Source organism: Elaeis guineensis, chromosome 2 (genome assembly GCF_000442705.2).
Source record: "Elaeis guineensis isolate ETL-2024a chromosome 2, EG11, whole genome shotgun sequence".
Taxonomy (NCBI): Eukaryota; Viridiplantae; Streptophyta; class Magnoliopsida; order Arecales; family Arecaceae; genus Elaeis; species Elaeis guineensis.
In genome coordinates, this window is record NC_025994.2 from 91979315 (window position 1) to 92038299 (window position 58985).

General features: G+C 35.7%; 1 protein-coding gene, 1 non-coding gene and 1 pseudogene across 4 annotated transcripts; all 3 read right to left on the reverse strand.

Moving 5' to 3' along the window:
- Positions 1-4357: 4357 nt before the first annotated feature.
- Positions 4358-25957, reverse strand: LOC105053197 (AUGMIN subunit 3). Of its 3 annotated transcripts, none has more exons than XM_073252183.1 (19): positions 25622-25945; positions 24478-24514; positions 22760-22863; positions 18728-18923; positions 17404-17470; positions 17116-17219; positions 16590-16674; positions 13464-13521; positions 12751-12882; positions 11518-11587; positions 10617-10674; positions 10469-10524; positions 8257-8409; positions 7916-8027; positions 7678-7819; positions 5904-5979; positions 5057-5152; positions 4676-4810; positions 4358-4529 (listed from the first exon to the last, which is right to left on the reverse strand). In XM_073252183.1, exons 1-18 carry the CDS (start codon positions 25795-25797, stop codon positions 4682-4684), a joined length of 1851 nt encoding a protein of 616 aa, XP_073108284.1. In that variant the 5' UTR covers positions 25798-25945; the 3' UTR covers positions 4358-4529; positions 4676-4681. The 3 variants fall into 3 exon arrangements, with proteins under 3 accessions (XP_073108284.1, XP_010932592.1, XP_010932584.1); XM_010934290.4 differs by having other exon boundaries at positions 4358-4572; XM_010934282.4 differs by having other exon boundaries at positions 4358-4810; positions 25622-25957.
- Positions 25958-26842: 885 nt separating this feature from the next.
- Positions 26843-38117, reverse strand: LOC140855307 (protein FAR1-RELATED SEQUENCE 5-like; annotated as a pseudogene).
- Positions 38118-48709: 10592 nt separating this feature from the next.
- Positions 48710-48816, reverse strand: LOC140855961 (small nucleolar RNA R71). The gene has a single exon (XR_012139403.1). It is a non-coding gene; the product is annotated as a small nucleolar RNA R71 (small nucleolar RNA).
- Between the last annotated feature and the right edge of the window lie 10169 nt (positions 48817-58985).

Here is a 58985-nt window from a genome sequence, read left to right on the forward strand (position 1 = left end):
AAAAAAAACGTAAAGAGTATATAACAAAAAAAAAAAAAAATAAATAAAGAGTAAATAAATCAGAAATGGATTAGAAATACCTGTTAGATAGATAAGAGATTATTTGACTGCAATATTGTGTGATAGATAAATATACAAAACGTACCAAAAATTTCTACAAACAAGTAAAAAATGTAATTTGTTTTATAATTATAGTTATATTCTTGTTTGTCTCATGTAAATTTCAGATTCTTGGACGCTAGTTCGCATGATAGCCTCAGAATAATTTTATAATATATAATTTTTGAATATCAAATATATCAAAAATTAATGTTTGTTAAAAAATATATGAATATAATTCTTAAGATAAATTATAAAATTATAAAAAATAAAAGCAATATCAAACATATAAGTTCTTATATCACCCACATATCTTATCCTTCCAATTGGTAAGTCATAATTTGATTCTCAATTGATAAATAAAGTCTAATTTGATCTAATAAAGTCTGCAATCATTCTCCACAGACGGTTCGGGTCAGAAAATTAACTCGATCGGTGTTATTATTTTTTTAGTCTATAGTTCGAGTCTCCCGGAGAACTTGCCTCCAAATAAGATGGTAGTTCTCTCCCTTCCAAAGGCTGTCCATGATGTAGCTTCGAAGGTGCCGTGGGAGCCATAAGTCATGACAAATAGAGTATGCGTATTTTATTCTTATTTCTAAATGGTTTATTTTTTGGTAAATAATTATTTCTATATAATTTATTTCGATTGTTCCTGCCGTATCATCCGCTGAGTACCAGGGAAACTATTTACGGGACCAAGCACGCACTAGCTGATGCCCACAGCAAACAACCTTGCATGCCAACAATTAGTCATCCTGGGAAGTAGACACTCTTCATCCATGGGGTTCATTGATCATATGCTATAAACTCGATCCGATGGTAGTATATCTCAATGCGAAATTGTGCAATCTCGGTACCTGATCATCTTGTTGATATCAAATTGGTGCGATATCGATATATACAACAAAAGATCAATTCGACGTTCTGAGATTTTTTATATCGTAATTTGCTATCTATATGATACATAGAGTACAAGATGGTACATTAAGATATTACAAATCTTGACCAGCACTTCATCTACCATCGATCGGTTGCCAGGGTTTGCTTGCTTCAATGTGGAGATTCACTTCAACGCTAATGTGGTGCTTTGGTGGTGGCTACTTCATGACACAAGGGCATCATATGGACTGGATTTTTGATATGCTCCAACAAGATGAATTATTTGGTAAGTCATATCATATGAAACTATGTCAAAATTCGACATGGCTTAGTCATTCACAAAGTTCTGACTATGTGAAACGTTGTGTCCTGGCGACCTGCAACTAGTGGTTTTGTAGTTTTGTATGAAGATGCAGAAGTCAAGCGAGATACGTGGTGCCAGCTTGGTTGACCAACTTAGATTCAATCTATTCTTGGGAAACAATTTGCTTATTTAACAAGCATTATTCCATTAGTTGCTTGCATTCGAGGATCATATGTGCAGATAGGTATCACCTGCATTTTCTTATGATATTGGCACAATACATGGAAACTAATATCAGATTATACCGGTACCGGACCAGCGTTCGTAGGTTTGGTTCGGCAAACTAGTCCACAACAGTTCGAATTAAGTAGAACCACCTCTCCTACCAAAAAAGGTAGAACCACCTCATGTCGCCAGGCACCGACACGTACCTCTTGGTGTCAGCTGTGACATTCAGGACTAACCAAACCGTGCCAACATTAACATATCGAAACAGGTTCCATTTTGCCGTCCTTGCCAATAGACTCTTGTGGCAGATTGAAACGATAGAGAATGAAAATGACACAGAAAAAGAAACATTATTGGCATAGATTTTTTTCCCCATGAGTGGTATTCATGAGGACTTGGGGAATACTTGGTTAACTCTGAAGGCATACAAGAGTGTTTGGTCTTCCTTGCTCATCCGTCGCGTAACGTCTAAAGTGCCTGCTCCTCCCATGTAAATAAAAATATTTATAGTAAATAATAAAAATAACTGATGTACTAATTCTTTCAACCATTTATTCAATAAATATCCATATAAATGGATATCAATGCTAATAAAAATAGATGTTTCTATAGGTATGCATGTATGCATGGATGTACAGATGCATGGATGTATATATGGATGGATGTACGGCTGCATGTATGCATGGATGTATGTATTGATGTATGCATGTATGTGTACATGCATGCATGTATTTATGTATGTGTGCATGCATGTATGCAAGGACGGATGTATGTATATATGTATGTATGGATGCATGCATGCATGGATCGATGTACGGATGCATGTATGTAGGTATGACTGTCTGTATGCATGTATGTATGGGTGTATGCATATGTGAATATGTGCATGTATCTATGCATGCATTCATGCATTATGCAGACATGTATGCATACATGGATGTATGCATGTATTTATGTATGTGCATGCATGCATGCAGGTATGTATGCATGTGTGAATGAATCAAGAGGGACTGCTCCAAGCCTAAAACATTACACAAACACAACAAAAATCTTTCTCGCTATATGGATGCATACCTGAGTAAATTTCGATCCTGTTATTATATCTCGTAAAACACGAACTTATGATCTTCTTGTTTATTGTAACGCCTCTACCGAACTCTCTTTCCAACTTTATACATTTCAACTTCTTTCTTATTAATCATGCGTGCCACATAAACGCCATGGGCAAGCAGAAACAAATCCCTATTCACTATGCTTGAAAGAACCAGGGAAGACTCAAAAATACTCATAATTTAATGAGTGAGATCATCGCTTCTTTCTCATCTTTGTACTCTCTCTTCTCACCCTCGGGTCCTGCTTCTCCCCTCCTCTTGCATGCTCCCAAGACTCGCGAGATTAAAGAGGTATTCAGATGATTAGAGGGTTTTTGTTGAGAGACTTTTTTGAGCCTTGACTACAAATATTAGTCACTTCAATGCTTATACTGGAAATCAAAGTCCTTTTTTTTTCTTAAATGTGTTATATTGTTTGCTAGATGCAAGGAAGTGCAGGGTTGATGTTAACAGAGGGAGATTTTAAAATAGTAAGCAATGATGTGGCCAAGTACACATTCTTTGATCCTTGACCATAAATATTAGTCACTTCAATGCTTGTTTTGTTGTTAATCGAAGTCCTTTCTTTTGTTTTTTTTTTTTTCATTAATGTGTTCTATTTCTTGTTTAATGCAAGGAATGGAAGGTTTGATGTTAATAGAGGGAGATCTTAAAACGGTAAGCAATGATGTGGCCAAGTACACATTCTATTCCATTATTTTTTTTTGTCAGTATGCTTTTTATACTGTGTATTTGGTGAGTAAATAACCTTTGTTCTTTTCCAAGCATATTATCATTGTCATCAGTTACTCTAACTGCTGTTAGAAATATAACATGAAACAATGTTACATTTTGCTTGATACAAAATTTAGAAAGAAAAAAATTGTTTAAGATTTAAATGTATCCCAAATGGTCAAAAGTCTTATGAGCGCGGGGAAATAACAGTCTTATGTCTATCACCCAGTTTAAGAAATTTAAATTTATCCAATTGAGTTATGATCTACAAAGCATAAAATTGTCCACAGCATCTCATAGAAAGACTTAAATTTCAAGTCCTGCACACAAAAACATAGGTTGACAGATATGTCTAAGGATAAATATTATGGTATCTTACGGGATATTTATTGATCTGCCTTGTAGATGCAGTCTAATGCAGTTGCTGTAGAGCAAGCCAGTGTTAGCATATTTTCATGAATTTCTTCAACCTCTTGCAACTCTTTCCCCGACCAACTATTTTAATAGTTTTGTTTACTTTTACTTTTCCCTTTTTTCTATTAAGCACTTGATGAAGGGGGGAAAACTCTTACCTAAAATCTTAATTTTAAGAGAAGTTCAGTTGTTTAAATCTAGAAAATGAAAATTTTGATTACTTATGGAAATCAAGCAAATTTTTACACGATTCAAAATTCAATTATTATTTTTAAGTTATGATTAATCTTAACACTACCATTTAATATCGTGTTCTTAAGGATTTTGTTTGCTTATAGTCAGGGGATTGGAACAGGTGAAGAAATTTTTTGGCTACTTATCCATGTCACATTACACCTTAATATCATATCAGGTGACCTAAAATCACATGCCACCATCAATTGGGTGGGGGGGGGGGTGAGTTTAGCATTTTCGAATAGAGGCTACTATTGTGCAGCTATCAAGTGAAAAAGTAAAAGCAAATGCAAGTACAACCCAACTCTCATGGCTACATTAAGATGTTCGTGTGAATACCGCAGCATACTGGTAAAATTAAAAGCATATGAAACAAGCCAACAAAATAATGTGATTTCGCATAGCATCTTGCACATCCTATAAAATTATGAACTTACATATCCGCAGCCATTCCAAGAAGACATTTAACAATATCCTTTGCAGCATGATCCATTATATGTATTGCAGAAATTTCCTCATAATTATCAACTAACCTGACAGGCCTGCAACACAGATTGATGAACAGTTGAAAAGGAATGCATAAACCTGGTAAAAACATCAATTACCAATGGATACCGTCTTAGGTTTAGTCCCACAATGTGCAAAGCATAGATCTGTAACATGGAAAAGCTGTTTGAACGCCACATACAAATCCTTAATCTTGGAGAGCTTTGACGCGAGCAGTGAGTTCTCTGACTTGATTCCTTAGCCGGTCAGGGTTGCAGAAAAAATCAACAAATACCTGCCTCTCCCGCCCCACCTCATGCGGGTGATGTTTAACAATCTAGACATGATTGAAGAAATGTCAATTGATTTTGAGATGTTGAGTATTGAAAGCATAAAACTTGGGAGGAACAAACTGCATTGGCTGCAATATTTACTTCTCTTTTCTATTAAAAGTACTTAAATAGCTCTCTCAGAAGTTCTGGAGCAACTGGGTTAAGATATATGGACTCATGATACCAACTTTTAAAAGATTGATTAGAAGATGTAAAGTATGTGCAGAAACAATGAAAGCAAAGTGAATCACCTCAGCCTTCTGACGATGAGCCTCTGTAACTTCTTCAACAAAAGCAGAGACTTGAGAGTTGACCTTTTCCATATCATCCAGTGCTCGTATTAGAGGCTGTCATGGACAAAGATGCACATCCATCAGGTTAGCATGAAATTCTTGAGAAGGCCAGACACAAGAAGCTGATTAGTAATGTTTAAACCAGAATACCGAACAGAAACATGGTCATAGCAAACATAGAAACATAACAAAGTGAAATATAACAGAAGGAATCTGGTAAATTAAGACTTCAAAAAATGAAATAAGCACGCTAAATAGGTTGCACATCTTAATACTTATGTCTACTGCAAGTATTTGTTGTCGGTACAACCAGAGGCGGCACATGTAATCTCAGCTTCATTGTTGTCAATGCTACAGTAATTTCCACAACTAAGAAACTTCTAGTGTACCAGCAACGAAACCAGTAAAAGCTAATTAACATCTAATGATTTTAACATTACTACTACATGTAATCTCAGCTTCATTGTTGTCAATGCCACAGTAATGCCCAGAACTAAGAAACTTCGAGTGTGCCAGCAACGAAACAGGTAATGGCTAATTAACATCTAATGATTTTTATCATACTGGTAGTAATGATTTTTTCCTTTTGCTGCTGCGATGTGGCTGTTAAACCTGATGCTATGTTAATCAGTGCTTATTATCATGAGCAGACTAAAGAATAAGATTGAGATCATAACAGTCAACAAATAATTGGAAAGAAATACTTCATAGTCAAGAAATAATGACAGCTATTTTATAAGTGAAGGGTTAATAACAATAAAAGGACACAGGATACAACACACAAATTAGCAGGCAAAGCATGTACCCAAGGTGTCAGTAATGGTTCTGCAGTTGCTGATGATGCATATAAAAGCTGCTCTAGATTTTGAATAAGTGCGCACCTGTCACATAAAATAAAGAGGACAAATTACATGTTTGTGTTGAATGTGAATTTAACAAACATCACTAACCAGTATAGAACCAAAATATATATTCAACATTTTAAATTGAACCTCACCGGTTAGCAGGTGTGACGGCCGAATGAAACAAGCAAGAAGGCAAATGCTGTCATGATGACAAAGAAAAATCTACTACTGCTGAAAAAGTTTCTAACCCATTATTCTACATAATTAGGACACTTAAGAGCTGTATATAACTAGAGCAATTTAATGTGGCGAGGACATGATGATTGCCTTAACAAATACAAATTGCTAATACACCTTTGCATGACTCTGTAACAAGTCAAAATTAATGCTAAATATGCGTTTTCTAAGATCAGTATGTTTTCTAGTTTCTTAGCATGGTTCATGCCATATTCCTGTTATCTATTACTGAGTGACTTGTGGGTCAAGGCAAGTTCAAACAAAAAGGAAAAAAAAAAAAAAGGCAGGCGTGGGTGTATGGGACTTGTAGTCTATTTTAGTAGAGTGGTGGGGTTTGTTAGAAAGTCAGTAAAGATTCTGGTTAAGAACTCCTAAGCACATAGAAATGCAGTCCTAAAACAATTTCTACCAATATTAAGGAAGTAAGTCAACATATCTGAAGCAATTCAGAAGCTCACTTTGAGGGAGGATAGAGTACAAAGGAGAAAAAGAAATGACCATAACTTAAGTCTTGTGAAAACAGAGGGCCAGAATAATATTTGTGAAGGAAATTCAAAGCTGGATCTTTTAAATTAAGCTAGCAATAGTAGAAAGGCCGATTTAAACAATTGAAGAAAATTGACTATTCAGTGGAGAAGAGTCTATATGACTTGAAAAGAATGGAAGTTTGACCATCATACTTCTTAAAGTATGAACAAAATTGGGATGTCAGGTGGCTGTGAGGCTAGAACCTCAGGGAGCAGAAATCTAAGCTATTAAGACTGTCATAGAAGGAATATTGTATAGGTAAGAGAATAAAGGAATCCAGCCTGTCAATACATAACCTGCTGTTATTTGGAGAGGGTTGTCATCTGGAAAAAAAATCCAAGTTTTCTGCAATTTCTGGTGGTGGGGGTGGATAGCAAGGACATATGTTTTTGGAAGGAGTGATGTTCTGGGAACATGATTCTAATATAATAGAGGTTTGCCATACTGCCCCATACCATACAGTACGGGGCATACTGCACCATACCAATACTACCGTACCATACCAAACAGCATACTAACACTATAATAGGATGGAACCGATATAGGGTTCAATACCGAGATGGCAAACCTTGTTCTAGAATATTCTAAATATGGTGGATAAAGGAGCCAAAATACACAACAATGACAAACTACGAGCCATGGGCAGCATTAGTCCTCCCAAGAGAAAAATGTGAAAGCAGATGAAATGAACAAAATCTATAATTAAACTACCATATGGCATTTAACCCAAAAAAAAACATGTGACAAAGTATATAATGTCTGATCGTAGCAGTGGAAATAAGACTTTGTACAAACAATTCTTGTAAAGTGTGCAACAACAAAACTAGCAAACAAAAAATTTCAAACAATGGAACTCATAGAACTGAAATAAGGAAAATTGGAGAAAATGATCATTACTCTGTGGAGGGTAATTCACAAAAGAATGACAAAATTAAGGTCATCCACACGAGATCTATAATGATCACTCACAGTTCATTGATACATCTTCTTCGATCTTCTGGAAGAGAATTTTCAAGCTCAAACTGAAGAGATAGCAAGTCAGACTGCAACGCTGATATCTGCTGGACTATTCCATGTGCTGATACATACGTTGGTAATGCAGCTTGAGCATCTGCAAAGAAAATGTACAAACCAACATAAAGAAAGGTGCACAACCAACTAAACATGCTTCAAGTCACTAAAGACTCTCATAACATCATGCACTTACTAGAATGAATGCTTAGAAGATCTCGGACACCATGCAGAAAGGTATCACGGTCGTCAACTGCCCCTTGTTCTTGTACCTCAGATGCAGCTTGAATGAGTGATAGACAATGACCCTATGATGTTAACAAAAGACTGTTCCAGTCACTAATAGCTTCATTCTGGATGAAGATATTACATGATGCAACTATGTGAAAATAGGAGACAATAAAAAAGTGATGTCCACGCATGAAGATCAGCAGGCTTTTAGGGAAAACAAAAAACAGCCTTCTTCAAGAAACGATGGATGAAATATGGCGAGGCACAATAAAACATTGATTGATGGATAACCAGAGAGTTGCATACCACACGAGCATTGGCTGCTGATAGATAGCTCTGCAGCTCAGACTCAATCACCTTAAGCAAGGAGTGTGCACCAAGTATGGTTTTACGTTCCAGTTGGCAAGCTATATTCAAAAACTGATGTCTAGCTAGCTGATTAACTAGATGATTAATGAACTGCACAAGAAGAGAATGCTGCAATAAGTTCCACACAACTTTTTTTTTGGCTGAACTAGTATTATGACACTCGTGACAAACGCAACTGGTAGAATATATATTTCAAGATAAAAAAAATGAAATGGCATTGGAAGAGACAGGGGGCAAACCAAGAAAGATGATCTCATTCCAAAACCAATGAGAAGATAAAAGAGGTGGATTTGTGAAACTAGCATGGTATCACCAAAATATTGGATAAAATTGCAACAAGACATTCCAAAAAAGCAATTCAAAGCTCTGAAGATGTTGCATCTAAATTTTGACATTTCTGAGCTTAAACTAACTAACAAAAGCATAAATGATTTATCAAGAAGATAGAAAAAACCGAATGAGTAACCCATTCATCCAGCATAGCTATGCAATTTTATATTGGATAGCATCTGCTTTGGCGTGCTAAGTCTGACAAAATGTACATATTTTCATACTACTGTATACAACCCATTTGCATCCAACCATCTGCATCACTGATTAATATCTAAAAAATATGCAAACTTTGCATCTCTTTATAACAAAAAAGGGATAAATGGACAAAGGCAAGTGCCTTCTAACATGACTATGTGAGTCTTCCGTTATAAAAAAAAAAAAAAAAAATCCGGAATGAAAGGAAATACTAGTTGCCTTCCTGTTGATGACATACCAATCATGGAGATAGACCTAGTAATTCCAGGGGAAAAAATCCTAAGGATATGGTGATAGAATTTCATCACAAACTCGAAGCATACCATAAATCATATAAAAATATTACAATGTCTGAATCATATGAATACAATTCTGGTAAGGCCCAATAGGAAGGTAATTTTAAGAGTTATAAGGCAAACATGGAATTGAGAATTTTGCATTGCATTATATCAAACTTGGCATCATTCTTAGAGGCCAAATTGGGATCTGAAAGTTGAAACCATCAAGTGGATGTGTTCATCTAGGAGGTATAGCGGTTTTACAGCAATCATGAAGCAAACTTAAAAGTAATTTGCATTTTGTGTTGCTAGATCATGATATTAGAAACTGATGATCCATAAGTTGTGTCAAAACAAAGAATACCAATAAGTGATTTCAAGAAAGATTTCTGCAACGTTAAGTTCAGGAACAGTACTGTAAAATGTAATGTATTAAAAACTTCCAAGATATAGACTTCATCGAAAAAGGAGACAGAAGTTCTTCAAAGAACTATGCAGATGTTAAGAATTAAGAGACTTTAAATGGATTTTTTTCTCTAAAAAATGAAAAAGAGCAATTAGATTATTGCTGACAATGTGGAACAGAACTCCAGATTACAGGTCCTTAGAAGGTTCAAAAAGCTCAATAGCAATATCTATGAAAGTCTGCATGATTAAAATGCCATCTGATTTATTAGTAAATACATTCCATCTATATGATGTGGTCTACAACTTTACAAGATTCTATGTTATTTCAACAGAGCAAATGACAGGAAGCAGCCTTGTATACTTTTTCCTTTTTGGTGGAGATGGAGGTAATTCAGTCCATAGGCTAATGTACATCACTTCCTAAAAAAACCAAACTTGACACATCCAGATTGATTTGATGACCAGCTCACTAGGAACTGCAGGCCATCAAACCAGTTTCTTCAAATATCATCTAGATAAATTAGTACTCTAATTCAGCAGTCATGTTTCCCTCTTGCCATATGACAGCACCTAAATCCTTCAAAATATGAATAGCAACATGGGATCTTATAGAATGAAAGCAAAATGTCGGTATCCCTCACAGGTGACTAGGCATTCTCTAGAAAACTACACATAGAATGCAAAATTACAAGGCAATATGCATGCCGACGAAATGACCACAACCAACAATGCCCTTGAAGGCATTGTCTGCAAACACAAATGACAAAACATAGAATACTTTGTGAAAAGTCATCACAGCCACCTAGAGATTTAAACGTAAAAGCCACCGTCCATAACCAGCTAGAATGATGGTTTTATTGGTTAATATATTCATCTAAAAGAATGTAAGTTTTTTGCTTCATGGCACCAGTTGCAAAGGTAGTCAATACACATACCATTTTCAGCCGATTAATGTAATACTCCTGGCGCATAACCTTTAAATCATAATCCCCTAGAAGTTCAAAATAAGAAAAATGTTATGCTGATAATATGTTGAACCTTGCTTTTCTGCAAATACTGGATCTGAAACTCTTATCAGCATACCCTGCAAAATATATGTGTCTTGGAGTTGAGCAAGCTCTGAGCAGAGGCTTGGAATAGTCTGGAGGGGGAAAAGGATTCAACAAGGGGTTAGAACTCAGAACCGTTAAACACAGCCAGAACAAAAGGCATAGCAAATGTAAAGTAAGTCTTTCACAACTAGAAGAATGCACAATGGTATAACTGGAACACCAGTTACATCATCTTTTTACCAATGCATCTACATGACACTGTAATTTTACAGTGTGCCAGCACAGAGTGTCATGTAATGTATTCTTGATAATGGCTCACTGAAAAAGGTAAAACATCATACACATGGGTTTAACTCATTTAGATTGCAAATTCTAAGATTTTTTTCTAATAGAAGACAGAGCAAGCAGTTGCCTATTTTCAGTTCTTTGGAGCTAGATACAATACATTGCTTAATAAGAACATCAGGATAGTGTAGAATTTACATAAGTTTTAAGGCATGCAAGGTCTCAATGGAAATTTGGTTTTTTCTTATGTCCAGTTCAAGAGTGTTGATAATAGTTTCAGACCAGCTCAACTTCCTAAAAGAGGAAACAGCTGACGCTATAGTCCACTAGCATGTAATATTGGATTAAATTATCATAGTAATTATTGGCATCCTGTTCGGAAGTACAACAATAAACTGAAAACTAATGATTCTGACACCACTCTGGCCTGTATCCTTCTTTTTAAGGAACATCACTTCACAATGCATAAGAAATATGAAACAAAAAGAGAATTGTGATATACAAGAAAAAGCTACAATGAAAAACAACTCATTGCTGTAAATCAAAAATACTAGAAGGCTTGATGTAAAATATTTTTAGTAATTAATTGTAATAATGATGGTTCACATATACTCCATATGTAGTATGGACAAGTGTCAACTGCATACCTCAGATAAGAACTTCTGCTCTTTTCGGGAAAGATTAGATAGTTCTCCAGCCAGTTCATTAAGTTTTCTCCTGCAGGGTGGATGGAGATGTATGTAATTTGAACAACATGCGGGACAATAATATTACTGCAGAGAATTATCATAAGCTCCCACAAATATCGAATTTTTTCAAAAGATTTTCCTTGTAGATATATTTTTAAGCTTGACAAGATAAGAACAAGCTTTAGATCTCAATGAAATGGGAAAAGAGTTCTCTTTACCATGAGTTCCATCTTCCTTTGCAACTATAGGTATACAAAAAACTGACATATCAGCTGTTACCCTTGATAACCCTGAGGAGAATAATGGATAACATTTCCCATTTAGGGTGATTTATCATTACCCTTTCAACATCTATCCCATCAAGAGCAAGTAAACTGAACTAAAAAAGGTTCAACAAGCACACACAAATCACAAAGAGATCAAAAGTTGTCACAACCTCATATTTTGAGGCTTTCTCCAGTGCTAAAGCCAGTGCTATGTTAAGGCAGACCATAACCCTTAGACTACAAACTGATACCATCAAGAATATAGATTTTACAACATAAAGATGGATGAACACTATGGTTACCAGCTTATAAAACTTACACCATAAAGATCCACAATGCCACCACAGAAAAAGAAATAGCAACTTCCCACAAACCAACATGCAGATCAGCATCAGTTGCACACTATCATATCCAATAAATTCAAATATGACAAGAATGTATTTTCTTTAGTATGGTTACTTTAGCATCAAATGGGCATGCATATCAGCATTGCCAAAAGACTGACCGAGGTCTATAGCCAAATGTTATGCATTGTTAGTTCCAGTCAATATAAAACTCATGCAATGATAAGTCAATATAAATTACAAAACTTGTCTAATCATCACGTTATAACAGTCTAAATGGTGACCAGGTACTGCACTTTAAATACAAACAACTGATTCACCTGCACCTCTGAAACAAGGGAAAACAAAAGCTTAATGGCAAGTCTACGGAATATTTTTTGAAAGCCATAAAATTATTGAACATCAAGTAGCAAATTTTGAATTGTATACTGGAAAACCATAAGAAAAAGATAATATGATATAATTAAAATCTGAGTAACAAAAACAGTAATCCCCACCCCTTCTCTCTTTCCCAACAAGATTTTAAAACAATATAAATGACAGAAAAGCATATGCAAAGGATTGATGATGGAAAGAAATACCTAAGAGAATGAATATCTCGATGAATGTGTGCTTCATCAGATGATATTTGAGACTTGAGCATGGAGAGAATAGCTTGCTGCTTAGCATTCTCAACTTGGGCTTCAACCCACTGTCTTTCACTTGTTGCAAATCTGTTAAGTTTATAAATACATAAGTCATATAAACATAAAAAGCTTCAGTCATGAAGTGTAAAACAAAAGTACAGAAAACAAATGCATCGTAAACAAGGGATGTTATTTTGTGAGAGAGATCAAAAATAGCAAAAGCTGAATAATTTTCATCTCAAAATTCCTATCATCACTCGCCAAGGAACAAGTTTTATAGTGCAAATTCTAGAGTATACAGATGTTGAAATAAATATCCGCACTTGTCGCTTATTATCACAGATATTATGTTAGTTATAGTTTAGAGGTGGAACACTAATAGTTACTAATTTCTGAAGCAAAAACTAGTGAAAAAATAAAGCACTTTGAGCTCTGAAGTTTTTTGAACAATCAAAAGAGAGATTCCTAAAATTCATGGAAAAATATTAGAATCTAGTTTTTACAATGTCTAGAGACAGAAAAAAGTGAAACATTCACACATCTTTCAATCTTCCATATCAATGTATACTGTATAGTTATATATTGCATATATGGCATTCAACAATTATACATGGTGACACCAACTTTGGCCCAACAAAAAAAGAAATGAAACCTTAGAAAGTATTTACATGGAGCGAAGCCGTTGCAGCTCAGCTACACGATGATGATGAGATTTTTCAGAATCTCCTGTATTTGCAGCATCAAAGAAAATGATAAGTGATATCCAGGATCTTAAAAATATCAAAAAAATGCAAGTAAAGACATGTATAATTTGGTATAGACCACATAGGTATATGTGCAGAAGTCCATTAACTAAGATGCATTCTGGTCAAATTAAAAAACAAACAAGGTGAATATACAATTGAGATTTGCTGAAGATCTAGCATTAATCAAATGACATTTTCTTTCTCTAGAAGAGCCTACTTATCTTCTAATATGTAATCCGGCCCTAATATGTGCTTTTGCTACTAGTTTTTTTTTTTGGATACAAGTGGGCAATCGCACCACTCTGGTGTGAGTACAACCCATAAAGTCAGAATACAAAAGATCCCGCAGGGCCGGCGGGCATGTCTCACCCTGTTGCCAGGTCTAGTCTCCAGAGCGCTCCTACTAGTTTCATGGCACAACACTCATTGTAATATAAGTTTAGTGGAAAGATCCTTGTGTTCATCCGGACACCAAGTGCAGTAATGCTTATTCATTGTAATATATGTGAAGTTCAACCATGCACCCCTACCCCCCAATCCATTGTATGTTTCTCCTTCTTTCTCCTCACCAATATTTTCTTCCTCCTAACATCTGTACACATCCATCTTTAATGTTTTACTTATTGTTATCTTCAAAGTACTGCAAACATACAATTATCTGATTTTTGCAAGAGTAAACATGTCTGGTTTGTTGCCACCTTTGAGACCTCTCAGAAATTAATCTCATGATATAATTCTGAAGCTGATTTCTTTTTTGGGTTTTTTACATGTTTACCCTCCCAAACATTCAAATTTGCATAAATATCCTTTCAAAATTAATATCTGCATATATATCTTCATAAAATATCTTTTTTTGCATGTGTACCCATATCATCTAACACCATTAAAAATTAATGGTTTAAAATTAAAATGACTAAAATATCCATATGGATAGATATGTAAAAAGAAAAATTTATGAGGATATATATGCAAATCATAATTTTATGAGGCTATTCACGCAAATTTAAATATTTGGAAAGATATACATGCAAAAAATCCTTAACATAAATACACCTCTCTTGGTTTGTTAGTTCTTTTTTTATTCTAATAGAGAAAAATTAACATATACAACTAAAATAATAAATTTACTTAAGTTATTAATTTACATAGATTAAATAATCTTTTTATCAAATGATACATCAAAATTATTTTATCTAGAAAATAAACAGATCGTAATCATCCATATTTCCTCTAATGTATAATAATATGCTTTTAAGAAAAGTATCTAAACTTGATATTAGATGAATAGCCTTTACATTTGCATAAAATGGACATAGTTGTAAATTTGGATGTTATATAGCAATAAAAATTTATAATATTATATTTTATTTTAAAAATTTTTATTGAAAATATCTTTGTGAAGTGTATAAGATATATCATGTTGTTATAAGATGGACATAATCGTCCCATCTTGTATAAAAATAAAATATAATATAGTATTCTAATATATAAAATATTATATTATATCGTCATCGTGTTGTTATATTATGTAATATGTTACTACATTGTAAAGTAAGAGGGTCTGAATACATCTAGATGAAATAAATAAAAATTAAATTAGAATTTTTTGCGTGTATATCCTTTTAAACATTCAAATTTGCATGAATACTCTTATAAAATTGCTATTTGTATATATACCGTTATAAAATTTTTTTTGTACATCTACCCATAAGGATATTTTAGTCATTTAAATTTTAAACTATTAATTTTTTAACGGTGTTAAATGATGTGGGTACATATGCAAAAAAAATATAAAAAAAAGAAGGATATACATGCAAAACAAGTATTTTATGAGAATATACATACAAATATCAATTTTAAAAGGATATTCACGCAAAATGAATATTTAGGAGAGTATACACGCAAAAAACCCTTCTTTTTTTCTTTTTCATTTTTTATGTTTTAAACAATATGATTCTGTTCCATGTCAGCGCTAGTTGTGTTGAAGATTTCTTGTTAAAAGTCAAAGGAGAATAAAAAAAGGTCACAATATTGACGTTGTTTGAAATTACTTCTATATGATTTTATTTAGCAGAAAAATCTAAAGGTGCAATAATATTTCATTTCTTGCCATCAATGAATAAGGTGACCATGTGCTGCTCAAATTAGCAGGGGTATGTATTTTTTTTTCCAGCAAATTCGGTTTCATTACTTCTAATCATGGTGTAGATATTGGCAGCTGATTTCAGCTTCAAGGTAATACAGAAATGATTTCTGTTGCAGAGGAGCTATCAATCCATTAAATTAAATGATAAAGACTATTGGCAAGAATCAGCTTGTATACACAGAATATTTCAGGGCAATCTGCCAAGAGATTTATCTTACCTCTTCACTACCTAAATAATAAAGATCACAGAATAATATGCGGAGACCTTAAAGTTGTGTGATGTCTCTAGGAAACCTCAAGAGAGGTCTTGGGGAAAAAACTGAAGAAAACCAACGCTCCTCAAACTTGTACATATCCCATGTATTCGGTTGAAGTGGACATCCATTAGTGTAGACTATCCCTATCTCCTAGTACTTTGTCATATGCTAGTAAGAGAAGTTCTGACGATAGTATCCCAACACTTCGTGAAAGTAGTGTTATTGTGATTTTGTCGGTGCCACTTGCCTACTCACAATCACTGGCTCTTGGTAGGATTGCTCCAGCAGATCCTAATTACGTGCATGCACCTCTCCTCAACACAAATATTCATTGAAGTAAATGTCCCAGCATAACCAGTAACCTTGCATCTATAGCTTGTATTGTCTTCCTAATGATTCTTTTGCAGATGCGGAAAAGTAATAAATGGGTCAAAGAAAATCCCAAAGTTTAATTTTTAACCCAGTTATGCCAGCCAAAATGGTCTGTTCCTAGTTGCGAAATGATCACAACTAAAGAATTTATAATGGTTGTAGTTGTACAAAGGTCCATTAAAAATAAAATAAAAAATAAAAAGGATTGTGCAAAACATATAATCTTCAAATATTTACAGGAATAAGAATTGAAATAAGGGACTGGATATATACCTCGTATCAAGCAATTAGTAATATCATCAAGGCTCACCCATGAACACTTAGATTTACCCTCTTCAGCGACAAGTCGGAGTGGTCCCTGCTAAAAACAACATATCAATTCCCAATGAAGTTGCCAGTAGCCAACTCTGCAAGAAGCTCAAAAAATGCAATAAAACCTCCAAATAGAATGTGAAAGTTCTAATTAGAAATCTTTTATCTTCACATATCCCAGCACAGTTGCTTGTTCTATCTTCTATCAATTATCTACCAACATTTGTAACCATCATTTCCACTTATGGATGCAAATTTAGGAATGCCTCACTTTAGCAGCCATCTGATATTATACCCTCAGATAACGAAAAGACTACTCCCAGCAACTTGAGCTTCTTAACTACCGATCACTCCCAGCCAAATCAGATAACAACTAAGGTAAGTAGAAGACCACATAAAAAATCTCTGGTGTCCTAGAAAAAGTTAAGATTTGATTAATCAAATATTAATATTTAAAAAAATCAATTTAAAAGAAAAAGGAGTCTACCTTGTCAAACTGCTTTGAAAACCACAGGTTCAGCTCTTTTGTGCAAGCTAAATCTCCAATTAAGTAAGTATGGAAATCAGAATAAGCTAAGTAGATCCCATCCTCTGCATATCAGGTCATACTAAAGATTCATCAGAAACCTATATATGAACCTCTACAAGTCAAATGCTATTTTAGCAAATTTCTGCAACAACATAAATGACAGAATTTGATCTTTTGAAAAAAGTCAATAAACATCCATGTGGTAGCATCAGGTCCAACATCTATGACAGATTTGAAGAAGCATACCATCCCCTCTATGATAGTGAGCCAGCTCCTGAGCAGTGGAGGCAATTTTTCCAAGAACTGCATTCATCTGAAAATTAGAAGAGAGAGGAAAAGATTTTCATAAAGTGTTCAAGAAGTTAAATAATGCATCTTACAATCTATCCAAATTAGATCCATAAATGCAAAACTAAACAAAGAAACATAGCCCCAGTGCATCAAAAAGAAACAAAAACTACATGTAGAATGAAACATGAAACCTCTTGATGGTTAAACTTGCGTTAACCACTTGCATCCTACAAAATAGCATCAAATTAACTGATTCAAAACTCCATATGAGTCTTGGTGGCATACTTGCATGCATAGACAAACTAAAACCTGTCAATGCCATTAGCATTCTCAGAAGAACTTTCAAATTTCAATAGTTTCAATCCAAATTATGTTAAAAATATTAAGGCTGTGTTTGGGTGTTGAATAGCTAACCACTCCCTGAACAGATTTAGCCATGCGTATCTACCCTCTAACCAGATGACCAGCGAATAAAGTTTTGCACTATTTGGTTGGAGCTCCCATTGTTGGTGGGATAAAGTTGTGGAAAAAGTGAAGAAGTAGAGATAGCAAGAGAGATCGCTCTGGGTGGTTAACTTCATCAAACCCTCAGACCTGAAGTAAAGTTGCCCAGGTTAAGTACTTTTTTAAGCCGAATAAAGTTACCCACCATTGTTTGGGTGGTGTGTGGCTGGCTAAACAAGTAACACCCCCTTACCCACCACCTAACCAGCATCCAACCACAGCCTAAGAAACAAAAGTATAAAACTGTGATATGAAATAATGCATGTCCAATTACAAAAGTTTAAAATATTCATGCAAAAACTCAATGAACATACTTTATGCTTTCCTGAATAATTTAACCAAGAGTAAATTACAAATAAGTATGCATAAACATAGGATAATAACTTTAGATGGAAAGTCATTGTACTAATGCAAATTCTAAGCATTTGATAATGCAAAAGGCTCTGTTTCCAGTGGCAATAGCCTCTTTGAAATAATAGCAGATATTTGATTTCAGGTGCTAAACAACAAGTATTTGGAATAGATATACTGCATCAATGAGCAATACCAGCCTGCAGTGTTCCTTCAACATCTTAACTTAGACCTGGATACATTCCACGTCAAAACACATCAAGTTCATGTCCATTTTTCCCATTTCTGTGAATTATACAAAGTTTTTTAGCAGGATTTCTTGCGATGTTCTCCACTTATTCATCAACAATATTAATACAAAAAACAGGTTTTGGTACATTGGAACTCTGAAAAGCAAACATCTTTAACAAAAGATATTGTTTACCTCTAAATTTCTAGCAGAAAGCTTCTCATCCAACACCATAAGTTGTCCATTAACTGCAGATGTTGCAGCTACTCGAGCCCTTCTTCCCTGGATCAGAACAGAAGCCTGACCTGCTAGCAAATCAAACTGTGACTGCTCGCGTGCAAGCAGCTTTTGCAACTCTAAGACTTCTGCCTTGTAAGCTAGTTTTGCCTCCCTATTAAAATTATAAAAGAAGGTTTCAGATTATTATTCCCCCAAAAACTAGAATTATCTGCACAACAGAAAAGGAGCTACTTGATGAAAAAGAAGTTAGCAAAAATACTTTCAACCATCGATTGAGTACTGTGACTTATTGTTAGTTCAACATATGGTACATCAAATAGATGAAGATCAGTTCCCAAAATACCTTTTATGCATAAAAAAGTGCATATATAAATTAAAAACTTGCAATGCATACTTCTTTTAAAAAAAATCCTCTGCTTAAATATCTTAAGTAACTCCATTTTGTAAAGTTTTCTTATATAGCTGTGGCACGTTAAGTTAATATGAATGTGAGGTCTTGATGTGCATTAATCAAGAAAACCATATTTTGAAATTAACAATCTTTAAGACCCTCTTATTTAAAATGCAAGGCAACTATTCCAAATTCTAAAGATATCTGGTATATCACAAGCATGGAAGTTATTGATCGTGAAGACTATGAAGTTATTGATTTTACCATGCTCCTCCTTGGACATATTTCAACATATTAGTTATTATTTGTTCAACTATCGGTGAAAATTATCATTATTATCTGTCTGTATCCTCACCATATGTGCGTGATGCCAAGACATAAGTTGCACATGGCTTCTAGAACATTCATTAGTTTCCAGTTCTAACATTTCCATGTTGTCTATCAAAGGGCTAAACTCTCACGATTAGGGCTGAGCAAATAACCGAAACCCGAAGAAACCCACCCAATCCAACCTGATAAACACCGGTTTCGGTCGGTTGAAAGATTTGAATCGGGTTGAATCAAATTGTGATTCGTAAAAAATTTGATTCATTACGGTCGGTTTCGGTTTCTACATTTTTAACCCGTATGAAACCGAATCCGACCGACCGATATAGTATTTTCAATACTTAGACTGTTTGGAGAATTAGAAATTGGCAATTATGACAGGTTATGTACTGACTTATGGATGTTATGAAATTATTATATCCTAGTTTCTATATGAATTGAATAGTATATTGGTTTGTGATGTTTAAAATCGACATTGGATCAACATTAAAGCCCAAACCAACATAATCCACCCGAACCCACTACAAACTGTTAACTTTGGTTTAAAATAGTTTATATATGATAAACGGTCGGCAACGGATTGGATTTTCTTCAACCCGATTGAGTTTGGTTGGGTCAAATTTTTCTCTCAACCCGACCCGTGCTCAGCCCTACTCATGATCTTTTTTATTCTTTGTAGAACTTTCAAATGAATTTATGGGTCAAACTTTTGTAGCATGTTCACACTCTTAAACCACATCCACTATTGGTGCTTTAATCTTGCTCTTCCGTAGTACACCATCTCAATTAATGTACTATCTCTTTATCTTTAAGCATTAATTATTCTCAAACTTGTAATACAGTCATGGCAAACCTCATAATTCTAGGCCTTATTACATGCCATCCTCAAAATTCCATCCTTTTGTCTTCATTTAACATGCAAGTTTTGTTTGTGCTGCCTAACATTTTTAACCCATAAATATGTCCTGCCTTGTAAAAGTAATTGTAGATCCCATGTGCATGCAGTGGTTGCTACAAAATTTGTTGTCATCTCAATCATCACTTCTTTGAAAATGTTTCCATATATATCTTTTTTCCTTTTATCTCATAAATCTTATATGACAAGAAATGATCACATCTATCTTCTAGCCTTCGCCTTTGTCCGGGCCCTTTTTTAATTTCGCTTGTTTGTGTTACTGTGATTCATCATGCTATGCTTTTACCCCCTCGATCTTGGAGGACCTGTCAAATTTTCTTGTCTCCGATTCATTTCTGGACCTGCCTATTTGTGATCCATTCAACTGTTATCTGCATGCTAGCATATCTCACTCAAGCTGCTTACTGTTCTTTCTCTAAATGACCCGGGTTGATATACACAATTTTTTTCTCAAATTAGCTGGCTGAATACCTAATTTCTAATCTACTGCTAAAGCCGCCTTTTTTATGATTCATTCACAATTATTCAGCTGCTATTTATATGTCTGATAGTCTATCAATTACAGCAAAGTAGTTTGATGATCTTCCAAAATGACATATGTTTATTTCTATATTTGATCAAGTTTATATCTGTGCCTTGTCTTTGATCTGGGTGATAATTAGATAGCATCTGTTTATGCACATTCTTATTCTTTGAGATCCATGTTAGACAAAGTCAGATATTGCATTTTTCAAGTACTTATTTCCACTCCACTTAGCCTCCGGACTTATCCTTTTGTTGTCACTATTATTGCCCTCTAGTACTGTGTTTGCCGTTTCTCAACAATAATTCACCACTTTTGTGGTATTCTATATATATACATACATACATACATAAATATGTATATGGCATGATTAAGATTAATGACCAACCACCTGTATCTTCATATTATTGTAGTTCATTATTTGATCTTAATTAGCTGCATGTTAGTTTACAACTTTACATTTTTTTAGGTTTTTGATTACAGTGAGGGCATTTCCAGGTTTAGGTTGTTCTTGGAGTCAGATTACCGCTTTGTGTTACTTTGGATGTTCATTAAAATTCGTGTCTCAGCTGTTAGGAATAATCAAATTTAGGTTTTTGATTACAGTGAGGGCATTTCCAGGTTTAGGTTGTTCTTGGAGTCAGATTACCGCTTTGCGTTACTTTGGATGTTCATTAAAATTCGTGTCTCAGCTGTTAGGAATAATCAAAATAGAGTAGAATATATATTTTAGGACTTGAAAGAAAGGACTTATCCATGACTTACATGACTCATTACTTGAGATGAGTATCGGAAACAAGAATATATAGAATAATTAAAATAGAGTAGAATATATTTATATATATTTTGATGAGGGGCTAACCATTTTTATGTCTTTTCCTTGGTTAAAGTTGTATACAGGGTGAATTGAGTTCTTCTTTGGAAGACTATCTCCCATGTTACTAATAGGGTATATACTACATACTTGATCGTTGAGACTTGAGAATAAGGTGGTAGCTGTTACACAATGTGGTTTGGGTGTGGAAGCAGTCCGCCAGCATGAGCTTTCCTGTTTTAGTATGTTTGACGTTATGAACATTCTGACTGCCCGTATTAGTGGTGAGTGGGTTAATTTTGTAGCACTCATGATATATAAATATCAGTTACTTGTTTCTATTGCTTAATGTGGCCTCTTATTTGAATGGATTGGGTGAGTGCAACATAACGAAGTAAGGAACGGTCAGATCTTAATCAGTGGCAGCCCCCACCATAGGAGCTCTCCAGACCAAATAGATACTCAACTTTCAAATGAGGCAGGTAGTAACATCCGATAAATGCCTTAATGGTACAGTCTATTTTTATATTCAATGAAAAAAATAAAATGAAGAAAAAGAAACTTCAAAAAGGAACATGGTCTGAATTCGTATAGATCTGTGTACAAGATGTGTATGAAAACTTATAATTTCATAGAAAAGCCTCCAAAAAACTGCATGAAGAGAGTAAAGCTTTACGTATGCAGTATCCAACTGTCTATTGAATCAAGCTTTGTGGAAAGCCCAGTATGCAAGCAGAGTGGAAGACAGCATATGATACAAATATCGCCCTCCAAAAAATCATTACAAACTACAAATATTCATATGATGACATAAACATTTTTACTGCATGCGACTTATGTAAACTAAATGACAGGTTTGACCTACAAAGTAGTAAAAGAAAATTCAATGATGCATAAAATCTATGGAAAATGGAGCTTTGTCAAACAAAGAAGACTGGAGAGCATTACGAACATGGCATAGTGGTAATTTATATAATTTAGGCACTTAATTGGAGGAAGGACAAAGCACTTGTTACCGGATATCTATTAGTCTCTCCTCGGCACCAAATACTGCTTCCTGATTGTCTCTCCTGCTTGAAAAGGCTGAAATGCTATCAAAAGCAGAATCTAGGTCCTCTCCCTGAGAAAATAGTCCATATCATACAACAAAATAGCGTGCAAAATGTTGCATCTTGGATAAATGAAACTGATGCGGAACATAACATATACTTAGCTTAAAACATATATAAATAAATGGGGCATCAATTCATTTATAAAAAAAAAAGGGAAACATAAACCACTATGACCTTAAGCAACTCACATTATTCCGACTATTTGGGGTCAGCTCTATGAATCCATCTTAGCCATTCAGTCCTGGTAAATGCATCATCAATTTCAATACCAAAATCTATAAAACCTTTTCAAAATGTTCATTCAGGTCATAAGGTCATATCATCTTCTTCTTTTGCTTTGATACAGATCCCAACCACTTGCATTACAAGCTCTCCTTAGGTATTCATCAAACATGCTCGTACTATCTCATTCAAGTCACTATTTATCATCAATCTATAAATCCCTATGGCTTCCTCATGCATTCTCCAAGTTTTGACAAATTAAGAAATAAGTGAAGATATTATAAAAGTTACAATGCTTTGCAAAGGACAGAGGGTTGTATAAAGTTAGTATCGGTGCGTTAACAGTAAGAGTATACACAATGTTGCCGACTCTGAAGCAACTTATGGCATAGGAGTCCTACAAGGCCAAGATAACTTCAAATTTAAAAGGCCCAACAAGAATAATTTTTAAAGTCAAATACATGTCCAGGTGTTTGGATAAGTTAACAACCCTAATGGACCATCATATCATCCTACTTGGATTACGGTAAAGGTATCCAAATATCAGGCAATACATATTATGCAAGATTCATGATGGGTCCAGAAATATCATCTTGGATAGCAAATAATGGTCAAAAACCTATGATGGTTTTAAAGTGAGATTTTGTTCAGTTGAAAAATTGTGTAACCTTACATGCAGTAGAATTAGTGTTAATAGTTTAGCAAATGCTCCCCTTGGACATAGAGATAGCCTTAATGAAGAAAGTAAATTCTTCCTTTAAGTAGCAAAGTCATCACAATTGTCCACTTTACACCCTGATGATCTAAAGCCCAAAATGAAAGCTCGAGTTCCTTATCAGAGAGAGAGAGAGAGAGAGAGACAGTTAAATTAAAGGAAGTGGCTCGGAAAATATAAAAGAGATATGAATATACATGTGCAAAGAGATCATACATCATATCTCATAACTTCATAATTCAGTTTGCAAACTATAACTGTGTATTTTGGTAGCATCATATGGTTGAAGGGTGAAATCATGAGAGTAGGTACAGACTGGACCCCTAGACCATCATATACAGCTCGTTTATAACATCTGAGATTGGAATATTAACACTCATGCAAATGATGCTACTCAGAAGGGATAGGCTTGAGGTTAAAGAAGCCAATTAGTTCAATGGACTTCTCATTTAGTAAACATTCAAATCTTCAGATTCATCAATTTTACAGTTCATGATCCATGCATATTCAATGCATACCCTGCTTGCTATGCAATTTTAGAGAAGACTAATACAATGATGTAGCATTCAATTATCAAAATGTAAAAAACGAAGAAACTTCCACCTCAAAATAAAAACCTAAATGTAATGCAATCCCAGTTGAATATTTTCAGGATCAGAAAGAAAAATGCAAGGCATTGCAGTACCTCCAGCAACTTTCCTTCTTGTAGAAATTGTTCGTACCTGCAATGTGAATCATGATGACATTTATTAGCGTATGTAACTAAAAACAAGGCCAAAGTACAAAAGCATCCTAGCAAATATGAAAATGAAGAATTTCCTTCGGATGAAAGAAAAGAAAAAAGAAAACAAGAAATCAGCTATTTAATCTCAAAGTCTAATTTTTCTTGAAGCTTCTAGTTCCATCGCTTCCCATTCTACAAATGCCCTAGAAAAAAGCATGTTTATCTTTGCATGCTAAAAATAAGATGGGAACACAAAAAAAATCAACATGATAAACCACAGAAACATTAGAAATCTACCATAAAAAGTTCTTTCTTGATTAAGAACTGGGGGGAAAAATCAAGAAACCAGCTATTCTCTCATCTCTAAGGATTCTACTTTCATCATTATCCAGTCTACAAGTGCCCTAGAAAGTTGGATTCTTTATCACTACAGGCTAATGCATAAATGAGAATATAAAAAGGAATTCAAGAACCAGCAATGTAATTCATCTAAATAAAAAGCAATGACGGAATTTTCAATTCTTTATTTTCAAAGTAACACTACATAGGACAACCACAATCTCTAGAAGCAAGAAATCTTGTTCTGAAATAAAAACTAAATGAGACCACGAAAGAGAAAAGAAATGAGGATCTCTTTTTTTTTTATTCCATAAATCGTGTAAAAAATAGCTCAAGAACCTACCATTGCACCATTCAAAATAAAAGCAACGTCACAGAATCAACTTTTCCACAAAGTTTCAATGCAGTACAACCCCAAATACCCTAGAAGCAAGAAATCTTGTTCTTTAATATCTATATATGAAAAAAAAAAAAGAGAGAATTCTAAGGAGAAAAGAAAGGACTATTCTTTTTTCTAAATTTTCGGAAAACAGATAAAAAAGAATTCCACAACCATCCATTCCATCGGGTTAAATAAAGAGGAATGGTAAAGATTACATCTTTTTACCAAAGTTCACTATATGACGACCGCAATTACCCAAGAAACGGGAAATCTTGCTGTACGATACGAAAACTACTAAAAAAATCCACAGGAATAATAAAGAACAACGAAAAGATTATTCTTTTTCTTTTATTTTGAATGGGAGAAAAGAGGCGAGGGAGATACCGCGCGAGCTCTGAGGGGGAGAGGACATTGGAAGGCCGGAGGCTGGAGCAGATCCAATCGAGGAGAGGGCGGGCCTCGTCGTACTGGAAGGGCCACTCGAAGCTGTCGGGGTCCAGCGCATCGTGGCCGTCGAACCCCAACTCCCCCAGGACGGCGCACAGCCGGGCGCCGCTCATCGCCTCTCTGCCTCGCCGGAGACTCCGGCCGTAAAACTCCCTCTCTTCTCTCTCTCGCGGCGCTGCAAAACGGAACCGGGAATGCCGGCCACCACGGATCTCTTCGTTCTTCGGTACGTCGCTTGCGGACAAAGTTAAATACAGAAGTGTCCGTGGTACCAACGTTCTAACCGGGGTTATGCGGTTAAATAGAGTATTGGATTTATGACGGCAAATATTCCTTCGAATTTATTTCAAGTTTCTTCAAATTAACCCCTGTAAGATAAACTTATTTTATTATAAATTTTTGATTTGGGATTTACAAAAATTATCTTTTCTACGAGAAATTATTGATCAGAACAGTTCTAACAATCATATCTTGAACTAAGCAATAGGGGAAAAATACGCAGTATGATGGGATTAAAAAAATTTCAAAGAGTTTGGTTGGTAAAAATTAACCTTGATAACTGAAACTGAAATGGAAGGAGTGGCATTTCACTTAAGCGCTCACTCGAGGACATGTATTGAAATTTTAAATTTGGAATGGGTAGTATTTTAGTCTAGGCACCCACTCAAACCCATGCTACCTTTCAAACGACAAGTTCCTCCCTCATCACAAATTTCTCTCTTCCATCCGCAAGCGTCATCTTGCCATCGGCCACCTAACCCCCCCACTCATTCAAAACGAGGAGTTCCTCGCACACCATCATCTTGCGGCATTTAGAGAAACTTCTTCCCCACCTGATTTTTTTCCCCACACGTGAGTCCTCTTCTCAATTGAAATATGATTTTTTTTTCCGCTCTATTATTTTATCTATTATGCAGAAATTTCTTTTCACAACCCAAGTATTGAAGTATATTTTCTCACACCATTCCCTACTTAGTTTCATCCGTTCCCCACTTTGTTTCATCCATTCCACTGTATAAAAGCCTAAAGCAGGTGGGCTGTAAAAAGACCCAAACTAGTGGCCGAAATGTGTGTTTCCATCCCCCCTACCCCGCCCACCATAAAAAGGTACATTGTTTGCTCCCAATCAAGCAAAACTCTTTAATCTCCATCATTATACTAAATCTCAAGCTCAATGCCCTGAAAAACAATAAATTCATGTGGAAAGTTGCTCAATATTATCTTGTTCTTATGCTTATTTCATAGGGTTATTTTTTTCTAATTATAGGCTATGTAACTAACTTATTTTTAATTTTTGTTTGCATAGGATATCTACAACAAGTGATAATTGCTCTCATGGGCAAAAGTAGGCGAAATTGTCGGATTATAAGCTGCTTAAAATTTAGTATTTTAACAAGCATTGCACTCTCTATTTCAATATAAAATCCAAACAGGCTATTATCATTGCAAAAGATATGGATTTGTTAGATGGTGCTATCCTATAAACGAGAAAATGATAAATGAAGTTGGAAGTAGCAACTCCAACATTGATGAGTTTTTGCTTCATGATGTAAAAAGAGAGAATTACTTCAAGGATGGATATCAAAAATTTATTTGATTATATACTAAAAAGGCAATCCGGAGATATAGGTATGATGTATATTTTTTTGATGGAAGATCCAGCAGCCTTCTTTTCTTTTCCTACATCATTAAAGTATATTCTATCAATAACAAACTATTTATAGAGTAAAAGAATATCTTAAGATCAATTGCTAACAGGAAAGAAAATATTAAAATAAAGCATTAGTTTGGCATTGGGTTGAACTTTTCTTACGCTTCTCAAAATGATTTTAAGTCTATCATTTGAAACTCCTTTGGACTTCACATGCGAGGGATCTAATAATAAATCCTCATCATCCTCATGAGTACTATCCTCATTCTCTTTAGCTTCTTTATTTCTGACATAAGAATGTATATCCAAACTCAATCAATTAAAGAAGCTTATAAGTTCTTTTTCACTCATCTCGAGAGAATCCCAAAGAATTTTTCTTGATTCCTCATGCCCTTGGTTCATCGTTACCAGATTATAAGAATATCTCATTACACAGATTGTGATAAATGAGTTCCATCTCAGTGGACTATTATGATGGCTTTTCTTACTTCAAACTATACACCCTTGTCCTAGCATCCTTTGTCCACCGTTTCAATATATAACTTTCTGAAATTTCATTCATATTCTTTGAGTGAGCACTTTTAAAGCAGGTGAGCACAATATCCTCATTGTCTCAAACTTCTTATGTCTATATGTAACTTTCATGGAAAATATGTTAAGTTGCGCATGCTGAATTTTTCCACCTCTCTCATGAATTATTAACTCAAACTTAAAAATATTATCATCATATGAAATTTTATGGCATGATGTTGCAGCACATTCTTCAAGAAACTTCTTCTCAAATAGTCTATAAATTTTATGTGCATAAATTTTAGATATATGCTTCAAAATTTCATTTTGTTTGATTGCTCATGTAGGGACACTTTGAGCACAACAAAAATTCTCTTCAGATTCATTTCTACGCCAATTTTTAACTAACTTTTCAAAAGCAAATATAAATTTTGTGAGAGATGTTGATTTATTAGCTATGCCATTTGTTATGGCCAACTCTCCATCGTCTATCGTCGGAAACGAGTACTTGCAAGACAGTGTCCACACGGATCGGATTGGTGTCCAGCAGAGACTCTCCGATGCTTAAGTCAGAGAAGGAAGTTGGTGAACAGTAGTTTTTGAATGTAGAAAGTAACAGAGTTTTGGCTCTGAGTTTCTTACCCATACTGCTCACTTACCCCCTTTTTATAGATGATTCAGGTGTAACCATCAAGCACGTGGTCTTGCTTTTTATAGTGCTAAATAATTGAGCCATAAATATGAAATTAGTGGGACGTTAATTCTTCTTAATAGCCGTGACACGTAGTTGATAATCATTTGTGACGGTTATGGTATGTTGAGCAGATTAGTCGGTCATATGTCGGTAGAACCGACTATATGTCGATAGACTCTATAAGCGATCATGGTTAGTAGTTCTGTTATACCGATGGTCTAAGTCATTCACTGTCGATCGGTATTAGTCGAATCATTAGTCGGTCAGTCGACATTAGTCAGCCAGCTGATAGTAAGTCGGTGTGGTTCGCTCAATCAATCGATGAAGAGTCGGAACCACAAGATCGACCGATGCACAATCGGAGTCGTGGCGACCAAAGTTGGGGTTCGATCGATTTATCCTAACAGTTGCCCCCTACTCTCAAGTCCAAGGTGAACCGATGTGTATATTGTCACGTGGTTCATCATATTGAATGAAGAAAGTTATTTCTGTCACATCGAACCTCGATTTTGATGCCATTTTCTCTGAGATATGGATGATCGACTGTTTTGTCATTTTGATGGGTACAGTTGTCTTTAAACTGTCACACTGATCGGATAATTCGGTATCAGTTGTTAGTGTCAGACATCATTTCAGAAAGTCAATTCGACATCGGACGATATGATTCTGATAAGTAGATTTGTACCACGTGTCTGAATGTTATTGGGTCAGATCTGTTCACATGGATTAGGATGTCGTGGCTCGATCTGGGGTAGGTGCATCGAACCGTCTGATTAATGGTCGGTCCAGATATTGCCACATGTCATCATCTGGTAAATTTTTGATTCGATCACCTTCATCTCGATCGTTGATGGATCTTATATATATATAGTCAATCTTAACCAAACTTTTACTTTTTATTTTATCTTTCTTGATGCTGAAACTCTGTCGGACGATCGCCCCAGCATCTAAGGTTGTTATTCCCATCTTTTTCAGATCAATTCCTATCTCTCCTTCAGTCCCTTTTTCTTTAGAATCTCCATCTTCTTTAGAGTCTTGTCTTTTATGGCTAGAACTTCTCCTTCTCGAGACGATCGGTCGGAGAATCTGACTGACGAATCTCAGTCAGATTCGAAGGTGGAGGTTTCTTCACTTTCGAAGCTGAATATCGAGCGACTTCGAGAACAGTATTGTATTCTAGAGCAGTTTGGACTTTTCGTCCCTAGGATCGATGGTCGGGTGAATACCCCTCCTTCGGACCAGATAACCTTCTATGTCGAAGATCTTCGGACGGATCTTTGATTTTTGATTCTGAAATTTATCCGAAATAATTTAGATTACTACGGACTTTGTCCGACTCAGCTGGCCCCGAACTCAATCCGACTGATAATTAGTTTTGCCTTGTTGTGTCGGTTGCTACCGACTGAACCTCATCATTCTATTTTTCGAGCATTCTTTATCCTCCAACCTCATCCAAAGGCCCGAGGGTGGTGGTTCTTCAACCTCTGAAAAGGTTTTTTCTTTATTGTCGATCTTCCATCGTCTATTCATGGATGAAGAACCAATTCTTCTTTGCTTCCTCTACCCTTCCTTGGGGTTTTCCTTTCCGTTGGGACGATCTGTGAACTGGTCCCAACAACAACAGTCGAGCAGAGATCGGTGATCGGGAGGACTTCCATCGGCTGAAAGATATGACGGTCCTAGTGCAGAAAGAGCTTGTGACCGAACAGGCCCTTTATGACGCCAGCCTTAGTTTGGTTTGTCCGTCTAGGTATAGTGTAGTCGGTCGATTATTTCGAACTTTACTTTTCTTTTACTTGTTGAGTTGTACTAACTTCTATTGTAATTGCAGCCATACAGCCGAGGGTGTGAGTGTCGAACACCGACATTCGTCAGCACACTGCTAGGAAGAGGACAGCATCCGAGGCTGGACCTTCTCGATTGTTGATAAGGCATCAAACTTCGATACAAGTTCAAGCGGCACCAGCTCCAGTTGCTGCTTCAATGTCGATTGAGGAACCCGATGCTCCATCTGCATCGGTTCCTGAGCCGGTCTTGGCACTATCGGCCCCGACAGTACTCCCAGCTGCATCGTCTGAAGAAAGGGCGGCAAGGAGAACTGCCGAAGCACCATCGATAGTTCCATCAGCTGAGGAGGTTCGGGTCGAGGCAGGAGAACCCGAACAATCTGTGGCTACGTCAGTTGCTCCTTCAGCTGGGGCACAGTCGAGTTCAAGCTTTTCTTCATTTTCGAGCATGGGGCCGCCAACAAGGGACTGGGGGAAAGCTCCAGTGACTTCGATAGAAGATGCAGCATCGGAGGGCCAGACGATTTACTTCGATCTTCAAGTGCATGATGATGAATCGGTCCTGGCCAATCCAACATTGGCCAAGCGACTGTGCCAAGCCGCTCTTCTTCCAGTTGATCGGGAGCATCAGAAAAATGGACGGTGGCCGAGATATTTTCATCCTTTTACTCGATGATAATCGAAATAATTTTTTTTCTTTTCTTCTTCTTTTTTTTTAACCTGACTTATCTTCTATCTGTAGTTGATCCATGACATGTTCGACCTGAAAACTGGCTACGCGAAGGCCGGCGATTTTTGTAGGTCATGGATGAATAAAGTGGCAGCCACCGATGCTGAGAAAGCCGACGCACTTGAACAGCTTAAGTCAGTAGCGAAGTGGGAAGTCAATCTTCAGGAAGAGGTTTTCTGACTAACTGACGATTTAGCATCCTCAGGGGCCAAACTTAAGTCAGCTCTCGAGGCTATTTCGACTCTTGAGTTGCAGGTCAAAAGCAAAAAGCATTCTATCCACTGGCTTCGACAGGAGCGAGACGGATGTATCGAAGAACTTGAAGCCAAACGTGGACATCATCGGGCCCGCCTGAAAATGTTGGCACTCGCTGAAGAAGAGTCATCCTCCGCTCGAGCCGATGCTGATTTGGTGAAGGCGGAAGTGAAGTTGGCAAGGGAGGCATTAAGTCGGACAATCAAAGATTTTTGGAGTTTAGAAGAATTCAAGAAAGAGATCCTCAAAGGTGGCTTCACCTCGTACTTCGTCGGGTATGAAGACGGTCGAGATATAATCAAAAAATTATATCCGAACCTCGACTTGAGCAGCATCGTCTCTCCAAGATCAGAAGATGGGGTTGCTAAAGAAGAAGCTGCACCGACTCAAGATGAAGCACCGATCATGTCAAAGTTGTTCAAATCACCGACACTACACCAGAGCAAAGGAATAGAAATGGCGACGAAGCCTAGTCGGTGTATTTTGCTTTCCTTTTTGTGTAATCAGATATCTGTAATCGAACTTCGGTCTAATTTTGTAATTTTTTTTTTGACAATAAATGAAGGTATTTTCTTTTAAGTTTGAACTGTTTGTCTGGAATATTGAGTCTGCAATGTAAAGTAACCACTGAACATTAATCAGTGATCCGATCATTTGATAGAACTTGTAGAATATCCGTTAGTTGCATAGTCTTTGACGTACTTAATAGAAGTTAGGATAACGATGGTAAGTCGAATATCCTGTACCCAATGTTTGGTCGGATTTTTATGTCAGATCATTTGATAATCGATAGTAAGTCGAATATCCTTCGACCGACCGTAATCGAATCGATATAATTCCAATCCGATCTTGGTCGTATTGGCATAGCATTCTGCTTAGTTAAAACTAAGTCAGCATAATAGTCATTCGACTAGAGTCAGCTTCTATAGTGGAAAACCTAGATAGAGTCGATTCTCTAGCTTTTACAGTGAAAGTTAAAATATATTCTGTACCAAGATGAAGTCGATTCTTTAGCTTTTACAGTGAAAGCCGAAATATATTCTACATCGAGAATCGATTTTTTAGTTTTTACAGTGAAAGCCAAAATATATTCGATGTCGAGATAGTCGATCTTCTGACTTTTACAGTGAAAGTCAAAATATAGTCGGTGTCGAGATAGTCGATCTTCAGATTTTTATAGTGAAAGCCAAAATATAGTCAGTGTCGAGATAGTCGATCTTCTGAATTTTACAGTGAAAGTCGAAATATGGTCTGTATGTCGATAAAAATTGATTGTCCGTCATTTAATAGTCGACTGAACTTAGTGGGCAATGCAATATATTGAATTCATCGAGTAGTTACATTCAAGAGAAAGTCGAGTAGAATAAAACATCCATCATACTTTTATTAGCTAATTGTCGGAACAACAACAGCATCGTCGTGAGAAGTTTGAATTCTCCGAACATCTTCTTTCGAGAAAGTTATTACATTGAGTCATTGTCATTTCGTCAACTCTTCTTCAGGAGTTATCTTTCAGTTCAATCGTCCGGAGATCATGTTGATCACTCATGTAGTCGGCTGATTATTTATAGCTTCCTCAATTTACAGCTGAGATCGTCAATTGGCAGAAGGTTGAGCTGGCGGATCTCTCCGAAACTTTTTGAGATATCCTCATCGAATCAGGATCTCTATCTCATCTCTGAGTTGAATGCACTATTCGGTATCATGACCATGATCATGATGGAATCGACAATACTTTCTCCGATTGTGGTTCTTTAACGACACTTTCATCGGTAGAGGGTGTCGTAGGTATTCTACTCCTTCGATCTCCATGAGGATCTGCACACGGAGAGCAGAAATAGGAGTGTAGGAGTCATACCTACCATAATTTGGTATTGGACTCTTTCTTCGAGGTGAGGCTCGCTTATTGAAAGATGGCTGCCTTGATTCAATCGGGGCTTCTTTCTTCTGTTTCTTTTTCTTCTGATCTTTATCTTCTGTCTGACATCGATCAGAAACTTCTTTGTTCGCACGCATGTATTTATATGCATGCTCTAGAAGTTCAGCATAAATTCAAAGGAGAGTCTTGTCCAAAGAATATATGAATTGAGATCCCTTCAGACCTCTTTTTATGGTCGATATGGCTATGTCTTCATTGAGGCCTTTGACCTCAAGCGTGACCGTATTAAAATAGGCCACAAAATCTCGAAGTATCTTAGTCTCTCCTTGTTTGATCGAGAAAAGACTGTCGGAGATTTGTGACGGCTTTCGACTGATACTGAAGTAAGCCACGAAAGAGTGTTCAAGCTATCCGAAGGAGTATATGCTTTCCGACTAAAGCTCGGAGTACCAGGCTCGAGCAGCTTTCCGAAAAGTCACCAAAAAATCGATGCACAAGAGGGCGTCGGTTGCCCCCTGAATCATCATAAGAGCCTTATAGCTCTCAAGGTGGTCGATCAGATCGGTGGAGCCATCATATGGCTCCACTTGCGGTATCTTGAACTGAGATGGGATCGACTCATCCAAGATGTGCCGAGAGAGAGGCTAGATGGTGTGAAAGTCGTAATCGTTGGAGGACTTTCGACCTTCCACCTGAAGCAGGATAAGTCGGTGATTAATTTTTTGAAACTTGCATTCATAGTCGTCGAACCACCATTGTTGGAAACCTCTGGGGGTAGAACCCCCCGACGAGTTTGAAGGAGAAGCAGAAGGTGTCCACGATCATTTTTCCTTCCTAATGCGGTTGAGATAGGAAGGAGAGGAATACCACGAGTGGTGGGTGGCAGGTGAGAGTGTCGAGAATGCCATTGTTCATCTCAACGGGAGAGCCGAAACAGTCGCTCTGGAGAAGGAGAAGGTGATCGTCGCGGATGACGGTGGTTGTGCCTGGACGGCACCGACTGTGCCACCGGTTGCTCCACCGGTGGCTGCTATTGGATTTATTATTGTTGGAGGCTTTTGACTGCCTCATTAAGAACATTCATTTGCTACATAAGCATAGCGATCTGGACGTCCGTGATGATCACGGAACGTGAGGAACTAGGCTCTGCTACTGAAGGAGGGAGAGAAATCTCTTTTCGACTGGAAAAGTGCCTCACTAATCCGATTGCAATCGAGCATTGGGCTTTGATCTTCATCATAGTGTATATATCTTTGACCCCTTCCTGGCGTGCCAATCTGTTGCAATCAACTCTCTGTCGCTGTCGTCGGAAACAAGCATCTGCAATACAGCATTCACACGGACCGGATTGGTATCCGGTGGGGACCCTCCGATGCTTAAGTCAAAGAAAAAAGTTTGTGAACAGTAGTTTTTGATGTAGCAAGTAACAGAGTTCTGGCCTCGAGCTTCTTATCTGTACTGCTCACTTACCCTCTTTTTATAAATGATTCTGGCATAACCGTCGAGCATGTGGTCTCATTTTTTATCGCGCTAAATTATCGGACCATAAATATAAAATTAGTGGGGCGTTAATTCTTCTTAATAGTCATGATACGTAGTTGATAACCGTTTGTGATGGTTATAGTATGTTGAGTAGATTAGCCGGCCATATGTCGGTAAAATCGACTATATATCAATAGACTCTATGAGCGACCGTCGGTCAGTAGTTCTGTTATACCGATGGTCTAAATCATTTGCTGTCGATCGGTAGTAGTCGAATCATTAGTCGGTCAGTCGATATTAGTTGGCCAGCTGACAGTAAGTCGGTGCAGTTCGCTCAGTTGATCGATGAAGAGTCAGAACTGCATGATTAGTCGATGCACAGTTGGAGTCGTGGTGACCAAAGCTGGGGATCCATCGGTTTACCCCAACACCATTTAACACATGATTGGTGCTCTCACTCTTTTGAGATGATTTAATGTTGCAATCAAAAGTATCTTTGTTGAGAGCTATGCACCACTTTTGACAAAGCTTATGTAGTCTATTAAGCCACTTGAGATCTTGAGCATCATACTCAGAAAGTATCCTAACCCATGTTTCTTCAAATTCCTCTTCTGATTGACATCCTCACAAATATTTATCAAATAATTACTAAAAAGAGTTACTAGAATTAAGGATGCTGAAATGAGACGGAGCATTCTTGTAGATATGCCATAAACAAAGATGATGGTATGTACTTGGAAATACATCCTTAATTGCTTTCACCACTACTTAATCCTGATCAAGTTAAATAGTTTTTGGAGGACGATCACCTATTGACTCTAAGAATATCTTAAACAATCATATGAAGGATGCTCTTATTTCATCTAATAAGAAAGTATAACCAAACATGATGTTTTGCCAATGATGGTTAACCCCCATAAGTGATGTATAAATTAAATTATGTCTGTTGGTTCAATAAGTAGTATCAAAAATCATGACATCTCCAAAGCAGTCATAGTCAATTCTAGATCTCCCATCCCTCTAAAAAAAAGTTAATCATTCTACCATCCTATTCAACCTGCACATCATAATAAAACATGCCATCTTGATTTGCCATGCATTTGAAATGATTTATGAGACTTTGAGAGTCTCCAACCTCAATTAACATCATTTTTTGGATATTAATATAATTATAATAATTATATTTTGTAAATCTCACATTTTCAACTCCACCATTCTCTTAAACTATATAGGAGTAGACATTGATTGCTCAGATTCCCTTATTCATTATTGAATCAATTGCACTAATTTTTTCAGAAGTTAGAGCTTGCGTGGACCTTAACAAATATCTCTATTTAGATTCAGCTAATTCATGATTATGTTCATAAATCAATTTAGTTAGAAGCGGCAAAATGCAACCCAACCAACCAAATTGATCCGTATTCGACCTATTTTAAATGGGTTCAAATTTGGATTAATTGGGTTTAGATTGTAAATGGGTCAACCTATTTAATCTGTTTGGATATTTAAGTTGGGTTCAGATTTTAACTTTCTAACATATTTAACTCGTTTATTATACGGGTCAGGTTTGGTCGAACCAGATCTATCCATTTATATATTTAAGATTTGGTTGGATTTTTAGTTAACAAAGGAGTGCACTGTTTAAAATTTAAATGTAAAGCCCGACTTATCATCCACTTCTTGTAAGGTCATATCATTATATGTGATTTGTCAGTCATCATATAGTCCGACATGATGTTTTCTCTCTTCCAAGTTTCAAGCCCTCCCATTTGAAATTGAAATCGTGTAGCCATTTGGCCATTTGAGATAACATCTTTTGCTAAACTTTTTCTGTTGCTAGAGCCTTCCATTCCAATACCATCAAGCATCGATCGGATATTGAAGACGATGGAGCTTGTCCAAGCCCTCATAGTCCGAAGGTGAAGGAGATAATGGAGCATCGACTGGAGATCCAGAGCCTAGAGCCAATGGAGGTGGCAGCCTCAAGAGGTTGGAGGGTGTGGGAGAAAGTAGTAGAGAAGGTCGCACAGTTTAGCTTGTGGTTGGTGGTGGCATCAAAGCCAAGATTATCATCAAGGAAGAGATTGATGAGGGAGAAGTGAGCTTGTACTTGTAGGAGGCGACGGAGAGGATGTGGACATGGGCATAGCTAGCTACGACGGTGCCTTCGGGGTTGCGACAGTGATAAGGGAGGAGGAGGAGAGGGGAGGTGGCAGAGGGTGGGGGAGAGGAAGAAGAAGAGGAGGGGAGAGGAGAGCATGCAAGGAGAGGAGAAGGAAGTGGTGGAGGAGATGGAGAAGGAGGCCATTGGAGATGAAAAATGAGGGAGGAGGGCAATGATAGTGGGGCATCGGAAGGTGAGACGTTCTCGAAGGAGAGAAGGGTGGCAACGATTGCTGCTAGGCTTCCTATGGGGGTTGCGATGGTGGTGGTTTCTTTGAATTTTCTTACTCTATCATTCATTAGGAAAAAGAAAAAAAAGTGGAGGGGACACCAATCTTACTGATATCTTTCACCTCTAAACTCCTCCGCTCCCAAGAGCTCGATCAAGGATGGAGCTGGAGGTGATCGAGAGTTTTCAGTGGGGTAGAGACAGTCGAGAGCACAGTCAAGGGCAAAATCGGAGGCGACGAGAGCATGAGTTGGTGAAGAGACAATCGAGAGCATGGCGAGGGCGAGAGGCATGTCGGGCAAAGATGTAGTGAAGGCAGAGATCGAAGAAGCCACAAATTTTTCTGTAGGTTTTAATTTTCTCCTTTTTTAAGGAAAAATATCGTAAATGGGTCCGGCTTTATTTTTTTAAAACTGGATTATAAATGGATCATAAGCATATTGGATCGGATAGCCTGTTTATTAAACAAGTCAGGTTCAAAATTTAAAACCTGATCTATTTTATAAATATGTTAGGTTTGGGTTCAAAGTTTTTTGACTCAACCCATATCTGATTTGGTCTGTTTATATCCGATCTGATCCAATTGCCATCCTTAAATCTTATTATCTTCCACTGTCCTTTTTCATTGACTGCAAAATGAATCATCGGTTTACAGTTAGTTCTAGTATTAGGCTGAAAGTAATTTGTATCATTAGATAAAATATCATTCTTTAGTCCTTCTTTTGAGCAATAATAATTTTTTTACCTAATTTTATTTGTTTTAAGGAAGTAATATTGCTTTCCTCTATGGACACTAAAACTCAAATGATGAGCATAATCACAATATAATCTATAGGCCTCCCCTTCACTATGCACAATTTATCCCAATCAATCTTTGTTTTCCACCTCATGTCTTAAAACAATAGCAAAAGACTTCTCGATTTTATCCACATAATCTCCATAACAATGTATAGCTTCTCCATCCTTATTACTATCAATATAAATAGTATCTCTATCACTATAAAGAAAAATATAATATTCAATATTTTGAGGGATATGACTAGAGCTCTCCATCACTACAGTGGTAATTATCAATATTGCAGCTTAGTTTTCAATAATGAAACAAATTATTGTGGTATAATTGAATAGATATTAAAAAAATAAATAACAAATGCAACACTATTATAACATAATTCTGCCATATTCAAACAAAAGATGTTCTTTTAACATGTCAAGGTTCCATGGCCAAATTGATATTCATATCTTATGGCTCAACTCTCAATCGAATTGGGGAATAAACTTTGCACATTCTCCGAAAGAGTATGACACATTTTAAGGTAGGCCAAAATAGTGATTTTGAATAATATACGAATTGAAAACTACTTAGCATCGGGTTGTATCTAGGCTTTAAAAATTCTACCGAACAACTTACTTAGACATGTTACCTAGCGGAGGCCATGGAGAGGATGATGAGGATAATGGTGGATGGAGACGAGTCGCTGATGGCTTCAAGATATCAAGGTTGGCTCTGATTAAGAAGGAGGCTGGCTAGATGACGAAGAGAAAATGGAGGATGGTGGAGAGGATGATGGTGGGATCATGTAGGTGGCGGTGTCGAGGTGGATGACATTGAGGTGAAGTGGCCCCGAGGAGGGAGAAGGTTATCAGGATGGTGGGAGAAAAGAGAGGACTGTGGGGATCAAGCCAGCAGCGGCATCAAGGTGGGTTGGTTTCGAGGAGGGAGGAGACCAATGAGATGGAGGGTATAGGAGAGAGCAGTGGCAGACCTATTAGTAAGGGAGGGGGTTCGTCTGTACCCCCTTTGTTCGAAAAAAAGCTACATATATATATATAGTTTGAAAAAAAAATAGTTATGTAAAGAATGTTGCACTCTCTTGATAGAACGTGTACCATTAGCTTTTTATTTTATTTTTTATTTTTATTTATGTAAAAAATGCTTCATCCCCTAAATTGAAATTTCAAACTCTAAAATTAACTCTCTGCTTGCAAACCTGAAACTCCCCTCCTTGACCCTACCTTTGTCTCTCTCTCATCGATCTCTCTCTCAATTCTCTTTGTAGACTGCACCCTCCAACCAAAAATCCTGGGTCCGTCATTGGGAGAGAGGATGGTAGAGGGAGGAGGTTGACGAGATGGGCAGGAGAGAGGAGATCCAATGGTAGTTAACGGCAATGATGGAGAAGGCCAGTAGGGAGAGGAGAGGACGGTGTGATTTAAGATTTTCAATTTTTTTTTTATTTTTTTTCCTTTTCTATGGGACCCCAACCTTTATCAAATTTCAAAAGATTCTACTTACACTCATCTTACCAGTCAACTATGGTTAACTTTTACCATCCAAATTCTTTGAGATTTTTTTAATCCCATAACGCCACATGTTTTTCCTCTATTAATTAGTCCAAGGTACAGTTCTAAGAACTGTTCTAACCAATAGTTCTTCCTTTTTATCCGCACCAACAAATGTAGTTGTTGGTATTCAGACATCAACTTGCAAAAGTCCTATCCTATTTAAATGAAGGTCTCCTCTCTCTATAGTCTACACAATCCCAAACAATTCCCAATCAAGTATGGATTTTTTTTGTTGTTTTGCACCACATAGAGTGGTATACGTCGATATAGTTGCCACATCACCTATTCACCACAAGAAAATAGGATATTTGTAATGAAATTTTTGCTACAAAAATACTTTTGTTGCAAATACCAATATTCACGATGGAAAAATATTTTCATTATGAATAATATATTATTTATAATGAAAAATAATTTTTTATGATGAAATTATTTACTATGAAAATATTTTCATCATAAATATCAGTAATCATAATAAAAAAATATTTTTATTATGAATAATATATTATTTATGATAAAAAATAATTTTTATCATAAATAATAGAGTATTTATGATGAAAATATATTTTCATCATAAATATAGTTTATTTTTACTAAAAATTTTTTATCACAAATAATCGATGAAAAATAAAAAATTTTAAAAAAATAAATGACTAATTATTTATGATAAAAATTTTTTATCATAAATAATTTCATACTTATGACAAAAATATATTTTTCATCATAAATATTAAATTATTTTTAATAAAAAAATTTTATCACAAATAATCGATAAAAAATCAAATTTTTTTAAAAAAATAAATGGTTGATTATTTATGATAAAAAAAATTTTCATAAATAATTTCATACTTATGATAGAAATATATTTTTTATCATAAATATTAAATTCTTTTTGATAAAAAAATTTTATCATAAATAATTGATGAAAAATCAAAAATTAAAAAAAAATAAATGATTGATTATTTGTGATAAAAAATTTTTATCATAAATAATTTTATATTTATAATAAAAATATATTTTTTATCATAAATATTAAATTATTTTTGATAAAATTTTTTTATCATAAATAATCAATGAAAAATTAGATATTTAAAAAAAAAAAATGTTTGATTATTTACGTTAAAAACATTTCATCACAAATAATTTTATACTTATGATGAAAATATATTTTTCATCATAAATATTAAATTATTTTTGATAAAATTTTTTATAGTAAATAATCAATAAAAAATTAAAAAATTTTAAAAAATGATTGATTATTTGTTGACAAAAATTTTTCATCATAAATAATTTCTACCTATGATGGAAATATATTTTTTATTGTAAATATTAAATTATTTATGATAAAAATTATTATTACAAATAATCGATAAAAATTTAAAAAAGTAAATGATAGATTACTTATGATAAAAATATTTTATAATAAATAATTATATATTTATGATGTAAAATATTTTTTCATCATAAATACTAATTTATTTGTGATTAAAATTTTTTTATTGTAAATAATCGATGAAAAATCAAAAGTTTAAAAAAAATAAATGACAGATTATTTACGATGAAAATTTTTTCTGCTGACTTTTGCTCTACTTCTCTTTTTTTGCCGACTTTTGTCCCTCTATTGTACTAATATTTTCTTCAACCAACTGTAAAGCTCGGACTTGCAACTCTCCAAACTTCTTCCACTCGTCCCGTTCATCTCTTATCATTTTTTTTTGTACTAACTTCCAAATTTTAAGGGTTTTGGACCATCAGGCTTACTTAAAAAAAAAATATCGATTCGAACGCGATAAAAGTCGAGGGGGATGAATCGTTGATGGATGCTATATTTCCATCACTAATGTCCTATTATTTACGATAAAAAATTTTGGATCGATCTAATCGGATTGATTCAAATTGGGTCATGGATCAATCCGACTCATTTGTACTTTGAAGATCATGAGCATCGAATAGCATGCATCCTATATTACATCGAACAACATGCATGCCGCTTCACATCGAATGGTCCAAAAACTGTTAAAATTTCTGTACTTTCTACATCACATCGAAATTCTCGTTGTCTCTATTTGCAATCATAATATGGTGGTGTGCATCTGCGCCTATCTATCACATACCATACGAGCCTGTACATCCAACGGCATTCACGTGCTCTGTGCATCGAATAAAAATTTATTTGTGATAGAAAATTTATTTTTGGATAAAATTTATTTTAGAGAGAAATAATTTTTGGATAATTTTTTTTGAGGAAAGTATTTGCGACGTAAAAATATTTTTTGTCACTAATTTTTTGGTTAAATTTTTTTAGAGAAAAATTTTTTTAGAGAGAAAATTTTTTTATCAGAAATTATTAATGATGGAAACATATTTTTTTCATTGCTAATAATGATTATAGCAATGAAAAATTCTATTTCGTTGCAAAATAAATTTTATAAAATTTTTTGGTTAATTTTTTTTAGACAGAAAAATTTTTAGAGAGAAAAATTTTTTTGGTAGAAATTGTTAGCGATGAAAAAATATTTTGCATCATTAATAACACTTATTATAGATAAAAATTTCATTTTTTGATACAAATTAATTTTTTATGAATTTTTTTTTGGTTAAATTTTTTTAGATGGAAAAATTTTTAGAGGAAAAAAAATTTGATAGAAATTATTAGCGATGAAAATGAAATATCCATCGCTAATAATAGCTTTTAGCGACATAAATCACTTTGCGTCGCTAAAAGTTCAATAAAAATCTGATTAGACTGCGAAATCCCCTCTCAAAAATCATCTACCTCTCTTGGTTCCCGCGAAATCTCCTCCTCTCTATCTCTCTTGGTTCCCGTGAAACCCCCTCCTCTCAAAAATCACCTACCCCTCTTAGTTTCTGCTGCCGCCACCGACTTTCAAAGGTAAACCCTTTTTTTCTTTTTGGCTCCACAGGAAAGGGAGGTGCGGAGGGTCGGGGGTGCCCAGGCAGGGAGAAAGGAGAGGGAAGGAGGGTGGTTGGCATGGGTGGTGGGGTGGTGACGAGCGCCGACCTACATGGTGGGGCGGAGGGGCACCGCGAGAGGTGGGGGTGCGAGTGGAGTAGGCCCAACATCCTGCACGAGTGGAGTGGGGTGAAGGGGCATCGTAGGAGGTGGGGGGCGATGGTGACGGGCCAGGGGGTGGAAGATGGAGGGGTTTGTGTTCTTGCGGACGGCCGCTAAAGCTCGGGGGGGAGGGGAGGGGGGGTTAGTCGCGTGAAGGTGAGCCAGGGGACCAAAGGCCAATGTAGGGGGTGGGACGGACTGCCGGAGGGCTCGAAATGGTGTCGGAGATGCGATGGCCAATGGGTCAAGGGCAGACGATCGAGGGGTCGAGGGTGGAGTGATCGGGGTTTGGGGGATTGTGGCATGCGGAGGAAGGAGAAGAAAGAGAAAAAAATAAAAAAAAATTATTTTTAAAAAATTAATAATTTATTAATAAAAATAATAATAAGTATTAAAAAATAGTAATGATAAATAAAATAAAATAAAATATTTGAAATATTAAAAATAAATTATTTTTTGTAATAAAAATAATTATTTTTTTAAATAAAATATTATTTTTAAAAAAATAATTTAAAAAAATATGAGGGGGGCACTGACAGGAGGGGTCGGCCCTCGGGCTGAATGGGCTGGATTGGCCCGGTCCATTTTTAGGGCCAAATGGGTGCCATGGGGGGTGGAAGGAGATCCTTTAACAGATTTCGAAATTTGGATTTCAATCTAAAATCTGAACCTGATTTGCTTCATTAGATTATGTGGCACTTTTGCATTTTTGGCCCTGTAGATTGTAATATTTGATCTCAGTCTTTAATTATTTACATTTTAGTCTCTGTTATGGAATTTATTACATAAAATTTTCTGTGTTACTATTTAGTCGCTGTTGTTTAATGCACATTATTTTTGCTTGTTATAATTTAAATATTTTGTGTGCTTTTGCTTATTATAATTTAATATAAAAAATATTCATATTTTAAAGATAACTCTATCGAAATTTTTGTAGAAAATTTCAATATAGAGTTATCCTTTTTTGATAAATTAGCGACGAAAAATTTCAATACAAAGTTATCTTTTTTTGAAAATTTTAATGCAGAATTATCCATATTAGCGACAAAAAATTCTTTTTTGTCGCAAAATAATTTTTTATGGAAATTTTTTGATAAAATTTTTTTAGGCAGAAAAAATTTTTAATAGAAAAAATATTTTTTTTAATAGAAATTATTGGCGACAGAAAAATACTGATAGGTAATGCCTAGACTTGATCCATATGATCTAACATCATTTTAAGGCAATTATTTTTAATAGTGAACCCACTCATCATCTTTAATCTATTTTATTATATTTTATTATGATTATGATTTAATATTTTAACTAAGATTAGCCAAATCCTCTAATAGATTTTTAATGCATATGAACTGTAGTTATTAATAAATTTATATTTTATAATTATATGTTAATTTAACTAATTAATTAGATATTTATTTTTATAAAATTTACATTGTATAGAACCATAGAAGGGACTTCTGAACAGTTTACAAAGCTTGTAAGGGATGCACAAAAGTCACTTTATCCAAATTGTGTAAAGTTTCTATGGATGGTTTAAAATCATAAAATTTTTTAATATTTACTCTTCAAATATATCATGGTGTGTTGGTAACAACGATGGCAATATCTCTGACATAAAAATCATGACTTCCGTGTGATGATGTAGCACTTACTTCTTATGGTCATGCGTGGCTATCTGAATGGTGATGTTCAAACTGCATTGACTAAGTTGGGAGTGTTCTTTCGAGAACTGTATTACTGAAAATTAAAGATTAACTTACTTAAAAAGTTTAAGAAGGATATTGTGCTCATTTTTTGTAAGTTAGAAAAAAATTTTTCACTATTATTTTTTGATATTATGATGGACCTAGATGTTCATCTCTCAAAAGAAGCTCTTTTGGTCGGATCGATACATTATCGATGGATATATCATATTGAAAGATAAAAAAATCATAATCTCTTTGTCATATCAGTTATAAGATATAAATATATTAATTAAATTTAAATTTATTTTTATTTATAGATTCTTGTGTATCCTAAAAAAGTATGTGCATAATAAGGCACGACCTGAAGGGTCAATAGGAAAGTATACATAACTACATAGTGTGTCACGTTCTGCTCGATGTATCTTGATAATATTGAAATAAGATTCAATCATGCAGATCGTGAATGGGGTAACGATGAACCGACACTGTCTATATTCAAATAAACGGTTCGACCCATGGATAGAAGGAGATATGAGTTTATAGATGTAAATGAGCTATCCAAGACACACTTCTATGTTCTAGATAATTATGAAAAAATTGAAGATTTTATTGAGTAAGTACAATCTTAACATATTTTTTAGTATTCTAACTAATTTTTTCATGTCGATATAAAATTAAAAATCATGACTTGTTACAGTGAGCACAAAAGTATACTATCCAAAGAGAATAATATAAATATTGATGATCGACATAGAAAAAAATTTATGAAATGATTTGAAGATCATGTAAGTTTCACTAGTATTATGTTATATTTTAATAATTATAAAATTAATTATTTCAACCAACATAATTTTTTATGTTATATTATAGATGAAATCTAAGTATTTCAATAAAGAAGAGGATACGATCGATGAGTTATATGATTTAGCATATGACTCCGATTGAAGGATTAATCACTACGCATCCTGTATCATTGGAGGAATAAGATTTCATATAAGAGAGCTTGAGATGTAAAGACGGATCCAGAACAGTGAGATTGCTACAATAGGACATGAAGGAGAAGAGGAGATTGAATATTTTGGTGTATTGATAGATATCGTAGAATTGAAGTATGGGTCCAATTGAATTCTTATTTCAGTGTGAATGGTAGGATATTAGCAATAAAAAAATTGACATTCATATCGATCCACATTTTATCAGTATAAATTTTGTACGAACATGGTACCAGAATGAGCCGTATATATTAGCAACTCAAGAGAAACAAATAATATATTTGAAGGATCCAAACTATCGAGGTGATTGGCATGTCGTATAAAGAATAATATCTAGAGACGTATATGACATACTGATTTATGTCACAAATTGACATAAAAAGTGTCAATTAATATCTAAATTATCTAACTTTATTAAAAAATTGATACTTGTTATTATATTTTGCAGAAGAAGAGATCATCAATAGAAAGAACAAGGAAAGAGGATTCTAACGGTGTAAATTTTACGCAAAACGGAGTTAAATTGACCCAGAAATTGAAGAATGAAGAAAGAAGACTCAATTGGGTCAAATTCGAGTCAAATCAGGTCAAAATTGATCAAAAATCAACTGATTTGATGATCTGGTTAGCCGCCTGGTCCACAGCAACAGGCGCCTGGACCATGGACCCATCGGCGCACCATAAACCAGTCAATCAGCGAGTCTCGGCTCACCGCAATGCATCGCGAGCCCGATCCACGTGCACGGTCCAGGGCTCATGAGGAGAGAGAAGAAGGTCCGAAGGGCAACCTGGTAACTTCACATCACTCGATGGTCCGATCTTCTCTGATCAAGATCCAACGCTCCACATTTTTGCACCATCGGACAGCCACCATCGCAGCCGATCAAGATCCAACCGTAATCAAGGCAATTGCAAGAATCAATAAACACTAGGATAACACGGGATCCTTCTGCAACGCGATCCAACGGACGAAATCTTCCAGTGCCTTGATCGGATGGTCTGCGATGCATCCGACCTGATCCCATCTCTGCAGCGCGATCCAACGGCAGTGCTTCACCCAGATCGTGATCCGACGGCCCAGAATCGCGTCCGGCTTGATTTATTAGATGAATTGGGTCCTTTAGATGAAGATCGGACGGCTGAAACAATTTCTAGGGTTTCTTGATGGATTTAAGTACTTTTTGAGCGAGATTTGAGTCCCTAAAACCCCTAACAGTCCTCTAAAATCTCTTAATCCCACATCTAAAGTTTTGAAAATCTTATAACCCCCAAATGCCTATAAAAAGCCCCCAAAGACCCTTATTTTTTTGAGGATTCTGGCCTTCCGATCAAGCTTGTAACCCTAGATAGTGGGGTTTTTAGCTTTCTTCTCAAGCCTCGAGCTTTGAGGTTTTTGTAATAATTTTTTTTTATATAAAATCTTATTTTTATGTAATTTTATCTCTTTACATTATGTAATTTATTTTTCTTGCAATTAAGATAGTTTAATTTATGCAATTTAATTTTATGCAATTAGGTTAGTTTAAATTATGCAGTTTAAATTTATGCAATTAGGATAGTTTAATTTATGAAATTAGGGTAGTTTATTTTTCTGCATTTAAATTTTGCAAGTAGATTTAGATCATGTCTAGCTAAGCATCCCTTCTAGGGTTTGCGATGAAGCTAGATCATGAGTAGGAGTTTTACATAGGGTTCTTTCTTTTTCTTAGGGTTTCGTTTTCTTCCTCTTTTGCCAAGAATTTTTGATGAACTACAGTTGGGTCAGAGTCCCTTCATAGTTCATGCTTGATTCAGTGCATAGGAGGAGAAAATCCTAAGGGATCCTAGTTACTACTCCCATGTAAAGAATCTTGATGGGTTATCGTTGGGCCTTAGTCCCTTCATAATCTATGCTTGGGAAAGACAAGAGGAGTAGTCGTTAGGATCAATAAAAAAAATTCTAGGTAGAATTCCCTAATCTAGATCAAGTGGATTCAAAAACCCTAGATCCTTAGTCTTATTGTCTTTAGCAAACAACTTTCGATTTTCGTTAAAGCTCGCTTGAGCATAGATTTGAAAATCATTTTTAAATCAAGTCTCTGTGGGATCGATCCGTACTCGCTGGTCGTGCTACTCTACACACTGTGCGCTTGTGATTTTATTTACAAATTTTAAGATTTGCACATCAAGTTTTTGGCACCGTTGTCGGAGATTTGGCGTTTTAAATTATTTTCAAATATTTATTCTTCGTGCTTTATAACTCTCTTTCTTTTTCCTTTAGGTTTCTAGATTTAGTTGGTGATTGCTGGAAAACTCAGGTACGCTTCTAATTTCTCTTTTATTATTTTTAGTTAATTACTTTTCCTTTTAGACCTAATCATTTGAATTTACTTAATCAAAAAATAAAAAATAAAAAATAAAACAAAACAAAAGATATTTCATAATCGTGAAGTAAAATATCAAAATAAAAAAAAATTCTAAATTAAAATCTTTTACATTCTTGGTCATCTTGTTTATTTGCATTTGTATTTTCATAATTAATCTAAGGGCATCAACCCATTAACAAGATAAGGTGGGGATTTCATTACCCTTTCTTAGCCCAAAAACCATCTCCATCATATTGCATTACCTAGACCTTTAATCTTAAAATCAATTAGACGCCAACCTTAAGGAATTCGAGCTCAATAGGACAAGGAACCCTAAGAGTTCTACCAAGTTTGAGTTGTTTGATTAGTTGGTGTCTAGGCAAGTCCCTGAGGGTGGTTTGTTAAATTGGTTCAGTTGCTGGCCTGGCCAACTCGTTTGGTGTCTAGAAAGGCAACGATGAGTGAACCTCCCACCTCTTATACTTACCTGGCTAACTAGTTGATCAATCTCCACTGGAAGGCTTGAAGGGTCATCTTGGAATAGTTAGGAGCTGTCTAGATTTAGGTTAACCCTAGGATAGATTGAGTTTAATTTATTGTTTCACTTGTTTGAAAAAAAAATTATTAAAATTTAAATTAATTTGGTTATTTTTCTTTAGATTTAGGACTCCTTAGGATCTTTTCTTTAGAACTTTTTCTCTTTTCTTTCTTTTTCTTATACATAAAAATTTTATAAAAAAAAAATTGTATAAACATCGAAAACCGTACACCTCGTGTGTGGAGAAGAGTGTCGGATCGTCTAGTTAGAATTGAGTCAATTCCTGTTGTTCCAATGGCTGAACCAATCCAACCCATGACCCTTAAGGATTTGTGTTATCCAATTAGCTCCATCCAACCATCTTGTATCAGGTTGCCACAACCCACAGCTAACAATTTTGAAATCAAACCTCAAATCATAAATATGCTTCCAAAATTCACAGGATTAGAGGATGCTTATATATTTATTAGAGAATTTGAGGAGGTATGTGCAACCATGAAACTACAATTAACAGAGGATGAGGTCAAACTTAGATTAATCAACTTTGTCCTTAAGGATAATGCTAAGAAATGGCTTTATAGTCTGTCAAACCATTCTGTCACTACCTGGGAGGACTTTGTGAGAACATTTTTGAAAAAGTATTTCCCCCATCATAAAACAGCTAGGATTAGGAATGAAATAAATCAATTTTACCAACTAGCTGGTGAATCATTTTGGAAGTACTTTGATCATTTCAAGAATCTTTTAACCCAATGCCCACACCATGGAATAGAAACTTGAAGACTATGCCAGATCATCTATGAGGGGCTAGATTCAAACTCAAGAACCATGCTAGAGTCCATATGCCAAGGCCAATTTATGGACAAAGAAACTACTGAAGCTTGGCAATTCTTAGAAGACCTAGTCGAGAAAAATTTACAGTGGGAAACAACTAGGGAACCTGATAAAGCTACACCTTCAAGAGGAGGAATGCATCAAATTCAACCAATCCTAGCATCAGAGGCCAAGATTGCAACCTTAACACGTAGATTGGAAGCCTTAGAATTGCAGAGACCAGCCAATGTAAATCAAATATCTGCATCCATGTGTAAAGGGTGCAATGCACCAGACCATGTCTTAGAAGAATGTTCCTACTCGAATGAGTGTGCACAGGTGAATGCCACCTATCAAGGACCATTGAACAATCCTTATGCACCCACATATAACCCAGGTTGGAGGAATCACCTGAATTTCTCATGGTCTCAGAATCCTAATGTAGGCAATCCAAATTTCAATCAGCAAAATCTAAGGTCCAACCCAGTGATGAACAACCCGCCAGGCTTCCATGATAATGACAAGAAAATTACCTCTTTAGAGAAAAGCCTAGAAGCCATGATGAAGACACATACCAGCTTTATGCAAACCACGGGTCAATTCGTAAATAATAACACCCAAGCTATAGCCCATCTGAAAATACAAGTAAGTCAGCTGGCTTCGACCATTAGTGAACGAGAACATGGTAGGTTACCTAACCAACCTGAGCCAAATCCTAGGAACCAAAATGGTCCACGACCCCAACAAGAAAACCAAGTTAATGGTGTAAATGCCATTCATACCTTAAGATCGAGAAAACAAATAGACAATAAGGTAGTTGCACTTGATGATATAGAGGACTCATCTGCCGAGTCACCTTCTAAAACTACTACCTTTCAACCTCAAGCACCAGAAACTAAAAATTCACCTAGTCCAGTACTTAAAAGTCCTAGAGCTCCTTTTTCAAACAGACTGAAATCCAATAAATCTGAACATTTAGACAAAATTTTAGAGGTATTTAAACAAGTCCAAGTTAATATTCCTCTTTTAGATATAATCCATCAGGTTCCAACTTATGCCAAATTTTTAAAAGATCTTTGCACTAGGAAAAGGACCACTAATATACCAAAGAAAATATTTTTGACTGCAAGTGTCAGTTCATACCTATCTAGCCATGTGCCAATTAAATATAAGGACCCTGGAGCTCCAACAATTTCTTGTATTATTGGAGAAACCAATATAAAAAAAGCCTTGCTAGATCTAGGAGCTAGTGTGAATATCCTTCCATATTCGGTGTATGAGCAACTAGGATTAGAAAAACTTCAACCTACTGGGATCACATTACAGTTAGCCGATAGATCTCTCAGGATCCCTAAGGAAATGGTCGAGGATGTTCTGATAAAGGTTGAAAATTTTATTTTCTCTGTAGATTTTATTGTTTTAGAGACTGAGCCAGTTGCGAATCCTAAAGGACATATACCTGTCATTTTAGGAAGACCATTCTTAGCTACGGTCAATGCTAAAATCAATTGTCGAAATGGTCTAATGAAGTTATCCTTTGGGAATATGACCATTGAGCTTAATATTTTTAACTTAGAACAAGAATCCTCTTCTCATGCTGATGTCAATGTAGTCCAAGATGATATTTATGAATTCATTGACATTAGTGATGATGAAGTCGACCTAGAGTCTAACCCCTGGTTAATCCATGAGTCTGAGGATGTCAATGAAATACTTAAAGAAAATCAGATTAATCAGGAATCGACACTTCCTACTGAACCAATCATTGAGATGGTGAAATCATCACCTAAACCATCGATAGAGGAAGCACCCATTTTAGAACTGAAACCCCTCCTAGAACATCTCAAGTATGCATATCTAGGATCCAAAGAAACTTTGCCTGTAATTATTGCATCAGACCTAGATCCCAAACAAGAGGAGGAGTTAGTGTCAGTTCTAAAAGCAAATCAAGAAGCAATAGGTTGGACCATAGCAGATATCAAAGGAATAAGTCCTTCTATAGTTCAACATAGAATATACTTAGAGGAAGAGGCTAAACCAACAAGAGAAGCCCAAAGAAGTCTTAATCCAGCTATGAAGGATGTAGTTAAAAAGGAGATTCTGAAACTCCTAGACAGTGGAATAATTTATCCTATTTCTGATAGCTCTTGGGTAAGCCCAGTTCAAGTAGTACCCAAGAAATTTGGGATAACAGTGGTCCAAAATGATGCAAACGAACTTATCCCAACTAGGACCCAAACGGGATGGAGGGTTTGTATAGACTATAGAAAGTTGAATGCTGCGACAAGGAAAGATCACTTTCCTTTGCCATTTATTGATCAAATGTTGGAAAGACTAGCCGGACAAGAGTTTTACTGTTTTCTTGATGGATACTCCGGTTACAACCAGATCCCCATAGCCGCTGAAGATCAAGAAAAGACTACATTCACCTGTCCATTTGGTACTTTTGCCTATAGACGAATGTCCTTTGGACTATGTAATGCACCGGCAACCTTCCAGAGATGCATGATCAGCATGTTTTCAGATATGATAGAACGATTTCTAGAAATTTTTATGGATGACTTTTCTGTTTTTGGCCTAACCTTCTCCGAGTGTCTGAATCACCTGCAATTAGGTCTAGAACGATGTAAGGAGAAGCACTTAATTCTCAACTGGGAAAAATGTCAGTTTATGGTCAAACAGGAAATAGTTCTTGGCCATGTCATTTCTAAAAAGGGGATTGAAGTAGACAAGGCCAAAATAGATCTAATTGCAAGTCTTCCACCATCTAAATCTGTGAAAGAAATACGTTCATTTTTAGGTCATGCTGGATTCTATAGAAGATTTATTGCCAACTTTAGCAAAGTAGCACGTCCACTGACTAATCTTTTGGCAAAGGATACCAAATTTGAATTTACTCATGAGTGCTTGGAATCTTTTGAATTTCTAAAAAAAGCACTTGTATTAGCTCCAATCATTCATCCTCCTGTCTGGTCTGAACCATTTGAATTAATGTGTGATGCGTCCGATCATGTTGTGGAAGCAATCTTAGATCAACGGATAAATAAGCTGCCTAGAGTGATATATTATGCAAGTAAAATCTTAAATGATGCGCAGCTTAACTACACCACAACTGAGAAGGAGTTCCTTGCCGTTGTCTTTGCTTTAGAAAAATTTAGATCTTATTTGGTTGGGACCCACACCATTGTTTACACCGATCACTCAGCCATTAGACATCTCCTAGCAAAGAAGGATGCCAAGGCATGCTTAATCAGATGGATTTTGCTCCTTCAAGAATTTGACCTAGAAATTAGGGACAAGAAAGGCACTGAGAACGTTGTAGCAGATTATTTGTCCCGAATTTCAGTCGCACCATCTAGTGAACCACCCATCAATGAATCTTTTCCAGATGAGCAACTCATGTCTGTGTCTACTGAACCTTGGTTTGCTGATATTGTAAATTATTTAGCCATAGGTAAGATACCTTCTCATTGGACTAAGCATGATAAATATAAATTCTTTGCCCAAGTGAAGTATTTCATTTGGGATGATCCTTATCTTTTTAAACAATGTCCTGATCAAATTATTAGAAGGTGTATCCCAGATAACGAAGTCATGAATATTTTATCTTTTTGTCATGATCAAACATGTGGGGGTCACTTCGCGTCTAAGAAAACTGCTGCTAAGATTCTCCAATGTAGTTTTTATTGGCCCAATTTGTTTAAGGATGCTCATGAATATTGTAAAAGTTGTGCTCAATGTCAGAAAATGGGTCAAATCACCAAGCGACACATGATGCCACTCAACCCAATCTTGGTAGTTGAAGTTTTTGATGTTTGGGGGATCGATTTCATGGGATCATTTCCAAATTCTTTTGGAAATGAATATATTCTAGTAGCTGTTGATTATGTTTCAAAATGGGTAGAAGCAATTGCATGTAGAATATCCGATAGCAAAATGGTCATTAAGTTTCTTAAAGAAAATATTCTCTCCCATTTCGGTATTCCTAGGGTAATCATTAGTGATCGGAGAACCCATTTTTGTAATCGACCTTTTGCAACATTGATGAAAAAGTATAATGTCACCCACAAATTGGCCACACCATATCATCCTCAAACTAGTGGACAAGTTGAAGTGTCAAACCGACAAATCAAACAGATCCTGGAAAAAACTGTTAGTGCCAATAGAAAGGATTGGTCTTTGAAATTAATTGATGCACTTTGGGCATACCGAACCACTTTCAAGATCAATCTAGGAATGTCTCCTTATAGGATTGTGTTTGGTAAACCATGTCACTTGCCTATTGAGATGGAATACAAAGCCATGTAGGCCATCAAACAACTAAATACAAATTTGAACGACGCTGGAAACCATAGGAAGCTTCAGTTGAATGAATTAGAAGAACTTAGAAATGAAGCCTATGAAAATGCAAGGATATACAAGGAACGAACCAAAGTATTTCATGATCAATCAATTATGAGAAAAATTTTCAATATCGGACAAAAGGTGCTCTTATATAACTCTAGATTACATCTATTTTCAGGAAAGCTTAGGTCTAGATAGACAGGACCATTTTTAGTAAAAGAAGTCTTTTCACACGGAGCTGTTGAGATAGAAAATCCAAGTAATGGTGTTATCTTTAAAGTTAATGGTCAACGATTAAAATCATTCTTGAAATTACCTGTCGAGACTGTTGAAGATGCCATGGTTCTTTATGAACCAACTTATTCTGATTAAATTACTTCGAGGTTTGGTCTGGCTGAAGACATAAAACTTAGCGCTTCTGGGAGGCAACCCAGCTTATTTAATTTCTAATGCTTTCTTTGTTTTCAGGACAAATAAATTAGATAAACTCCATTGGGGACAATGTCGGTCAAGTTGGGGGGAGAGCTTGAACAAAATCAGGTGTTATCATTTTCTTTTCCTTCCACTATGAGTTATTTCTTGCATTTAATATATTAAAAAAATTTTTTTGAAATAAATTAATCTAGAAAAGAAATAAGAGTAAGTTAGAAAGTATTTGCTAATAAATGTAGTGAGTCACGGAGAAGATTAGCTGGTTAGACTCTTGGTGGCCTAGGTCATTTAAAGACTATTAGCACTTCCAATTGCACATGCACACTAACAAGGTAAAGTAGGTGTTAATTGTAAGGCCAATTAAGGAGTTGAGTATTATTTAAATTAGATAATTTTCTCTACACCCCAATTAAAGAAATTTGAATTTAAGAAAAGAGCTACCTGCCTGAAATAAAATGCAAAACATAGAGTAAATGTGGATTGCCCTAAGCCTAGTAACCGGGTCTCTTCACCTAAGTCAAGTATTGAGATTCGCGTCAAATGGTGGTGGGAAGGCCAGGATGCTCAGCAAAAAAAAAAAAAAAAAAACAGTGTGAAAGCTACCTTAGTTCTTTGTTTAATCTGAGGTGTATAAAAAATTAATCGAACTAAGTTATGAAAAATGATACAATTGGCCTGTATAAGTTAATACTGAAATACTAAGTTAGTTATCACTCACACAAGTGCTATAAAACTTTAAGTGTACTCTAAGAAAGCTCCTAAGTAGACTGACTATCGATTCTAATTCGAAGCTCAATACTTAGTAATACTAGAAAATTTCTTGAATTTCGATCTTAAATTAATTTGCAAAGGAAGGATCTTTTTGGAATATGATCTTATTTTGGTACATTGCTAAGGGACTAGCAATGATTAAGTTGGGGGGTGTGATTTATGTCACAAATTGACATAAAAAGTATCAATTAATATCTAAATTATCTAATTTTATTAAAAAATTAATACTTATTATTATATTTTGCAGAAGAAGAGGTCATCAATAGAAAGAACAAGGAAAGAGGATTCCAACGGCATAAATTTTACGTAAAACGGAGTTAAATTGATCCAGAAATTGAAGAATGAAAAAAGAAGACTCAATTGGGTCAAATCCGAGTCAAATCAGGTCAAAATTGGTCAAAAATCAACTGATTTGATGATCTGGTTAGCCGTCTGGTCCACAGCAACAGGTGCCTGGACCATGGACCCATCGGCGCACCATAAACCAGCCAATCAGCGAGTCTTGGCTCACCGCAATGCATCGCGAGCCCGATCCACGTGCGCGGTCCAGGGCTCATGAGGAGAGAGAAGAAGGTCCGAAGGGCAACTTGGTAACTTCACATCACTCGATGGTCCGATCTTCTCTGATCAAGATCCAACGCTCCACATTTTTGCGCCATCGGACGGCCACTATCGCAGCCGGTCAAGATCCAACCGTAATCAAGGTAATTGCAAGAATCAATAAACACTAGGACAACGCGGGATCCTTCTGCAGCGCGATCCAACGGACGAAATCTTCCAGCGCTTTGATCGGACGGTCCGCGATGCATCCGACCTGATCCCATCTCTGTAGCGCGATCCAACGACAGTGCTTCACCCAGATCATGATCCGACGGCCCAGAATCGCTTCCGGCTTGATTTATTAGATGAATTGAGTCCTTTAGATGAAGATCCGACGGCTGAAATAATTTCTAAGATTTCTTGATGGATTTAAGTGCTTTTTGAGCGAGATATGAGCCCCTAAACTCCCATAACAGTCCTCTAAAATCTCTTAGTCCCACATCTAAAGTTTTGAAAACCTTATAACCTCCAAATGCCTATAAAAAGCCCCCGAAGGCCCTTATTTTTTTTGGAGATTCTGGCCTTCCGATCAAGCTTGTAACCCTAGATAGTGGGGTTTTTAGCTTTCTTCTCAAGCCTCGAGCTTTGAAATTTTTGTAATAATTTTTTTTATATAAAATCTTATTTTTATGTAATTTTATCTCTTTACATTATGCAATTTATTTTTCTTGCAATTAGGATAGTTTAATTTATGCAATTAGGTTAGTTTAAATTATGCAGTTTAAATTTATGCAATTAGGATAGTTTAATTTATGAAATTAGGATAATTTATTTTTCTGTATTTAAATTTTGTAAGTAGATTTAGATCATGTCTAGCTAAGCATCCCTTCTTGGGTTTGCGATGAAGCTAGATCATGAGTAGAGGTTTTACATAGGGTTCTTTCTTTTTCTTAGGGTTTCTTTTTCTTCCTCTTTTGTCAAGAATTTTTGATGAACTACAGTTGGGTCAGAGTCCCTTCATAGTTTATGCTTGATTCAGTGCATAGGAGGAGAAAACCCTGAGGGATCCTAGTTACTACTCCCCTGTAAAGAATCTTGATGGGTTATCGTTGGACCTTAGTCCCTTCATAATCTATGCTTGGGAAAGACAAGTGGAGTAGTCGTTATGATCAATAAAAAAAATTCTATGTAGAATTCTCTAATCTAGATCTAGTGGATTCAAAAACCCTAGATCCTTAGTCTTATTGTCTTTAGCAAACAACTTTCGATTTTCGATTTTCGTTAAAGCTCGCTTGAGCATAGATTTGAAAATCATTTTTAAATCAAGTCTCTATGGGATCGACCCGTACTCGCTGGTCGTGCTACTCTGCACACTGTGCGCTTGCAGTTTTATTTACAAATTTTAAGATTTGCACATCACATACCAACCTGATTAAAAATAGATGAAAATTCAGATCTATATGAAGAGGAAGCTTTTCAAGAAGAAGAATAAATATTGATCGAGCTCTTTGTTGATGAAGAACTTGTGACAACTCCTTTGAATAAGACTGATTTACCATCCAACGAAGTTAAAGCTGATTTTATATTTAATCTTGATGATTCGGAGGGCGACGATCCGTTCATAAATGATGATGAGATTGAAGACGATATATTAGTCTATTATTGTGATTCGAAGGAGGACCTACTGTTGAATGTATGCCCTAGAAGCCAATCTTGGCTGACACATATTATATTTCTAGGATATATTTTTGTACTTTATGGGCATTTATATTATCATTCATATTTTATGTGTCCATGAATCATCCAAGAGATTAACAAGATGATGACATATATTCTCAAAGAGTTAAAAATTTGAGATATGTGTCATTGATGGTTAATTCTTAAATTACTTCTGATCATAGGATCATCATGGAGATAGTGATTGATCCAAATAGATCAGTGCATAGATCGCTTTCTTCGGACAGATGGATCTCGAGTCTGTGGTGTAGAAATACTAGAGTAAGAGTGCAGGTGGTTGTTAGAAAAGAACTAGTACTGAGCGTGATCAATACGAGAAATCACATAGATATTTGCTCACTTGTTAGTGACTTTCTCGATGCTGCAGTTGTATTACTGGTTTTTTAACCTACGGTGCTACAGCTACTCGCAGTGAGGTTGCTGAAATTTAACTGACACCTAAACATGGATCTCAATGAGTCCTTATAGTGGATGTTGGCGACAGTTGGTCCACTGTAGTAGTAGAGTATACATCTAGATGGGATCTATCGATCCTAGTAGAAAAAAGTAGTCCTATGAGATTTATGAAGCTGAGTCTTTAAGTCTATACCATAGCAGTATGATTAATGAAAAGAGTTTTCATGAGGATCATACATAGACTCGAGCAGATTGAATCTATCATATGACCGATGATGAGGTTTGACAATTTATCCATGATCTATCATCTAGTCAGGATCACGATAGAGGGACTGTATCATACGTTACTGCATCTAGAGATTTATCATCTTTTATTCTACTAGATTGTCACTATATACTACTAGATGTCACTGATGGATTGTGAGACCCACGAGCATCATCTCGATGATCAATGATCTTTGATGGACAGAGTTGGAACGGTTTCAATCTATTGAAAAGAGTTTCAATGATATTGTGATAGGAATCACAATATATCTCACTACCAGATAGAATAGAACCTATAAGATCACATACAAAGAGATTTTTGACTGATCAGATGGTTGAATTATAATTATGAATCATGATAGGATTTGATTATCAATTTGATTGATGATTGATCCAATACAAAAGTTGCAATCAAGTAACTCGCTAAAGAGGTAGTGAGTTATAGGAGAATTAATTAGCAATAGGATTGCTTATTGGCTCAATTTGATTGAGCAATGGGGCTTGCATCAAATCTAATTAAATTAGATTTAATTTGACTTGGCATGGATTTAATTTGATCAAACCTAATTCGGTTATGTGATAACCAAATTACATGGGAGAATGATTCCTAATTGAATTTGGATTTAGATTTGACTCAATTCTTAATTAGATTATGATCTAAATAAGAAAATTTGAATTCCTATTTGGATTAGAAATTTTTATTTTCTTAAGTGCACTAAATCTTATTTGGATTAGGATTAAATTAAGTTTGACTCAAGCATCAAGAGAGAGTCTAAAAGGACTATGACTCTTTCTCTAATTAGGTGACATCTAATCTAAATAGTTTGAGCTCCAAATCAGATTTGATTTTTCATCTATTTGGATCTAATCAATTCCTAATATGATTAGAATTGGTTAAGATTTAAATTGATTTAAATCAGCCACCTAAAAGAAGAGTCCCATGTGATTTAAATTCTTCCTTCCATACGCCACAAAAGAGGTCCCACGCCCACTCATATTTGGATGCCAAATTAGCCCACATCCTTCCTCCCTTTTTGCATGTAATAATCCATAGGAAATCTCCTTTCTTCTATGAGAAATCTGGGTGCAAAAGTAGTTGGGTTGGCGGCATAAAATAAAATCAAGAGTCCAAAGAGAATAGGATTCTTATCTCCTAACCAAATTCAAACTACTCTTTGCCTATTCAAATCATGGATCATATGGGAGGACTTATGGCTGATGTGATTAGTTTTGAGATGCCATAAAACCAGGGGGCATGCGTGAGAAAAATAGAGAAGAGAAAAAAAAGGCACGGCATCTTCATGGCATGAGGTAATATGATATATATATCCCTTCTTTCTTACACAACCAAAGGTTGGTTGTTAGGACATCTCCTTTCCTCTCTTTTATCCTGGTTTGAACATGGGTTTCTCCTCTTTTCTTTGTCCAAAAGTTGGACAAAATTTCTACATCTCTAGTGTAGAGATTTGGTGCATGGGTTTAAGGAACAAAATAGAAGAAAGAGTTCTTCTCATGATCTCTAGCGTGGAGTCAACATCCTCCTATGTTCTTCTTCTTCTTTAAGATTGTCTAGAGAGAAAAGAACATTTTCAACCATCAAGATGCGATCTCTGCAAGGGAGCTAGCACCCCGATGAGATCAA

Bases quoted from the DNA above. Each gene is read 5' to 3' on its own strand.
- LOC105053197 (XM_010934282.4), bottom strand. From the start codon at position 25,797: ATGAGCGGCGCCCGGCTGTGCGCCGTCCTGGGGGAGTTGGGGTTCGAC. The intron at 13,522-16,589 runs GTATATATCCAG...CTGCAAATACAG, and splicing joins TACTAATTGCTTGATACGAG to GAGATTCTGAAAAATCTCAT. The intron at 8,028-8,256 runs GTATGCAACTCT...TTAACATCATAG, and splicing joins CAGCAGCCAATGCTCGTGTG to GGTCATTGTCTATCACTCAT.